This window comes from Colius striatus, chromosome 7 (genome assembly GCF_028858725.1).
Source record: "Colius striatus isolate bColStr4 chromosome 7, bColStr4.1.hap1, whole genome shotgun sequence".
In the NCBI taxonomy this organism is placed as follows: Eukaryota; Metazoa; Chordata; class Aves; order Coliiformes; family Coliidae; genus Colius; species Colius striatus.
The window spans coordinates 5,049,371-5,121,459 of record NC_084765.1 but is presented as its reverse complement, the minus strand read 5'-3'; the positions used below and the strand labels follow the sequence as shown (position 1 = coordinate 5,121,459).

Here is a 72,089-nt window from a genome sequence, read left to right as displayed (position 1 = left end):
CTTTCCTCTTTCTCCTCTTCTGCCCTTACTAATCGATGGTATGGACTTGACTTCCTTATCCACTGCTTCTTTTTCACTACTGGGGCAACCACTGTGGTTGTTGTTTGGTTCCCTGACTCAACCATGGTAGTCTCAGGTATAGTTTGAATTTCCACCTCGGCCATAGTTCTCTGAGAGGGCTGGACTGCGACTGACTCAACTATGTTGGTCTCAGGTACCGTTTGAGTTTCCATCTCAATCATAGTTCTCTGAGAGGACTGGAATGCAGCTCGGTAGGCAGAGGCTAGGCCCCAGTATAGTGCCTGAACCTGATGGGCCTCATTAGGGTAGGTAAGACACCCTTCTATCAGGTAGCGTGTCAGTAAAGCAGGGTTTTTTATCTGTTCAGATGTAAAATCCCAGGTTACAGGAGGTGATAACCGTCCTAGGAATTTGCCTAAATTCATCCACATACCCTGCCACCCAGGGACTGGCCGCTTCAGGGGGCATTTTAACATGTTTCCATCGCAAATTTGTACTCTCTGATACCCAGATGACTCCAGATTCCACAAGATATATAATATACCAACCATGTTAATTAGTAATATTAAAACTCTCGTATAAGGACCTGGGAAGTCTGTGTAACAAAATTGTCTAGATCAGTCCGAGCTGAGGAGAAAGAGGTGCTTTGCCCCATGGCCTCCACAAGATAGCTCCCACAGCACACTAAATTCATCAGTAACAGAATGAGACTTGCTATTATTATTTGGGCCATCATGTTCCCAGGCCCTTTCATCCTTTTCACAAAATTATATAGCCAGTTTAGCAAAGCTATTAAGGTTAAAGCACAGTAGATAGTCAATGTTAGTAGCATCGTGTTCCCAAACATTAGAAAGTGTAAGATAAGCTGCATAACAGCAAGGCTCCATGACCAGCACGGGAACTTTGCACTCATTGGCTTACTGTAATTGCAATGGAGTTAATGTAAAACTGCTATTATCTCCCCCCACGTTGGGCGCCAAAAGGGCTGTGGTAGTTTGAGCCTGGCTGGATGCCAGGTGCCCACCACACCGCTTTATCCCCCACCTCCTCAGCAAGCCAGGGAAGGGGAGAAAATAAGATGGGAGTCTCGTGGGTTGAGATAAAAGCAGTTTAATAAATAAGCAGCAAAGCCGCGCGCGCGGGAAGCAAAGTAGAAGCAGATAAGCTGCAGCGATGTCCGGCCACCTCCCGAGAAGCAGGGCTTCAGTACGCGTAGCGGTTGCTTTGGGAAGGCCAGAAATGAATCTCGCCTCCCCTTCCTGCTCCTCTCCCCCAGTTTATATTACTGAGCTGATGTCATATGGTATGGAATATCTCCTTGGTCAGCCTGAGTCAGCTGTCCTGGCCATAGTCCCTCCCAAGATCATGCCCACTCACAGCTATTGGTGAAGGTGGGGGAAGGAATGCTGGAGGGACAGTCCTGATGTTGTGCAAGCGGTAGTCATAATATTGATATCAACAGTAAGCACAGCACTGCAGGAGCTGCTGTGGAAAATCACTACCGTCCCAGACCCACTACACCATGAAGAGTGCGACACATTTTTGATGAGGTCTTTGGAAAATGGGTATTTCACATTCCCTGGTAATATCTATATGAAATGTGAAAAATATTTAAAGGATTAAAAAAAAAAAATCTGAGAATCATATTTTACACTCATCATAGCAATAAGACTATTGTTTTCTGCCCAAAATACCTCTCTGATGTATATTTTAAAAATAAAAAGACTGGCTTTTGCACCTGGGACACTATCATTAAGGAAGATAAAATGTAGAGACAAGTACATACCAGCATGAACTTAATGGGAAAAGCTTGCAGATTTGCCTCCCGTTGTTTACAGAATCATCTTAAGACCCCAGAGAATTAAAAATAAGCCTACTTCTATTCAAAATACCACAGAGTGAAAGTGTTTGCCTTAAACCATTTCTCCACATAAAATTACTAATCGCTCAAAGATGTTATGATTCTGGAAGCAGCAATAACATATGGTTTATTCTTCTTACCTGATGATGTGCTGTCTATACTGCATTTCCCCAAGGTGCTTATATTTTAGTCCTACATCTGCTCTGTCACATCTTTAACAAAGCAACTGTAGACCTGCCAGCAATTCAACAATTAAACTAACCACCACTTCTGGTCAAAAGGATAAAACACCTTCTGGAAAGAAAGATATAGGGAATTCCTATTGCAAAAGCTAAAAATAAATCAATATCTTCATTACTATGTTGTTACTCCTGTGCCTGGGTATCACATGACTTCAAATAATGTCAGGTACCAAAATGGCAAACTCAGAAACACTTTGCATAGATTAGGTCCTGAGCAAGGAGAAGAAAGGAAGAAATGTGTAGAAACATAAGCTGACTATACATTACATTGCTCATGTCCATCTTTTTTGTAAACACATCTAGGCTGTTCTAGCCTTGTGTTGCTAGATCTCTGACTTCCACGTGTTCCTAAGCAAGTCCCCATACTGACAGTTATTGAAATATATTCAAGATTGAATCCAAATTTCCTGAATCAATGAGGCTTTGATTCTGCTGTGCAAATGATTAGGTAACTGAGTGAGAGGGGAAAGAGAGCAAGACAGACAAAAAAATACTGGTTGCTGAGCTATTGCAACTAGCAAAGAAGCCACATTCTGCTTTTTGCAGAACGGAATGTAGCAGGAATACATAGATCCTCAGGCAAGAAATGTGGAATAGTTTGTTCACCACGAGACAGATTTTTGCACTTCTCAAAAGTGTCAAAACATCTAAGCAAGTTGGGAAGCTCTAGCCTGCTAAAGTAATAGCAAGACCTAAATGCATCTTGTGCCAAAGAGATAAAAAGGAAGGTTTATGAAGTTTTTATAGTGAATTAAGTACTCCTTAAATATTTTGTGTCATCCAATTTTACACCTGTTCCTCAGAAAACTTTTGCTCATTGCTAGTTGGTGGAGCCAAAACAAAAGCAAGAACTCTTCCTTTGAAAGAAATCAACATTGTTTTAGGTGGTCTCAAGGCAGGAGAGAACCAGAATTAGAGCTGCTTCTAAAAACCAGGAGGGAAGTTACTAAAAAAATTCTGTACAAGCAATATTTAGAAATAGGTATGTTTTATAATGATAAAGAGACTTGTTGACATTTCCTCTCCATCAATTTAGACTTCTTTTGTAAAAGATAATTACTGTACTGGCAAGTCTATAACAAAACCTCAGAATATCCTTTTTTTCCTCCCCTATAATCATTTAATTTTACTGTTTAATGCCTCTTCATAAACAAATAACAGTGAATATGGAACTACTGCAAGAGTAAAGAGAGAAAGAAATAGAATTTCTCGCTCATGTACTGAGGACTTGGTACAGCAGTCACACGCCAGTGATAAGAGTGGCTGGATACAGACAGCTCAATTTTCATCGTGCTTTAGCACTTCCATTTTCATCTGAAACTAGAAATTCAAATTCACACAAATGTTGAGCAGATTGGTTAAAAAAAAAAAAAGTACTTCCCCAGAAACTAAATTAAAAGCCCAAATTTATTTCAAAATCTAGGAATGAGTGTTAAGGTTTAGGAATGTACCAAAAGTCAAGAGCTTCAATAGTTAATTTTGGAAGGACCTTCATATTAGATTCATGAGAAATCAGTGCACTAACAGAAAGGTGGACTGAAGTTAAGAATATAACAGCTAACACATCAGTTGTCAGATCATAAACCAAGCTAAATACATATAAAACACAGCATCAATTGGATGCACATAATGGAAACAATTGAAGCATCAAGTATAATTACCTCTAAATCCTACCAAAAAAAACCCCTAATCTGCTGATGATAGTGTAATAATTTATAATCTGAGTCCCAAACACTCATAAAAACCCCAATCCATTTGACAAAAAATGCTTTAAAGTTTCCAGGATTTAAGGAAGAAGCATAACTCAGTGGAAATTACTTATGAACTTCATTCCTGGTGGCACCATCTAGACTGAGCTCATTAGAATATTTTCTAATATACTCAAGCAAAATTTGTATTAAAAGGTTCTATCCTCTTAAATTCTGCTCTCTCCATGGCTTATGATTCCTATAGCTAGTGGAGCAAAGTGATACAGTTCCTTGACCCAGTTTAAAAGGACATGAGCAACAAAGACAGTACAGAAAAAGAAGCCAAGCGCTGACATGAGCTGAAATGCATGAAGGGTTCAGGAAACACAGGGTATTGGCTCCAATTACTGTCACACCTAAGGCTGAAGCTGGCACTGGAAAGCCATTGTCCTAGGTGCTGTACAACTAACAAATTAAACACCCCGTCAAAAATGTATAAAGAATTTCAGTTTTCCATTTTCCCACATGGAAGTTGACTCTGCCCCAGGTAAGTGGCAGAGCAGTTGAAACTGACTTCTGCACTTTCTTGGAGTAAAACCATGTCTATTCATGTCTGATCATTGTTGCCCTTACAGGAGAATTTTTCAGATGCCGCCTGAGCATCACTGGCTTTGAATGCTCAGCAGCTGACTTCCAATAGTCAGTCATGCACTACTTTTCTCCTGCCAGGTTATCCTCAGTGACAATAGTTTTCCATTCTCTTATTAATTATTTGTTTTTTTCAATCTCCCTCTCTCAGGCTCTGTCAGACTTTAATAATTTTAGAGGACACTTCTCTAATTGACTGCAAAGCATAAACAAACACAATGAAATCTGTTTACTGCTAATACACTGCCCTAAGACTCTTATCAATTAATTACAAATAACAGAACATAATAACCATTGCAAGACTTTTTTTTTTTTTTATATCTAAGTACAGAAGCTGGTTTACAGGATCTTGGAGATCTTAGAACATGTATAACTTGTATTAATTATGAAAGTATCTCATTAGTGTGGTCTGCAGAGGGATTGTAAAAGTAACTTCAGGGCATATAAGCACATATGTAAACTAATAGTAGATCAACTGTTTGTTTTTCCCCTTGCTAAGTATTTCCAATTCAGATAAAAATATATAGTCAAAACAAGAAAAAAACCCAAAGCTTAAGCCAGTTGGGTCCAGCTTTCTATTGTCCTAGGAAAACTGAACAGAGCATGCAGCAACTGGACATTTTAGTGCACCACCCAACATCACTGGGCTACAGAACTTTAGCTGACCAAAGGAACTAGGGACCGTATGCTTCTGGGACCTAAACTTGGAAAGCCCAAACACAGTCCAAATCCCCAAATTAGTAGTTAGTATGGCATTCTATTCTTTTCAGTTCACAGTAAGTGGCATCATATGTGGAAGAGGAACAAAACAACTCTATTACATTCCAAGAACATTTAGAGCTTCATCATGGTCTCATGAGACTAGCATTGTCTTCAAACAATCAAAGACATAACCCCACACATCAACTTGCACTCCTTATTTGAAAGCAAAATGTATCACTACTTCAAACCATTCTATAATACAAAGTATCTGTCCATCAACACACAAACACATGCGCATTCCAACACATGGAAAACTATTTCTAATTGCCAGGACTGAGTTTCTTTGAATCTCTATTCTTGTCTGGCTTTTGGTATTGTCACAGGGAGACTCTCCATCTCTGACCAGCATTGAATGCTCTACACCAGTTTCTCAACAGAACATCCATATCCTCGCTGATCATTCTCTTCAACTCATGCAACAAGTTGTTTTGCCTAAGAAAGCTTTTTATTGCTTCTCTCACATCACCTTGGTTAACAAAATTTTCCCTTTACAGGGTTTGTGAGCCTTCTGATGGTCTACTTAGTTTAATTTCCTCCTAACTGTGGGGCTTCATTCAAAGAAAAAACAAATCAAAACCTGATTAAACCCAAAGGAAAGATATAATTTCCATTTGCTCTTCTGTGCTCCCCAAGAATAACGTTAGCCTCTTCCATTCTTTTGGTGGGATTTTATTTGATTACTGTTGTAAAACGGGTCTAATTCTAGACTATGTCAATTTTTACCTCACACTACTGCATGTTTTTCTTCAAAATTCGTGTATTTGAAAGCTAAGTTGAAATTGCTCATTATTTCTGGTACAATGACACGATATGCACATAACATGTGACAGCTGTGACACACTCATCTCTGTTTACCTCTTGCATCTTAAAGAAATCACCTTATTCACTTCAAAAGAACAGATTTCAAGCCCGGATCCTCTGAACCAAGCAGCTGATGAAATAAATGTATTTGATACTAATGGATTTAACTACCTAAGCAACCAGCATGGTATTTAGCCTTCTTAATGTGTTTCTATATCAGATGTCACTAATGGAATTTAGTGGATTTAATTCTCTCCTGCTTAAAAGCTTTTATTTATAATAGGTTTTCTAGATATTAATGTTGTAAATTTAAATTATAGTAATTAGGGAAGTTTACTTTAATGTCCCATGAGTTCTATCATTGTTTTTAATAATGCAACTACTTTCCAAGTGTTTCCCTCCCTGTGCAAAGTAGCATAAGAACAAAATATACCCAATGACTATCCAGAAACTTCCTTTACATAATTAAGGCAAGAAATGAGATGGCCAAATAAGCTGTCCAAACCTATTACAGGTGGGTTAAATACCACAGGACGATACTTTGAAATTTAAAGGTTACCTAAGGCAGTGAAGAACTCCATCCCATCATTTATTTGTCAAATGCAAACAATTCAAGTGACTTGTTAGAACTGAAAAAATTCAAGAGTTGAGAAATTGGCCAATGGAGAACAACAGTGTGGCAGAGAAGCTCAACTTCTACCCCTAGGGAAATTATTTGAGAATATCAGCATTTGTTGAAATCTAGCAGAGGTAAATACATGTGCTCTTTAGAAATGTCTATCCAAGTCACTGAAAATTTATCTGTATCTTGTTCTCAGAGGAACATGTTCTTTCAAAGTAGCATGTTGAGGAGCTGACAACAGAAAGCAGACCAAAGAAAGCATTATGCCCCTCCTCCTATTCCTACTGTGCTACAGAAACATCCAAGCTTTTCTTAGTTTAAGTGAAACACTCAAAGGACTGTTCTGATGTACACAGGCTTAAGAAATGAATTGAAATACATTTCCATCTGTTGGCCTCTTGCAGTTTTTTAACACAACACCAATATTAGCACCTGTTTTTGTGTGCCTGTCAATGTCACTTCCTTTGTAACAACAGCCCAAGTGATAAAGAATATAGGAAAATTAACTTCTTTTACTTAAGTTTTTCTTGGAGAATAGAACAGTTCTCATTGCAAGTATTATATTTAACACATATTCTGAAAAGCTGAAAAACTCCACTGAAATAGAGTAGCAAAAAACACAGCTGAACTGTACCCTTAAACCATTTCACCTAAGGAAAAAACTACACAATTCACCTTAGTAATCCATAGAGGCATAAAAAGAATATCATTTTTACCTGAGTAACACTCTTGTTCAGGCATTTTAACTTTCTACTGCACTATAACAGCTCAACCAAACGTCTAAGAACATTACACAAGAACAAATGGATGAAAAAGAGAGCTACCTTAATTTTGTGACCTGTAATCGCTCACTCCTGCTTCATAGCATCCTTCCACCATCCACTCATGACATCACAGTTAAGCCTCTCAGCTGCTGCTATTTATTAACCAGCAAACTGAGATAACTCAGTTCCAATTAGCCAATAATCTTCACACATCAACCTAAGAGATAATTCCACAGCCATCCAATCAAGTGCCACAGCTCTCATTTTAACAACAAACTGCAGATTCAACCCAGCACATACTCACAGCTTTCTCTCATGTTCAATAAAATTGCACAAAGAAAAAAACAGTTGATTTATTTTAGTGAGCATCTTGTCATTAGTGGTACTGTCTCTGAGCACTGCTATGTGTTCATTTTGTGTGCAAAAATATCTCTTGAATCCTGTCATTCTCTGAATTAAAGACCTAGAAATGACTTTCTTAAGATTAATCTTTTAGATACAGTCTTAGTCTCAGAGTATTAGCACCACAGGGATCTCCATAAGCTCTGGATATAACGAATACACCTGAGTGTAGCAGCAGTTGTTCTTGTTGGAAGTTTCCTCCCAGTTGTCAGCTTTGAGATCTGAACTCTCTTTTAATAATGAAAAAACCCAGACAGATTTCAACAGTGTTTCCTAAACAGGCTTTGGGCCATACAGTGATTAACAAGAAATGATATGATTTGGTGGGTTGGACTAGATGATTCCAACCCCTATCATTCTGTAATTCTGTGATAGCATTTCCTCAGTGAGACCTGATGTGAATTTTTTGATCAGCTTGGAGGAAGTAACAATTTGCATTCTGGTTTTATGGACATTTAGATAATTCATCTCAAATCAGTCCAACAAAACAATACACATAGGTAAATCCAGAGAAGAAAGATTAGAATTTGTGTTTTCAGGGGACATTGAGATAACCTACATAGCCATGGGGTTAAAATGAAACCAGATATCTGTATCTTCAGCTGCTCCAGGATGCAAATTTGTTCTTCTATCATGGCATCTATAAAAGAGAACATTTCATGACCTGGTTTTGACTACAATATGATTAATTTTAGTTTGTTATCAGTAAGCAAGACAGATTCATTACATTTATGGTGACCAGCCAGGGGGCCTGTTTCCCATAAACCTGGCAGGACTCATTGTTAAATGTTGGAGAACTCAATGGTGGAGCTCAGACACTGCTACGGCCAGAAAATGCTGGAAGACAATCTAATTCAAGAGATATTCTTTGCTGTTTAAAGGATGCAGATATTGCTCAGATTTGAAAGGCAGTTGAAACACAGTGTTAGACAAAGAGTGAGAATAACAGACAGGCCAGGTATAACTTAGTAACTGCACACACAACTGTGGAAAACTCCTGTAGTACAACTGATGGGTAATAAGGGAGCACGCCAGTGCACACACGGTATGTAATAGTGTGGCACAAGGTCTTGCTTTATTCACACACAAATGACTTAAACCCTTTTTTTTGTGCTGCTTGAAACAATATACTTGATGAAGTTGCATCTGTAAATTCATTTGTCTTGGAATAGAGTTTTGGTATTGATGATCTTTTTAATGTAAATTTGTAGTGTTTAATCCAATATAATTCAATGGTACTGTAACTAGTTAACTTCATTGACTAAAATGAGGCATAAAATAAAGTTTAGATTTGCAAAAGCTTTCTTCACAAAAATGTTTTCACCCACAGAGACAATGATACTATTCTGTTTCTGGAAAGAGATAAGCAGTTTATAGCCTAATAAATCTCACTTCCCATAATTCCCCCTCCTTAATACTTTGGGAGCTACAGCTCTCCTGCTGTTGCCTGCAGAGCACTGCATTACACACAGAAGTAACATCAGTTCCTCCCTGAGGAAGTTCATAACAGCACACACCTCCAAAACTCACTGCCCTGTAGCCATCTAAGGAAGTGAAAAGGGAGATGTTAACACTGCCAGGGAGCAGATACATTTGGTAACTTCCAACAGGAAAGAGCAAATGCTTATTTCTGTCTATGCAAAGAGTGTTGTCAAAATTGCCTTTTGGGGAATGTGCTGATGAATGTCATCGAAAGGATATCACACAGAGAAGTAAAGCCTACCATATGGCAAAAATCAGAAGATGTATGGGTTGTTCTTACATAAGAAAATAGCCTTTAGGCCCAGGTGACAAAATAAACATGCAGCAAAACCAATCACAAGCAGAGAACAAGCTGTGAGTAAGTCAGAAGATGCTCTTCAAGTACACACAGCAAGAAATCGAAAGACTGAAAGGAGTTATCAGTCACCACAGAATGACAGCTTTTAGCCTAGGCAAAAGAAGCCCACAAAGAACAATTCAGTACGAAATAGAGGTTTTATTGACTTACTAAATTAAAATAATTTTCTCTGACAGCTCAAGAGATTTAAATTAAACAAAAGGAAACAAACAAAAACCACCTCAGGAAAAACTTGTTGATTTAGTGTGTTTGTGGTATCTTCTAATTTAAATGATTCTTTCTGTCAGTTTTGTGGTAATAATCTCTTCCTGGTATTCATCAAGCTAACAGAGTGAAAATACGTGGTGAGGAAGAGCTCTGTTACTAAAGCATTGCAACAGTAAGTGTCACGGTAAACTGTGTATGCTATCCAATAAGAAACGTCCTCATATTGATTATATGTCCAAGTCTCTTACAGCAATGCTTTCTGAAACGCTTTCACCTTTGGAAAACAATCAATTCTATTGGATACAATCATATACAATAGATATTTTACCAAGGACAAAGAAACTGCATCCCAAATTCAATGTATTAATGATGTGTCAATTCATTTCCCAAATGCCACTGATGTAAAACATCTAAGAATATTAGGCAATCGAATAGGCAAGTTATTGATCCTATAAGTATTTCTGATGAACACAGATATTTTCCACAGAAACACAGAAGATAAATGTTACTAATGAGGCTACCTTTCCACTTAGCCACCATTTCCACTCATTTCTTGCATCTAATGAAGAAACCATGCTTGGACAAGCAGACTCTGGACTGAGAACTGCTGATGCTGTTCACCTGTATTGTCACTCCCAAGTTTTCGAGCAGTTCCCAGTTAACCGCTGCGGTTACTGCCACAGACAGCATTATCATCATCTGACTCCTTCTTTTCTTTTATCTGTTCTTCTGAGCTATTGGCTAAGAAGCTGTTAAATCTGTCACCATGAGAAGATCACAAACCAATCAGCCAACCTTCCCACATCTGGAGTACTTTCAGCAACTGAAAGGTTTTTTTTTCCTGAGTTTTTCAAAGTGATTCTCCTCCAGAGGGTTTTCATTTCAGAAAGCATTAAACAGCTAGAATAGTGATATACTGAACATTTAAGTCTACCTTTTTCAGAAAATGGTTTTAGAAACCAAGCTGGTTATTACACCTTCAGTGGTACCTTTCTTTTTGGGATCAGCACCTGAGAAGATCATTTCTGTCTGTTAAACAGCAGCATGCTGTTTGGGTCTGATCATAGTATTTTTTAAATTGCCTATATTTCCATTTTACCCATGTTCATTTTCTTGCTATTGAACAGTCTAAAAATGCACCAAGATCCTTTGAAAAGAAGAAAATGGTATTAGTTTGTGCAGAAAACTAAAGCTGGTTGTTGGAAAGATTATTTCTGATGATTTTAAAATAATACAGCTTTTAAAGTAATACATCAGCTCAACACTCTTCTTTTCTTTGGAAAAGCATTTTATATCTGTTTTTAGAGAGGTTGGTACAGTTTATCTGAAAGACTTGACTCCTCCTCAAGATAAGTTCAGTTTTAAGGGTCTACAGCTATAATGTTTTTGCATTAAATTTTCCCTGCTCCCTAAATGAAAATACTGGTCTAAACGTCCCAAATACTAATTGATGTCTGCCGATCCACTTTTCTCTACCAGTATTCCTGGAAAAATCAAGCCTATTTTTACTAGAACATGCATAATCCCATCTTCAGAAACAAACTGGAAAGCTAATAGCAATATGTAAATGTGAAACTGCATGTAGAGAGGAGATAAATAAGCTGAAAAAGTGGTCAGTTTGTACCTGTCTTTTTACTGTCTCAAGTAAACCATGACATCTTTATAATCTTGATAATGTTGCTTTACTATGTTGTCAGAAAAAATGGAATTCTTTTTGGCAACATGCAATTCAGTCATAATCATGCCATTTCAAAAGCCCAGCGTGGCAATACTTGAAGCCTCCCAAGTAAGAAAAGGATTACACATTCACATAGATCATACTGCTCCATTGTCATCAGTCAAAATGACAAGGAAAAAAAGGTGAGACCCCTAAATACGGCTCATTGCATTTTTTCTTTCATCACCCTTTGAAGTTATCTATCACTGTGCTTGCCACCTTCCTTATGAGAAATTAAGAATATGCTCATTTGTCATGCTTAGAGCTAGAAATCAAAATAGAATAAACAGGATGTTGTGAGGGAAGCATCAAGCTACTAGAACATAAAAGGTGTTTACGTTCTTTCATAGAAGAGCTGATACTGTGTTATTTTGATCCATTATCTCGTATAGTGTAATCAAAGTCATTAGTACTGGAATATCTAGCACTGGCTACATGAAGTGTCAATAGAAAAACAAACCTCTAATTAAGGAAGAGGAAAGTGAATATCAGCAGCAAATCAGGTACTTGTCAGCATGGTAGTAAACTGAGGGCTCCAGAACTGACTTCTGCTTCTCTCACAAAATCAGAACTGGTGATGCTACTGCATCTGTACAAAACAACCTGCTTTGAACTGTTTTTACCCCAGGTGTCACACCGACAGGATGCAGTGATCATGCTGCTATTTACCTTATTGAATTAATCTACTTTAGAAAAGGCTGCTTCCAGGGCTGCTGGAGACTCAGAATCAAACAGGGATCAAATTCAGATGATGGAAGTCTATTTCCTAGACACCATCTGGAAGATTATTGGAGAGGATTCAAATTTTCAAGTTGGATATTTTTCTGAAGGTGTTTTGCACAGGCTTGTTCTGCCATATAACTGTATAGAGAAAATTATTCTTGTTATTATTTCTAGGCTATACTAGCTGGAATAGTTTTAACATCTAATGTATTCGTGTTTTTCTAATAATATCATTGTTTTCCTCAAAGGAACATAAAATGGATGCTATGGTCTGCAATTATTTTATGTGATTACTCTTTCAGAAAAGAAAAAAAGTCAAGACCTGGATAAATTCCTGTGTAACTCTAGGTGGTTCTGCTCTGGCAGGGGGGTTGGACTGGATAATCTTTCAAGGTCCCTTCCAGTCCTTGAGATTCTGTGATTCTGTGAAATGTTTTCACATAATGACATTCCAGTTTAAATGCTGTTAGCATCTCCTTCCATCAGCTTGTGTATTGAAAACACAGCTAGTTAGCATTTATTGATTAGAATTTGCAGGAGATAGAGATACTAATGTGTCTGTATCTTTATGATACTCTCTGTGGGTAGGAGCTTTAACAGCATATGTTACCAGACAACCGCCAAACATTGGAGTTTCTGTAGAACAGCAACTAGCAATAAGCTGAGATATCATCAGATCTGACCTCAGTCCCTTAAATATACAGATTACAGTATGAACACTATCATAATTTTGATCCAAATTTAAGAATAATTGTGTTAAATCAAGACTACTTTTGACAATAGATCAAAGAAATCTCTAGAGCAGAGAATGAATTAATTGTGTCCCTGTGGAGAGAACACGACTCCAGTGAACTGTCATTATTTCCCTCAATGTTCCCTCTAAAAACTTAAAATATTGATTCTATTCATTATTTTAGTAATTCCAATTGCCCACATCAGTACTCTAGTAAGTAGAATATTAACTACACAAAAGTAAGAAGAAAGCTTGTACTAACTGGTTCGTGCTTTTATGGACAGTTCTGGCTGAATACTGATTCATTGAACAACCTCTAATTCCTCCTCATTGTTTTGCTACATTGCTATATGATTTACAATCCTTTCTGTTATGCTGGACTCAGATAAGTTAGGCCAGTGATGGAAGCACATTGCAAAACCAAAATCCTGTAACTTTTCTCTGTAGCTATCAGTATCTTTCCCTTAACAACCAAAGTCAAATCTCCTCCATAGGACAATGGAGAGCAGGTAAATTTAAAACTTCACTTTCTTCTTATGCTAATGTGGCACAAACTTTGCCTTCTCTGGTGGAAATTATTCAGGGGTTTGCAATTCTTTCTGGGCAGAAATGTCAAACAAAAACTAACAATGCTGAGTAAAATTGTCCTTGTTCTCACTGAGGCACATTGAGATCCTATTACATATGTTAAAGTTAGGTCATCGAGATCAATATTTGTTTCCTAACTCTGTGCTGCTTGACATTAGTGTTAGATTAATGATACCTAATAGACAAGGTCAGCTGTGGTCAACATTTGCTTGTTTTTTTCCTCTTTAAATGCAGGGATAAAACAGATATCCTACCTTAAATAACCTGACACTACCATGAGAAAACAAAGGTGAAACATTTCATTGTTAATTTCTCCTATTGTATCCTTGGCAAAACTATCTCTCTGCTTTTAATGATGACTAATATTATCATTTTTTGGAAATTACATTAACAACAGATTCTCACTTTTCTCATTTTTTAAAATCCTCCCAGACTGAAACTACCTGTCTTTCTATAATTTGCTTCCTTTTTATTCTTACTTTGCCCCATCCCCATTTTTCTTTGGGAATACTAGAACGGAATATGTGTAAAGAGGAACATCCACACCTTGGAAACATCTTTATATGAGAGACAGAAAAAGTACCTCAGGCATTACAGAAAAATAGGAGACTGGGTTTTGTACTTTTTTTAAATGAAAAGGATCTGTTAAATGCATTGATTCTCTCTTTTTCAGATACTACTTCTGTGCAGCATTTTAATAAACCCAGTTGATAATGATACCCACACTATAAGTGCTTCACTGTCCTGATCAATCTTATTTCTCTTCACTATTTCTCACTTTTTTGGTTTTCATGACTTTTCACATAAGGAACTAGCAATATTACAAAGGTATTAAAGGTACTAAAGACTTGTTTCACAGCTTTTCTTTGAGCAATAAACTATGCTACTTTATAACTTGTTTATAAAAGAGATTTGTGACCTTATTTCCCTGAGTCCAAACTGCAGATAATTTCCATAAGTTACCCCTTACTAAATTAAACATTGATTTTTTGGGTGACATTTTTAACTTTATTCCTTTTTTAATTTGTATTTCAAATAAGAAGGAACCCATTTGCTATTATCTAAAAAGCATGTGACATATCATAGGTTTTAACACCCTTTTTTCTTGAAGTTTGGCATTTTTCAGGATCCATATGTGCATTCATGGAGAGTTAATGTTTTTTAAGAACTTTCAATTTAACATATTTTTAAGGAATGTCAATCAGTGCCATTCTAATGAATTATTTTTTTTCATTAGAAACCTAACGTAGCTGCTGAACCTCTCTTCTGCATTTTTGCCAAAACACAGATCGTCAGTTCTTCTGTAGATCTGGTTAATTTTACCTGAAGAGATTTTGATGATTTATATCAAGCTGAAAGAACTAGCTATCATATTCTAATTGTTTTCAACAGAAAAAAAAACCCCAAATTATAACATTTATATTATATTAATGCATTCTGGGATGCATCAAGGAGAGTGTGGCCAGTCGGTTGAGGGAGGTTCTCCTCCCCCTCTACTCTGCCCTCGTGAGGCCTCATCTGGAGTACTGTGTCCAGTTGTGGACTACTCAGCTCAAGAGGGACAGGGAACTTATAGAGTCCAGTGCAGGGCCACCAAGATGATCATGGGACTGGAGCATCTTCCTTATGAGGAAAGGCAGCGGGAACTGGCGCTGTTGAGTCTAGAGAAGAGGAGACTGAGTGGGGAACTCATTAATATTTACAAATATCTAAATAATGGGTGTCAGGAGATTGGGGCAGTACTTTTTTCTGTTGTATCTAGTGACAGGACAAGGGGCAATGGAAAGAATCTGGAAAACAAAAAGTTCCATTTCAGCATAAGGAAAAATTATTTCACTGTTGAGGTGACGGAGCACTGGCACAGGCTGCCCAGAGAGGGTCTGGAGTCTCCTTCTCTGGAAGTTTTCAAAACCTGGACACATTCCTGTGTGACCTGATCTAGGTGGACCTGCTTGAGCACGGGGGGTTGGACTAGATGATCTCTAAAGGTCCCTTCTAATCCCTACCATTCTGTGATTCTATGATACTGATGGAATTGGGTTATTTTCAATGAAGATTCAAAGTGAAATGACTGTACAATGTTGAACAGTCAACAAACCAGAACAGTTGTCCCCTTATTTCTCAAGTGGGGCTCCCTTTGAAGGGATCTACTGTACTGGTTTGAAAAATCCTTTGTGATATGTGAATATTATAGGCTTATCACACGGTCCAAAGAGCTCTGTTTCAAGCAAGAAGAGCATGTGTGGCTCCTTCATTTCCATATGCCACATAAACTCCTCTCCTACTGGGTAAATTACAAGTTCCTAAAATTGCTGTATTATTGATAGCAGAATAATAATTTAGAGTCATTTACATAACTCATATAACACGGTTCTGTCTTGTAAATGATGTGTCACTGAAATGCCTAGCTCCAGAGCTGCAGTCAGGGAAGCTTGTCAGTTAAGCAGTGGATCTTGGCTCCCTTGACACCAAGGATGCTGTTACTTCTCTCAAATTGCTTTCTAATTGGCAGGTAATGTTTGAGTATGCATAATGCTTGAATTCCAGTGCAAAAGAAAGTGCAGTCATGTATTTACTACTATGGGAAGCTCCATAATACACCTACCACTCTTTTAAAACTCGTTATATTCATACATGTGCTTAGTCTTTTCCAGGAAAGCAGAGCTTTGTCTCCCATAACAGTTACATGGGAAGATAAACTCCAGAACTCAAAATGTTCCCTGCTTCCTCCTTCTTCCCCAAGCTTTTACTGCTAAGCACAATGTCACCTGTTACAAGATATCTCTTTGGTCAGCTGGAGTCTGTGGTCCTGCCTGTGCATCCTCCCACCTTTCTGTGTACTCTCAGCCTCCTCACTGGTGGAGCAGAATGAGAAATAGAAAAGCCCTTGATGAAGTGTAAGTGCTGCTCAGTGATAATCAAATCATGTATTACCAGCACTGGTTTGGTCAGAAATCCAAAACAGCATCATATGACACTGGTCATTCACACAGAATGGAATTTCATAGTCAAGCCATGATGAAGGGAATTATCATGACAGCTCAGATGCTCTAGGCCAATCAGGGGCAAATTCAAAACTCCTTTGAAACATATTCCAAGTACAGTTGTCTCTTTCTACAAACCTATTGCTTGTATTTGAAGTTTAGGGTTTGTTAGGTTTTTTGGATTTGTTCTTGGTTTAGGGGTTTTGTAATAGTTCAGTTTGGGTTTTTTAAAGTTCAAGAAATGAAGAGGTCAAAGAACAATAAAGACCAACAAGAGCCCTCAGCCACACTGGCATCATGACCTAGAGAAGTAATTCACACAGCAAGGATGGGAAATGCTGGATCAGCTTTTCTCACATTATGGCACGTAAAAGAGATCTAACTGAAGGACATTGACACCACTAGCAAGAAATCTGTCTGGTGTGCCATGTCAAATAGAATTCTTAATTATATTGCTATCTTTGTCAAGTACTTGGGACAAGTAGATGACACCAAGACCAGCAAGGTAAGGTTATAAACTCCCTCAATCAGATTAAAACAAGCCATTAATGAAGTCATATGTTTACAAGCAGCCAGTACCTGTCTGACTAAAAGACAGTCCAGGTTTTCACACCACAGTAAAACGGGTTTGAGAAGGCTGCACACACCAAACAAAGCTAAATACCCTGTCAGAAGGTCTTGGTAAGAACTGTTTCCCAGTCATTTGCAAGACATCTCTTGCTCCATAACCCAAAAGACATGGCTTCCTACTGGAGACATAGGAAAAATCACTTCACCTGTTACTTGCACCTTGCTCACTGCTACAGATTATTTTCTAAACTGCTAATGTATCCCATTAATACATTGCTTCTGTTCCACTATGTGCCTTACACTCAAAGAGATCTGCAGTCTGCGGAATATTTACTTGTTAACACAAGGAAGGATTTACTGAAATAAATATCACTTAATTCTTTTGTGTCCTTACAGCTTGTCTGCTTAACACAGCTTATACAGAACATTGGAATACATTGACTTAATTTGCACTCGACAAAATACAAATATATATGATTATGCTTGACTGCATTATGTTGCTAATCAGTGTATTCAAGATGGCTGCATGTGTATTATAACAAATTCCCATTTATTATGTATGTGCATGAAATGTATTAAGTCAATACATTGCCTAATTGTGTAGGCAGGAACTAATCATTCCTGTTATTACATATGTTGCTACAGTTTACCATGATAGAAACAGCTTTTAGGTTGAATCTTTCTGTAATATGATAGATTAACAAAGTACTACAATCCCATGAAAGACATCAATGCACTGGGATTAATTTGCTAAACTAACATTTTTCCTCTTATTACAAAAACACTACATTAACATTTAAATACCTTGTTTCATCAGAGTATCAGAATGCTGTTGTAGCCACTCATGTTTTCTGCATCTGTCAAATCTGTACTCTTTGCAAATATCAATTCATTTTTAACAAAACCCTAGCTGCAGCAATTAGTGTTCTAAAGATAAGAATATTCCATTCCTCAGGAGAAGCTGAGGTATATTATGTTGATTTGTTTGTCTGTCTCTATGTAGGGACACTTGCCTTTAATTAAGTAGATAAGACAAGTTTTAATGAACTCTTTCTAAAATACCTAAGTTGTGATTTAGCTTTAATAAGAGAAAAACCTGATCTTCAGCAGAACCTCAGCAGTGTTATTTAGTTCAGACACTGTAATGACTTTTCCTTTTAGGTGACAATCATTATACGATCTGCTTATTTGCCCTGAAACATTAGTCCTTGACAGGATTTAAATTCCTTTTCAGAAACTGAATGTAAACTCCACGTGTCACCTAAGTCTAAAGCCTGTGGGCATGAATGTACATAAATTTTGAGTTGGCTTTTGGCAGCAGGGAGAATATAATCCATACTCTGTGCAGGGCAAAGAAAGTATAGTTAGGGTACTGTTTTTTCTGCCTTAAAAATATCAACTCTCAATTCTCAGCACAACTAGTTACTTTGAATTCAGAACTAAACTAATTCCAGTTCCAGAGTGATTTAATTAGTGCCTTTAACAGAATATCATGTCATAATCTGTGACATGTTGCTCTGTATAGTATGGACATTCCCTCTGCTGCCAAACTAATATAAAAAAACCCACTGTTGAGAAAGAAAAGAAAGAAAACTGATTAAAATTGTGGCAGGTTATGTCTGCAGATATAATTTTAAACATCCATGGTACAGAGTGAGGGATGTTACACTAACCAAAGGAACTGAAAATGAAACAAATGTTATTGTTGCAATGTCACAGGTGTGAGGTATCTGCCACCTGATTGCAGTCCTGGAGGATGCTCCAAGCAGAGGAAGGACCATCTGTCAAAGATAGGATCCCACCTCACAAGTTGAGAAAGAGGCCTCTCATTGGCTTGAGCACAACACAGGCATGCAAACAGAAAAAGGCCAGTAAGCCAGACGTAAAGAGATGAAACAACATGTAGGCGCTTGGGTGCCAGTGATGCAGAGAACACAAGATGGAAGGAAATGGCAATAATGGACAGGACTTGAGCAGGTGATAAAGCTTAAGTCCCATTCTGCAACTGACTGAGTTGGAAATAACGGCAACACACAACATCATTTAAATGATGGAGGCATCCAATCAAGCGAAAAACATTTATGGTATGACTCAAGTAAATCTAATGAGTTAAAGTATATGAACCTCAGGAAAAAAACAGCCTTTCCCTCGCTATGCCATGGGGGGAACAACAGCAATCATTTCAGCTGGGTTCCAGCAGTGCAGATGAAGTGCAACAGAAGACAGTTACTATGAAAAGTCCTCATTACCTCCTGCAAAATCAGTCAGAAGATTGTCAAAACCCCCACATTATTAATGCAAAAATATTCTAAAAAACACCAAGAGATGTCAATGCTTGTTGTTTCCCCTGACACACTGGAACAACATCTATTGTTCCGCCATCAGAAAGGCCAACCTAGAAATTGATTGTCACACACCACCTTGGTTTTGATGTGACAAAGGAGTAAATGCAAACACTATTACCTTTGTTTAGTGCTCTCACTGACTTCAAAGGCAACTTTAAATCCACAGAGATCCACATGTACAAGCCATGGGACTATTAAAATGCAGAGTTTCATGAATTTGACTAGATTTACCAGGGGTAAAACCAGCAACCCTCAAAGCAGTGAGAACTCCAGTTATTCCATTTAAAATACATAGGCAGACTGATTAGAATAAATCTTCTAACATTACAGGGATCTGTGTAAATTCCAAACTACGGAGAAGGAAAAGAAATCACAAATTTTTCTTGATAACTTCAGATGTATTAGCAGCTTGAACCTGCCCAACGTTCTGTGGTCAAGAAGGTTTTGCAGGTTCCTCCCAAAAGTTATTAACGTTTTCAAATGTTACAGGAAGAACACATCATCCAGAATATATTGTAATGGACAGCAGGACAGAAAAAAAAAAGCCCCTGAACCATTGTTTCTTGACATGCAATCTCATTTCTCTATTCTAATATGAATCTGTCAACCCTCGAATTAGCCCAACTGTCTAAGGGATAGACTGAAATTCTGGGCTCTGACACAGTTTCTAGATAAATGAGTGAATAACATAGGGAATCACAGGAGAAGATGACTTGCTATTAAGATAGTGAAGTGGAAAGTGAATTTCCCTGAAATGGACAAAGGAAAATTCAGTAGGTTTGCTCCATGGCATCATGAGAGAAAAAAAGTTTCATGTTTGCAGACAGAGAAAGGCCAGGGACAAATGAAGGTTTGTATCTTTTGGCAGGTCTGATCACTTCAAAAGTGGAAGGCATGCAATGCCTCACAGACGTAATTTCTTTCCCATACTTCATAAGTAGCCCAAGTATATTACTTTGCCTAGTTGGGACTCACCTTTTCAGGATGACTTTACCAGCAAGGTGGCTGGTAAAAGTGTTTGACAAGGTGTCTGCATCTCGTGGGGCTGAGAAGTGTCTTCTCCCTTGCTGCATTCAGTGCTCATACACAGCCCACCTCACAAGTTTCCATTCATGTTTTTAAACAAAAAGCCCAGCAGATACAGGTCATTTTTAATACTAAATACCTAAATGGAATAGTAGGCAAAAGCAACCAGCTTTGGCTTATAGGTATTCTATCCATTCCAATAAGCCAGAGGGAACAAATCATACAATCATAGAATGGTAGGGGTTGGAAGGGACCTTTAGAGATCATCTAGTCCAATCCCCTGCAGAAGCAGGTTCACATAGATCAGGTCACATAGGAACACGTGAAGGCGGGTCTTGAAGACCTCCAAAGAAGGAGACTCCACAACCCCTCTGGGCAACCTGTGCCAGGGCTCCCTCACCTGAACATGGAAATAGTTTTTTCTTATATTTAAGTGGAGGTTTTTGTGTTCCAGCTTCATCCCATTACTCCTTGTTCTGTTGCTAGCTACTGTAGAAAAAAGGGATGTCCCAACCTCCTGACACCCACCCTTTACATATTTATAAATGTTAATAAGATCTCCCCTCAATCTCCTCTTCTCCAGACTAAACAGCCCCAGTTCCTGCAGCCTTTCCTCATATGAAAGATGCTCCATTCCCCTGATCATCTTGATGGCCCTGCACTGGCCTCTCTCCAGCAGTTCCCTGTCCCTCTTGAGCTGAGAAGCCCAGAACTGGACACAGGACTCCAGATGAGGCCTCACCAGGGCAGAGTAGAGAGGGAGAAGAACCTCCCTTGACCTGCTGGCCACAATCTTGATGCATCCCAGGCTGCCATTGGCAATCTTGCTGGCTCATATTTAGCTTATTATCAATCAGGACTCCCAGGTCTCTGCAGAGCTGCTTTTCCACCTTCCCTGCCTCATGAGACATTCTCACCATATTCAATAAAGGCAAAGTGTTCTAAGGAGAAACAAGAAGACAACAGGCAATATTTTGGTTTGAATATTTGGGCCTAAATACGTTTGTTTTCAGAGACAGCTTACATATTAAATTACCATATGTTTTACCTTTTTAGACAATGTAAAGATTTACCTTTTTTTTCTATTAAATAGGTAATTCTTTAAAAAGAGAAGTATTTAAAGTACCTTCTTTTGCTGTTTACTTACTTATAATGATCTTAATTTATGTTTACTGAACAGGTTTATTAAAAAACAGACTTGCACAGTGTCAATTTTTGCAAAACTTTGTAAATTACACATATGTTTGTTTTCTCTGTTCAAAACAATGAAGTTGCAATCTTCTTTGTTGTGGAACACAGAACACAAATATTAGGGACCTGCAAGCCCAGCTTTTCTGCTCCATCAGTCAAAATACACTACCTCTAAAGAAATAGCTAGAAATAAAGAAGATAGTTGCTGTGGAACATGTTTATTTCTACTTAGCTTTTCTCCAGCAAGTTTGAGTAGAGTTTACAAAACAGACATTAGCAATTGCATCAGAGAATTCCAATTCGTAGATAGCTACTATCAACAGGATGTAAACGAAAAGATTTTTACTCAATTCAAAATACAGACAACTACAAATGTATCTTCTGTTTCCTGGTTAATAATAATCATAAAGTAATGATGTGTTCTTAGATTTCAATTTGCTAACTTAGTGGATAAATATAATTTTGCTTCATCAACTACACCTCCCCAGCCTACTCTTTGAACACCATAACAGTTGGAAGACTTTCAACTTCTCCAAGTTTATTTAACTCAGATGTTTGATTTTAAGCAAAAATTTAAGTACAATAAATAGCTTAGTGAAGCCAGTAGATATTTTTTTAGTCTTACACGTTATGATGGTGTTCATGTTCCCTAGAAGAAAATGAGCAGTCATCAGAACTTTTGAAGTTTATCTTCACAGTCTTTCTGCATCTACAAAAATTAACAGAGAGAGACTTTAATTTACATTTTAATTTGTTGTTTTGAATCCAGTGGGGCATTTGAGCAACAAAGATGACCTTTCTCTTTTTTTCTATATATTTGAATCAAATGACAGCACTTACACTTTATGTTACTGCAGTTACATAGTTATGAGTCAATTTTTAACACAATTTAATGGATTCCTTTTTTTCTTCTTCTATTTTTGAAGGCTTTAAAATACAATACAATTAATGTTGCTTTGAAAATTCAGTTGGAAGTTTTTAGTAGCCTTAAAGAACTCGACCTGTCATAAGAGCTAAATGGAGTCTCCGGGGTACACCTAGAAACTCCATTAGCACAGTGGCCCAGTCCAGCAGTTCCCATGCCTGTCTGCTTAGGAAGAAGCCACAACTGTTGGTCGGGGGGTCACATCACCACCATAAACTTGGTTTCATGTCCTGACCAAAACACCATCTTGTTGCTGCTCAAAGGAGGGGTTACACAGACCCACCATCTGGATAGTCGGTGCTCACCTTGTTAGGAGATGTCAGTTCACCTTGCTAACACAGCAACTTTCTTGTCTCTTTTTTACCATTTTACTCTTGAACATTGAAGACGAACTGAAGCACTTGGATAAATGTTATCAGCACTTGGGGGAAAAGCCAAGTTTCACAGACCTGGTGCTTTTGTAAAGAGTCATAAGGTCATGGGCAGATCCAGTTGATACAATCCATTTACTTCCAAACAGCTCCCAACCAAGCCTCTTACTGTAAGCTCTGAAGATATTTAAGCAACCTTTGCATAAAAAGGAAAACAGATAAAATAATTAGTGAAGAGATAGAAAATTGAGAATTAGGATAATTTTCTCAAACAAGTGATCTCCAGCAGCATATCCAAGTATTTTGCATCAAGATCTCTGACGTTTAACATATCTGTAATATCACATGAATGCACTGAATAGTGAAGTGGCAGAATTTGTTGATGACAGAATGGTTTTCAGAGTAGAAAAGGTAAGAGCCGAGTACAAAGAATTCTAGAAAGATCTTACAACACTGAGCAGCTTTGTGTCAAAAGGCAGATAAAATTCAGTATAGAATAATATATGTCACATGCAGTAAAAAGTAATACTAACTTCAGAAGGAAAATAATGGGCTTTGAGTTGACCTTTACCTGGAAAGCAATCTTGGGATTATGATAAATAACTGCAGGAAACATCAGCACAGAGCTCAACAGCAGTCAAAGAGAAATTAGTTTTAGGATCTTCAAGGAAAGAAAAGAGAACAAAAGAGATAACTTTGGATGACTAAATAATGTGATTTGGTTTTCCCATCTCAAAAATGACTGAGAAGATGCACAAAAGGCTGGGAGAAGAGCAACAAGGATGATCCTAGATTAGGAGTTTTCATCCTGGGTGATTGTAGATTTAGAGTTTTCATCCCAGAACAGAAGGCAGATGTGGATGAAGACATGAGTGTCAGAGACAGGATGGCAGATCATCTCTTCACTCCCCCAGCAAAAGAAGGAGTATGATCTGGTTTCCACCAGGCAGTGAGTTGAAAGCAAGGGAGGTGATCCCTTGAACAGTGCACAGCTAGACAGTGGCTGGTGTCCACAGTTTGCTCTGAGTGATAAAAGCTTGTAAGCATCCAAGGAAGGACTGGATGAGTCTTCCCTGACAACTTCTCTGCTGACAATCTATTGAGGGTTATTGCACACCTAGATGCGTCTTCTGGCTTTGAACATCTTGGAGTCACAAATTGCTGGAGGATGTTTGGGAGGCATATAACTATCTGATTTTCTTCTCCTTCACTGAGCACTCAGTTCTACCTGCCAGGAGAGGCAGAGTCCTGGGCTAGAGGGATCAGCACTGTACAGCCTTTCTGCAGATAAAAAGTACGGTTGGTTAGACAAGTGCCACAGCCACTACAAGGAGCAGAAACACATATATGGGACATGGACTTATAGAAGGGGGAGGAACACAGGCTTTATCCATTTTGGTGAGCTTTTAGAAGAGATCAAATTATAACATGCAACCACACTTTACATGTGTCAGCTGGGAGACTACTAGTCTTAAAATAGCTTTGTTCCTAATGGTGCTAAACTTCACACAGCATGATTCAAAATATCTAAACAGTGTATATAGCCTCCAGTTTTTTCAAGTTACCTCCTTATTCAGGCAAAGGCAAGGTACCAAATTATATCTCTGCCAATTATTTTCTCATCTCACAGACCATCTCTTCACACACTTTATCCCTGTTTAGAAACATTTTGATATTCTTATTGCACCAGGGATCCCCACAGTCCTCAGGCTTCAACTAAATTATGTTTTCATTGAGATCATGCTCACAAAGCTCTCAGGAATCTTCAGCAGAATTGTGCTTTACCTGTATGAGATACAATGTCAACATATTTACGAGTGGTGTCAGGTGTGGTTTAAAAGACTAAAATATTATAATGTTATCAGCTTTAGCCTGTAATCTTAGTTTATACTATAAGCACGTATAGCTGTTGTTCACATGCCTGAGCAACAAATACCACCCACAAGCTAGATAAAATGCCAGGAATATTTTGTAACAAATGCTTCTATGGTTACACATCCCAGTCACTCTTCTAAAACACGGGACAGCGAGGTGCACTGTACAGTCTGTAAGGGGCAAAGGAGAGTATCTGCTATATTCCCATAATTTCTGAGGCTTTTGAGAAGCTGTAGGAAATTTTATTGCAAATTACATAATGTTTGCTTCACTCATTACTGAAATGTCTAGGAACAAGCATTTCTACTGGGGTAAAAAGCAAAAGCCTTTTATCAATGCACAACACAACAGTTTCAGAGTAAAATGAGGAATATCTTTTCTAACAGAAACCACTGAAGAATTTTTAAGTAGGTAGAATGTAATTATCTGATTGAAAATAAGCCATGACATTGCAGCTTTCACCTCTACTCCTGAAAAAAAGTGCCATGGGATCTGTTAAACAACTATATGTGGTCAGGACCTCAGTTTTGTATCTCCTACAGAAGTGTAGTGGGACGGGATGTCAACTCAGCGGTTAAAACCCCCATTTGTTTTACATGCAGCTCGGGAATATTTTTAAGCTTTCACTTTTTATTGATTTGTTCTTAATATTCAGGAAGAAAGAGAGAGAGTTTCAACAAGAAAAAGATTGCAGGTACAAAACAGATAAATGGCCTCTCTGCACAAGAAAAATAATACTGTCAAGAGGAATGCAAAGATTCCTAAATATTTGTGAGCTAAAAAACGGTTAAAAATACCCCGAAAATAAAACCCCTTAAAACTGGAAATTGTGGTGGATACTCATTAGGAGATACTTGTTCATATTTTATGTAAATATAACTGGAATATAAATGGAAAGGATTTTCACTGGGGTGAAACAAAATTGGAGTTTTTTCAGCCATAATAATACATTGCAACTAGAACAGTTTTGAACACAGGAACTCAGATAAGCCAGATGTATGTGTGTATGCTCTACTAAAAGCTAAAAAAATATGAAGTCTCTCTCCCACAGAATAAGCTTTATCACAGTGACCCTAACAGTTATTGCCTTTAACTTCAGGTTTTATTTGTATTTGAAAGGATCTTGCATTCCTGTAATATGAAGCATGGGAAACTGAGTATTCAAAGCATGGAACAGTGTGGAGCAAAGCTGAAATCACATTAACTCTGCTTGTTTCTGTTTACATCTCAAAATATGATTTCCATCAATGGCACAAATAGCTATAAATGAACTTAACATAGAGCACAAATAAACTGGAAAATGTTCACAAGTTGTACACCATACTTGAAATAAGTCAACCTTCATCCTTGCCTTGATCTAAGCGAGGCTAAGCTCAGTGTCCTGAAACACCAGTTGGTCCTGAGACCTGAAACTTGATGTTTCCCTCAGGTACTCTGAACTGTCCAGCCCTACTAGTAAGACAAATGGGTCAAATCATGCTCCGATGGAGGTGTGATAGAAGGCACACCTTGCCCTTTCTCTGAGAAGATAAATCCATCCTTGAGAATAACCTTAAATTTAGGGAACTTCCTCAAATTCTCCACTGCTGTCAGCTCCACTATTCCATGGTGCTCCAGTAGATCACTAGTGCAGGTTGACAGGGAGTATAGGCTCAGACTGGATTCTGCACCATATACATGCAGCCAATGACATCTATTAGTAAATACAAATGAAATCAATTCTAAAGAGACATGGGTCCCAGTGCTTTGATATAGAGGCCCAGAGGAATCAATGGATTGACAGAAGGGATCAAAACTTTACAGGAATGGGTCAAAACTGTGCCTAGGTTTTTCATAAAAGTACATATCTATCTACTTAGATCACGAGGAATTCTAGGTTTTTATCTCCCTTTTACTCAACATCTAACCCTCTCATAGAAACTCAAGCAGATGAGAGTGTCTAAGCTAAAACCAGCTGGAATTGGAAGGACCAGCCCTGGGAAGGGCTTAATAAGAGAAGCTAGCATATTGAGCATCTTTGTTCAGACCCAACACTCAGCAAGGAACACAGTAGCAGCTGTGGATAAAAGGAGCTTTGTCATAGGCTTCATCAGAAACAAAAGCAGTCTCTGCATGCATCATTAAAGTAAAGGCAGCCCTGATTATCAATATAGCCATTACCTCCCCAAAGATATCTTCAAACTCTGTGCAGAACATCCTTATGCACGTGTGCTGCACCCTTCCATGCATGAACCATCTCACTTGTGTACACCATGCATTGGCATGCACAGGATCCTTACTCTAAAGAGTAAAAATACCTTGTCCTCACCAGATTAATGCAAAGCTGCCAGCATGTGGTGCTCAGTTAAGGCTGTCCTCCCATCCTTACACAGTTTGTAAGCACATCAGAACCTGTTCATAATCCAACGGCTGCCTGCTGCTTGTGATACACATTGCTTAATGTTCAGAGAAATTATTTGGCCAACACACTTTTCAATTAACCCTTATCTTTAAAAACATGCTATATAGTACAAATTGCAGTGAATTAGAACTGAATTTTAATTCATATTATTTGTATTCTCTAAGTGCACGAGAGGTTCTTGAAAGTATTGAAAGTTTTCAAGTTTGAAACAGTTAATTTCCGAAGAGAAAATAAAACCAAAAAGTTTCATCTCCAGTCCAATGGAAACCAAAGTGTTAGAACAGAGCTCCAGAAAATTCTACATATCCAACAACAATATCTAGGAACAATCTAAGATGTTTTCTCAGAGCTTCATTTTGTTGAACATTTTAAAAGCAAAATTAAAGTGTGTATCTGAGGTGCATATACACAATATACAGTGTTTACACAGTAAAGAAATCAGGATCTGGAATACAAACTAATATTTAAAACATCACATTTAGAAAAATATTTGAGTAAGGATATTCTCATTTGCAGCATCTAAGATAAGTGGTCAAAAAGCAGACCAAAGCTCACTCTCATTTCTATCCCTTTGAGCCTATTGGGTACAATAATTTTTTTAGATAAATTATGGGGTTATTTTTAATTTTTCCTCATTGTTCTTAAAAGTAACAACTAACTAAAAATGACCATAGCAGCTTTCTAAACTTTTGCTGCAAAGGCAAGATAATGAAAGTGAAACACAACATTTTCCATTTATCTTCCACATTACTCTGTGCTTCATACTTTGCTTCTGCTTTACTAATCCTTCTGTTCCCAGAGGTGATGACTCAGCCAGGTTGGCTTTCTTTTTGAAAGACCGTTCCCCTTCTGACCATTCAAGCATCAGACTCTTATTCCAATCTTTATATAGTCTGCACAGGAAATTGCATGCCATTCTCATAAAAAATAGCTACATGGACATAATAAATACCTGCAGTTCAGCATTCCAGCTCTGATCAGAAGCTCAAATGAAAGCAAACTTCTCATTTACTTCCTTTGCCATGGTTTTCACACTCAGAATCAGAGAGCACAGGTTTGATTCCTTTTGGATGTAACTAAACTGGAAGATGTGCTGTAGTGTGCAGAGATAGTATTTAGCTCCTAAATACTTCAGGTCATTTTTTTCCTAAGGTAACTTCTAGGCAGATAACACGGAAGTGGTCTTTCAAATTTCACTTGTATGTTTACTTCTGACAGCTGTCAATCTTCACTGATACTGTAATGAAAATCACCTGTAGTTAGTTTACTCTAAGTTCTCAAATGGAATATGATTTTAGTTTCTTTTCAGCCTACACCCTCCTTCTTCCCTCACAGCATGTTCACATGATGCACACAAAATCACATCCTTCTAAATTGAATCTCTCTGGCGAGAGAGTGGCAAACTCACACAGTGATTATTGATAAGAAGCAACGTTCTTTTACAAGAAACAAAGTGTGATAGTTTGTGTGCATACATGAATGTTTTTAAGACAGTAATTTTTTGAACACAATAATGGTCCCCCCAGAAAAACTTCTAACATTGTCTTCTGAGAGCTAGCTACCCTGTTAAAAACAGGGTAAAACAAGTAAAAATAACTACAAATAAAGAATTAAAAATTCTTTCTCAGTTTTTCTGGAACATATGCTTTTGTGTTTTCTTTTCCAGCAAGTGATATATTGAGATTGTGAAACTAGAGTACGACATTTAGTACAGCTGAGGAATTAAAAAGGAGGTTTCTAAAAACACTCTGAATGAATAAAATCTACCATTTCTATGTAAATATAATGAATAGACAAATAATTGCCCTTTCCTCACCTCTTTCCAAAATGACTTTGCCTATTTTTATACCAAAGTTGGACTAGATGATCTCTAATGGTCTCTTCCAACTCCTACTATTCTGTGATTCCGTGATCTTTCTTCATTTTTGCATTACAGCTGTAAGTCAGATCTGCTCCATGTGATCTAAGTAACTGTGGTCTTGTATGCAGAGCAGGAGATCTGAAGTCAAGGCAATATTGTTCAAGCTCTGATTTTTGTCAACAGGAGGACAAGAAGCAAATTCAACTCTATTTTCTGTTCTCTGAATGGCCATAGTTCACGCAAGATATGAGAGGCTAATTGTAGGTACACATTTGAAAATGGAAGCATATGGTCTGTCTTGCTGAGCAGGAGGTGACATACTGGTTTAAAAAGATAAAGATCCTGAGGTTTGGCTTATTAGAAGAGTCTTTTAGACTGCTATGTGAAAGGTGTTATATGGATTTTTATTCTTTCATTCTTGAGCCAAGAAAGGCTAAGTTCATCAAAACCTTCATTAATTATATCATTTTGTGCATACAACCAAAACAATGTTTACAAAAAACCTGTCTATGTCCACAGGACAGAAATCATTCTTCCCAAAGATCAGTCTCAAATGTTTTCTTTTCTTTCTAAACTCAGAATTTCTAAAATAAGATGGGACAATGTTGCAGCTTTCAAGGAATGGTGTCCATGGCCCAAAGCCAGGATTAACTTTAGCAAGCTGTTGTGCATGGCACTTGAGGCAAGGAGGTGCTCAGAGACCAGCGGAGGTAGTGCCTGGGAAGGGTGTGAGCCAAGTGTGGCACAGGGTCATCCCCCTTCCTGCAGCACTCTTTCCTTGCTTAATTGCACTCCACTGTCTTACAAAAACAGCTTCTTGGGTTTGGCAGAGGGGCTGTTGTTTCAGTCTGCCCACTCATGAGAGAACACAGGAATGAGTAACCACAGTGTGGACGACCAAAAAGTTGCATCCAGAGGATAAATGAGGACACTGTGAGCTATTCAAAAGCATCCCATCAGCTGTCTCCATACACATCTACCCTTCCATGAAATTCCTCTGTTCCTTGATTTCAGAAGCTGCCTAGTCACTTTGACTTTGCCTTAGCAACTATGTAGGGAACTCAGAAGCCTTTTACAAAGGGCGATACAAATGGCTCGCATCTGATGGATGCTGCATATATACCTGTTTCAGACAGTTTTAGCTTTTGAGAGCTCAACAATCTTAATAAAAGTATCTCAACATTTTTCATCTATCTAAAGATAATTATATTTCAGGACAAAGCACGTTTCCTCACATTTGCCTCACAAAATGCCACTATATATAGTTGCCTGGCTATCCCTCATGGATCAGGCACAGCACTGTTTCTGCCTTTTAAATGTACTAATTACTTATTGCTGCAATTACAGCACAATAGTTTAAAGGTTTTATCATTACTTTGGACAGGTTAACACACTGTTGTAAGAGCACTACAGAGCCTTTTGTTTCAAATTTCCATCATTACTCAGGCCAATGTTTCTGTGAAAATTCAATGCTGACATTCCTGATAACAGTGTGTGTACTTATGGCATCTGTGCTCATAAATGACATAGAATACAGGTAAACCAGTGGTCACTGAGTACATAATATATCTCTCATGAACAGAAAGTAGCATATGCTTGATGATTCTCTCTTTTTTTTCCTGTCATAGCATAAAGAAAGAGTGGAGCAGGATTTGCAGAAGGTCCACTGCTCATCTTACTTAGACATCTGCCTTCATTTTCACCGAAGTAGATAGGACATTACCCAAAAAGGCTGTGCATATTTGTGTGCCATGGCCCAGCACATGGGGAGATATTTAAAGCTCTGGACATTTGTGAAGGGGTGCGGGGGGGCATTCCTCTGGCCCTCTGCCCAGCTCAGCCTTCCACAGCAGAATTCCAGCTCCTAATCATAAGCAGCAGCTGTACAAGTATCTTTCCATGCCAAGCACCCTTGTCATACACAAACCCATCATCCAACCTTGTCATGGCTCTATTCACTGTGAGTTTTGTATGCACGCACACTTGATTCAGAAGCAGCAAAGGAAATCAAGAACATAATGATTGAAGTTAAGCACTCTACACTAACAGGTTAAATATTTTAATGTTCCACATAGCTTCTAGCATGAATTTATTGCAGTCTATCAGATTTGGCTTTTAGAGGGTCAACTTTGATGTCCTAGCTTTTAGGCAGGAGAATACCTCTGGGACACAAAGTCTTCAATCAGGTCCCTTGTGCTTGACAGCAAGCAAAACAGCTGAGATAATATGTTTACACCAGCAGAGACCTGAGCAGCTACATCATTTCCAGCAGTGTGAATTACTGGCAATTAGCATTGTCTATCTAGATATCTATTACCATTAGCTGATCAATCACAGTCAGGTTTTTCAATTAAGAACTAAACTGTAGTTTGCCCTCTATATGGAGTTAAAAACAAATCTGTGAGCTGGACAGCACAAGTCCTGCATTCAAGTATCCCAAAACTGTTGACCACAACTGTAATGGCCCCTTTATTTGATATAGCAAGAGGTGAGATAATGGTCTTTTACTAACCAGCCCCATAGTAAGGACTGCATTGCAGCCTGAAGGGCATTACAGAAAGCATATTTCATCAGCAAGAATAGCCAAAGCAAAACCAGTTATTCCAAAGATTAAGAATTTGGAAAGTAGCTATGATTTGTACTAATTTGTGAAATAGTCTTTGAGTACTCTTTAATAGTTATGAGCTGTTAACTAAATCACAATGCACATTTATTCCAATTTAATAGAGTATGGTTTAATAAAATGATCACTTTTGTATTGATAAAGTGCAAGATGATGACAACTTGATTTTTTTTGTAAAAACATGGTATTTTTTTAAAGTTTCTTGAAAAGCTTTAAGTGAGGGTCCTTCTCGCCTTAAGAGCAGAAATGTTAGACTGCTTATTCGTAGCTGTACAAGAGATCTAGTTCATCCTAGAGAAGTCCATCATCCTAGTCTTTTCAGAGGTCAGGTGTCCAAATGCAGCTTTTTTGGTCTTTCCATTTGAGCAAGAGTCCATTCCAGCAGTATTACTTCCTTTATACAGTAAGAAAATCATGAGTGTGATTACTCATTGAAACACAGATATCTTCGCAGTGCTCTTTGTCTCTACAAATGCTCCTCAAAATGACATTCGGTTTTTCACTAGTACTCACTGATAAGTACTGAGGAGAACCCAAGACCTACAGCATACAGCAAAATATTAAAATCTTTTTTTCCATTCTGGCTTCAATATATGGGCCAAATTCCTAGCTATAACAGCCTCTAACTCTGTGGATTCTGCTATGACGATCTTCTATGAGTTATGGGTTTGAATTGCCTTCCCTTTGGCCACTCTGCAAAACTGAATAGTCAAGTGCTGTTGGAAACTGGAAAGCAGAACTGTCTGATAAAAAGGGTACAAGGTCCATGCACTCTCTTATACCTTCTTCAACACTTCAAAGGCCAAAACTCCTCCACAAAATCAGGGGTTTTAGATATGAGTAGATTTCTTCTACTTAGGTTGGGCACATCAATGGAGTGCTAAATTTGATCTACTGACTTCCTTGAGGCAATGGCCTAAATCAGGATCACAAGACTGATAATGGCCTGATACTGCAAAGGCCAAACTTTGGAAGGGTTTGCCTGGTGAAAAGGAGTGATTTTCTGTCTAAAGCAACAATTAACATTTCATTTACTTAATGACTTGTCCCTTGTTCCTGACATGTCATGAAGTTTTAGTCACTATAAAATACTTCTGATCCAATAGATATATCTAGGCTTTGGGTTCCAGCAACAGACCCTAGTGGTGTACAGTCATTGGTAGTTGCAGAAGGTATTTACACAAAGCAAGTATAACAAACTGTCTGCATCAAGGAGAAAAAGTCCTAACATGGGTAGAAAACTTGAAAAACAGAGTCAATAGCTTCTACCTTAGCTATGCAGTCCACAAGAATAATGCAGTAAATGCAGTTACAAGAAATTGAGAATAATATGTAATATTTGAGGGAGAAAAAGCTAATAATCCAGGGTAAAAAAAAAATTACAAATTACCAATCAAATTCAATGCATATAGAAGCAGAGTTTTGTCTAGAAAAATCTTTCAACTGACTCTTTCTGCACTTCTACAGCATCTTTGCGGGTGTATCAAAGCTGTTTCCAAATACTGTCAGTATCCCTCTACAAGAAACACTGACGAGGAACCGAAGTACAGTTCCACCATCCACCACAACAGTTTTGGATTCAAGTTAATGATCTGACAGTGTTAAAACACACTCTGGGGACTTTAAATGGAACTGGTAGTCACACAAGTCAAGCACCAAGCAATGCCTGATTTCCATCTGACTGACTTGGTTGGAATTTGAAATTGAAACCAGAAAAGGATCAAAACTAAAATGAGGAAAACTGAAATTTAACACTGGACTTTGTAGTTCTCTCCCATTACCTTTAGCTATTTTTATTTGCAAATATCCTAATTTAGGCAGAGCTCCATAGCACAGAAACTCAATTTTGAAATATGTTTCATATTCAGATGGACTTGGCTAGATTTGTATATTAAAACTATAACAGCTTTAGCAACAGAAGTCATATTATAACCCCACAGCTTAGCCTAACAGATGCCCTATATCTCAGAGCACCATAATAGCAAATGGGTGTTGGACCATATGTACTTTGTGGAATATCTCAGTGTGCTCATTTTGTGAAATAATATATTCCACTCATATCTATTCATCAAACTTGCTTGCCTCTTGTTGCTCTCCTATCTGAGAGTTCCTCATTTTTGGCTTTGGTTATGATCCTTTTGATTTTCAAGCTGTAAATGAACATTTTGGGGATTATAAGATCTCTCAGCAGTCAGAAGAGTCAGGTTCAAACAAATTGAATTCCTTCACAAAACTGGCAAGTGTCACTTGTGTTCAGTCACAACTCAGTTACATTAAGTGTCTTTAAGAGGCAATGCTGCTTTTCTGGAGGAGAGAGGGAAGTGAGGCAGACAACAGTTATTTGTGAACAACATATACAGCTATCTCAGTAGCTGTACAAATCATGAGTGACACACACAGAAGGGGCTCTCCATCAGCATCTCCAGCAAAAATCTAGGGGGAAAGAGTGAAGAAAGTAGAGGTCAGCTTTGAATTACACCAAAGAAATTTGTTTTTCACAGACTAGGTGGGAGGCCTGTGACTCGTCTTCCCAACAGGCCAACATTGTAATGACATAGATACCCGTTCAACAATTACAGAACATGTCAGAAACAATTGACCCTGCAAGTCACTGGAGATGATAATAACTGGCTGCTGAAAGATTGCTAGAGAAGCTTCCCATTCTCTGAGCTTCCTCAGGAGTCATAGAGCCCTTTGCCAAGTTAGGAGTAGGCACCACTGGTCTTACAAACAGGTATCGGGTCCAACTCAGCCCTGTGTTCTCAGTCTTTTGTACAAAACCACGCATAAACTGAGCAATAACTGTATTAAAAATGCATCTAAACAGTCACTCTAAAACATCAAATTATATACATTCCATTGTTCAAAGCTACTTGCAATTATACAGTGCTCCACACATTTCCAGACTTGAAATAAATCAGTAACCTTCGAATGGTTACTGCTAAAGACCACTTACGAAATGAGGTGTTTAAAGCACACTCTCCCTTGAAAGTCCAGTCCCTTAGAAGAAGCCACAGGAGGAACAGTCTCTAGTTTAGAAGTGGCTAATTTCAATGAGAAACTAAAATACTGCTTATCAGCAGTACGAGAGACAAGTAAGTACCACGAGGTTTAACGGTGGTATTACTGCTTTGATCCCTGGTGCTCAAAGCAATAATCCATGAGTTTTAAAATTCAAGTGCTTGACTAAAACTCTGAAAGCTCAAGTGGATTGTAAAGCACAATTGATAAAAGTAGATGTTTAATTAGACAATCACTTTATAGAAGATTTCTGTCTTGAATATTAAGGAGGTTTGAAAAACTATCACAAGTTTTTTTATAACATACATGCAGTTCTGGGCATTTTTACCTAGGAAATCTTACAAGTAGGAAAAAAGAGATATCTTTTAAAATGAGCTAAATGTCTATAATACATATACAGAGTCATCAAATTACAGGCATGATTCTACATGGACAAGTCTTAAAACTTACTGTGGGTGGTCAAAAATACCCGATAACCCAGAGCACCTGTAGTGTATGAAATAAAATGTCCAACTTGCAATTTTAAATTTAATCATGTGAGAGGGGTCTTTTTGTGATTTCATATTTCAGCTTTTTTCTTCTCTGACTCAGTATTTCACTTGAGCATGCTGTTTCTAAAGTGCCACTTGAGGCACCTTGTACCTCTCACTTGCCTTGCAATGCTCAGCACTCGCCCATCTACTTGCAATTCATTGCATAGGGTAAACCTGCCAAAACAACAAGAATTTGCAGCCAAACCCAAATTGCAGCAAATACTCCAAACACAGTCATGTTCCACACACACAAAAATAACCTGTTTTATAAAGAATATTAGCTTTCAGCCTTTCCATCCCTGTTGTATTCTCAGGATTATTTTAAATTACTTGCTGGTTCTTAAATTCTTGATGAATGACAATTTATTGTTGGCAAAGAGAACAGTCATCAGCTGGATTAATTTAAAGGGATTTGCATGTTTTCTCCTATGGCCAGTGTAAGATGACTTGTTTCCTGAAGAGATAAAAGATTGATTGTTAAAATCAGCTGGAGCTGTGTTGGAGAAGTCACAAGTTTCTGTGCAAAAATGTTTGCATTTTATCTAATGTACTAAATGAAATGCTCCAAAATATTTCATCTTTTGTTTTCTGCTGGCACTATGAAACAGTAATACTGCTTCTGAAGAAAAAAGGATATTTAATTCACCCAACATTCAGACTCCCCAGTTTATATGTGTAGCCCCCCACAAGTCCACCCATGAAATTCTTCCTGTTTGTGAGTATAATTTGAACATTAACTCAAAAGTTATAACCCTGATTTCAGTCATTCCCAAAGCTAATTTGCAGCTGTAAAATAGGTTGTACCTTAATGGTTTTCATATACTCCCTTTTTTTTTTTCTCAGTACACTATGCTGCTAGCTAGAAATTTCTTAAATAAGAACAGCAGCATTAGAAAATAAAGACAAAAACTGCAAGTTGAGCTTTCAGTTTGCTATATGACCATGTGTTTGGCAGAGAATGCATGCCCAAGTTATTAGTTGCTCTTCCTTAGAAAGGGAAGCTAGAAATAGAAAATGGATAAGTTCCTGTTGTCTGCTTCTCCTTTTTATTTTCCCTTTCTCTACCAGTGTTTACTAATAATTTTTATTTATCTCAGGTGACATAACTTGTAACCACTATAAGCTTTTCTCCTATAACAAACAAAATTTCTCTTTTTCCTTTGTTTATCAAGTCTCTGTTTTAATAATATATCATCATCATTGATCCTGTTTCAAGCTACATACTCCTGCAAGAAAGAGAGCTTATATTTTCTGTAGCTTTCACTCTCTTTTTCTTTCTCCTCAATTTTTTTGCAAATGTATTCCTGGGAGGTCCCTGGACTAAATATGTATGCAAAAAAAGGATCTCCTTATTGTACTGTGTTAGTAAGCTCCTATAATTTTAGCATTAGCTTCATTCATTATCTGAAGTGCACTTGCCAACAGACTTGCAAGATGAGAGTTAACCAATGATATATTCAAGTATATATCATTAAAGAAATATCCCAGCTATAGATAGCAGACCATTGCTGGAAATGAACTTCTGCTTACCTCCTGTGGCATTGTGTTATTAGCAAAGGCTTCCATTATTCTTCCAGCAGCACTGGCCATAACCATCAAAAATTCTTATCAGCCACAACTGTGTTTACGTGCTTTCTTTTTCCTGCCCTGAACAATTTAATCTTTTTAGCTTGTTTTTTTCTCAGGCACTTGCCTGTACTAGCTGCAGCTTTATGCTCTTCTTTCAAATTGCCATTCAATCTGGCAATCAATGTGCCGATTTCTAGCTCAGATTCAATTTACAGCAAACCTTTGGGTTGCAATTACCTCTAGTAAATGTCATATGACAATCATTGTGAGGATCCACTCATTCCTAGCCACATCATTTTCTAAGATTGCTTTGTTTTATCTTCATTTTACATGAGTTATCATCTTTTGCATTTTCCTTTCTCTGAGGCTATGAGCATTTCAACTTATTAGTGAAACAACAGGGTTTTTTTAAAATACCATGTATTTATTAATATCACATGAGTTTGTTCTATATTCACCACACCATTTTGTGCACCTCACCTTTTTCTGCACAACTCACTTTATTTCTGAGGTGTGTTACTGCATATAGCCCCAGTAGCTCCTGCTTGAACTGGTGGTTCTGTCTGACTGTTTCTATAAACAGTGTCCTGGCAAGCTCAGGATGTTCCTTCCAACCCTACCATTCTATGATTCTATGTTCTTCCTTTTTGTATCAGACAGAAGAGAAACATTTAAGCAATGTCCCTCACCTGCAGAAACATGGCTCCAGTTATTTTGTTCGGACCCTGTACAGTTAAAACTCTATAAGAAGTTGTAGAGAAAACATTTTAACTGGAATAAGCTTATTAGCACATGGTTTTTCTTCTCCATTAAAAACACTACCAGCTGCAGCTACTTCTTGATGCAAAAAGCTGCATCTGTTTCTTGATACAATCAAGCTATTTATTTCTTGATTTCTTGAGGTGCTGGAGCATGTCCAAAGAAAGGCAAGGAAGCTGGTGAAGAGTCTAGAGAATAAGTTTGATGAGGGTTTGGAGGAGGCTGAGAGGAGACATGATCACTCTCTACTATTCCTTGAAAGGAGGTTGTAGTGAGGTGAGAGTCAGTCTCTTCTCCCAGGTAATGAGTGATAGCACAAGAGCAAAGGGTGTCAAGTTGTGCTGGGGGAGGGCTTAGATTAGACATTGGGAAGAACTTTTTCCCTGAGAGGGTTGTTAGACTCTGGCACAGGCTGCTCAGGGAGGTGGGGGAGTCCCTGACCCTGGAGATACTTAAAAGATGCGTAGCTGAGGGACATGGTTTAGCAGTGGGCTTGACAGCGTTATGTTAATGATTGGACTCCAAGATCTTAAAGTTCTTTTCCAATCAAACAATTCTATGATCCTATAATACACTGCCTACCTACCTTGTAGCAATAGATAACAAAACTGACCACAGTAGAAACATTTTCAAAAAGCTTTCATATGTGAAGGAGAGTTTCTGTCCCAGGCCTTGAGGTTCCCTGTTACCCACACATCCATCTGCCCCCAGCATATTGAGACTTCTACCCTATGCCATTAGCATTTGCCTTGACTCATGGTTTGAGTATCTGGTACAAGACTGGCAGTGCTGCACATGTTCTGGCTCTCTAGAGGTTCAGTTCTGGATTTTCACTAGAGTTTTGTAAATTCTGTATATTGTAAAAAAAAAAAACCAATTGTGCAAGCATTTTTTTCTCTCTCATCAAGAAATAAGATGCATGTTTTCTTTAAATGCTTGTAAGTTAAAAATAATGAATACCTCTCGGTCTGTCTTATCTCTGCTCTGTCCCTGCATTTCTGGGCACTGCTTGCACTGTTATGACACTTCACTCAAGAGCATTGACTCCCTCCACGGTTACAGAAACAGACTGCTGTTTCAAAGACACTTCTGCATTTAAAGAAGAACATCTGCATTTTGTACATGTAAGAACTATTACCTGCCTTTTTATCTACAGTTTTGACTTTCCAGTGTCACCGAGGTGTAGGAAAAACCACATGAGCTATAGCTTGGGGTCCAGTGTATGCTTGTTCTAACTCAGGATTGGGATATTCAGCTTTTCCAGAATTAGCATGTTACACAATTTTTTATACAAAGTTATGTAAGTTCTGATAATAAAAAATATTCTTCAGCAATAAAAAAGTGGATTTGAGTTGCCACAAGTGTGAAAAATCCTGTCCTGAAACGAAGGTTTGGATTACTTAGAAACAGGTTTGGGCTAGAAAACTATATCTCCATCTCTAGGAATATAAAGGATTATTTGTTCTGTCCACCATTGGCCAGGCATTACCTTCAAACTGAACTATTAATTACATGCAATTACAATGGCTACACTTTTAATTGATACTTATGTCATAATAACTATGTATAACAGGGCTACAAAAGTTAATAAATACATTTTAATAGCCCATGGCAATTTCTCATTGTGTATCTGGCAGCAGCTAACAGATGTGTCAAGAAATTTTCTTCTTGTAAAGAGCTTTACTGTGAAGAGCTGCTGAGTGTGTCATGGCACTATTAATTGCTTTTCTTCCCCTCATTTTGAAAAACCCTACAGGTGTAAAAACTACTGGTTAATGAATTACAGGTACAAGAGGTTGGGGAATTTCAGATGCTCAACTGAGGGGCTAAGGAGAAAATAGCTTAGATATAAATCTGGATGTTATCTTGGGAAAAAAAATGGCAAAATTGCACATACAATGTCTTTAGCCTCTGCCTAGTACATCAAAAAAATCCTCCTCCCCATCAGACAGCAGCAGCAGGTATCATTCATGTGTTGATTGTAGACCCTTACCTCCATACAACCAGGAAAGTCATATAAGCATGTCTGGTATATTTTGCTGTTGTGTTTGATGCAGTCTTTTAATACTCCTTTCTCATCCATGAATGAAATATAGTCCATAAATATATACCGGCTTATTTATCTTCTTGAGCAAGTTGAAGAGGCTTTCTGAAAGTAGTAAAGAAATTCTCTATTTAGTGATCTTCCTGATCATATTTAATATGTTCTTAATATTTTAAAAATTGTCTATATTTCTAAAGAGCAGGTCCATGCAAAATGAACTTTTTTTACTCATTAGTGAGTTATCTTTATGTGTTTTCCCCACTCACAGACAACTGTATCTAAATATAAAAAACATTTATAGAATTTCTTTTTTTTAATGCACACTTAAAGGAAGAGAGGTTTTTTTATGGCTATTGGTTGAGATAACTTTGTTCTTCCCAATGTAAAATAAGGCTCCTGGCTCTTTTTACTCCCTGTGCAAGACATATGTTGACATGAGTGGTCTTACTAGAAATATATTTCTCTCCATTCAGTGGTCTCATCATGCAAGTTGAGGCTTGACATCAAAGTCTAATTTCACTCACCAACTAACAAAGCCTCATCCCTAATGCAACTCACCCTCACATACTTATTTGTACACACAAATGGTCTGTATAGTCATTGAGAAAATGGCCTTCAAAGTGACACCAGTAATTGGTAGTCAGCACCATTTCACTGCAATCAAAAAGTATTTTGCACGTACAGGATAACAATTTCAAGGTGAGAAAGAATAAGTAGTAGACCTTGACTTGCAATATTCCTTTAAAAAGAGTGAAAAAGATAAATGTAGAAAGGAGAAGAAACCTAGGAAGACTGTATCTGAGCTGCACCAGCCTGGTTTTAATGTATACCTTATCGTGCCAAGCCAGGCTGGGGAAGAAACAGACCACAAAGAGCTTTAGAGGGATTATTTTCCCTTGTCTTACTTCACTTCTTTTCTCTAGGCCTTTCTGGTTGCTTTTTTTCAGCAGATACTATGTATGAGATGAGCAATTTTTTCCATCCCACAGACTAGCAGTCCCAGAAATTTCAACTTCCTTGTGAAAACATAGCCAGGAATTATCATGCTGGGGAGAGGGAAGGACTAAGAAATACTGTGCAGGCTTCCAACTCTGCTGTGGCTCTGCCAGCACACCTTAGCACTTCCCTGAAAAAACCTTTTCAATCATGCTCTCATACAGAGCCACTGTGATGAACTGTAGCAACACATTGGCGATGCCAATGTGCACGCAAGCACGAGGGTTGACACAAAAACCCCAGGCTTATTCATCTATGGCCTAATTAGTGTTTGCACCTGCATCAGCCGCTGAAGAGATTTCTGCCACAGGTGGTTCTTCCCCTGCTGTGAACACCCACACTTGCAGCCCTCTCAATTACAGGTGAGAGAAACAATAACCAAAGAAAAGAAAAGCACTCTCAAACTTGGCCATTTTTCAGTACTGAGCTGGTAGCAAAGATAGCAGGTGCTTGTATCTCACAAATTTCAGTTAATCTGAACACACAGCTTCACTTTCAAATAGATATCATTCAGCTAGGAGAGGTGTGTTCTGTGCATCCACATCACCAAGTTCTTGGCCAGGCAAAACTAATTCCAGAAAAAATTAAGGGGTTTTGTAGCTTCTGAGGCCACAGCCTGCCAATCTTCTCATAAAACACTGCATAAAAATCAGCCTCAACATATAATATAATCTACTTGAAAATGTAAGTGCAAACAGTTTAAAAAGTGGCTTTCCACTACAGTACTTGCAAGTAAGCAATTGTTAATATCTAGCATCAGTAATGGGAGTCTGATCCCAGTGATGGATTTTGATCAAAGTTTGTATGAGTTTAAGCTGCATTTAATTATCACCGGTGTGGGTGGGGGGAGTGATTTGGGGTTTTTTTTAAGACAATTCTTTATAATGCTCACTGGATAAACCACTCTTTCTGCTTGTGCAGTTATTGTTTTTCTTCAAAACTTTTTTTTTTCTCTCCATTGTCTTCAGGGAATAATTTTCATCCCTAGATCACTGAATTTTCTCTGGCTTTGAAATATAGCTTAGCATAAAAAGCAAAATGAGAATCATATTTCACTGCCGTAAAAGTTAGTTCATCAGAAGGCAACGGAAAAACTGTGAGAATCCAACTTGTGTAAACCAGTCCTTCAATTTGTTAGGGATGTGGTATTCTTCTATCACTGAAATATAAAGAATTTTTTGGTTTTTCCCCCTCAGTTCTGTCCCCCAGGCTTTTTAAGTTCCAGAGATTCCTCTAAGATCACTAGAACTGGGCTTTCCAGAGCTTACACATGAGACTAAAACCTTCTAGAGAAATTTGCTTGCAAACCATCCAATCTCTTTAGAGAGAATATTAGTCTACAGAAGCACTTCCAAATAGGCATTATCTTCTTCTAGGCTTTCTTATAAATAAATAAAAAGCCCAATCTGATTCCTTTCAAAAGAAGATGTTGAAAATTATTCCTTTTTTGGACTCATCCAGAGAAGGCAAATTCAACAGTCTCCTTGGACTTCCCATTCCTGGGAGAATCCTGCACTTGGTGATTTCCAATATGTTTCCTTGGAAATACTGACATAAGAATCTAGGACTGAAATTTCACTCCTTCCAAAAGAAAATGGAAGAAAATTCCTACCCCACTTCAGTCCTACAAAATGCAGAGTTACACATCCAAGATTTTTCTTCCTATATTATCACCAAGACTTCTCCCTGGTGCCCAAGAAGTTTTATCCTCTTGTCAATGAGTTTGCAGTATGGTCAATATTCACAATGCAAAAGCATTTAGGTCTTGTCCCAAATTATACTTATTACTTAAAATAATGTGGTTTTCATATGTGCACACAAACAAGTAGAATATTTCTCTTAAAAAAAAAAAAAAAAAGTGGATTTACCAGTCCTTCTTAGGAAAAGCAAATTAGCCATGAACCTTACTTGCACTTCAGTAAAATGGATTGCTGACCAAAAAAGGCAACATCGGGAACTTCATGAGGAAATGTTTTTCAAATTTAGGGTTTTTGCAGACAAAGGAAGGTACGATTGAAAATTTCTGAGTCCTTATTAAAACTGACAATTATTACAATCACTATTTTTCCAAATTCATAAAGTAAAAAACAAGCTGAAAAACCTTTAAGTCAAATTATTTTCAAGGCATGTACTGATATCAATTACTTCCTCACTGCTCCCTTTTGAGAAACTGTTTAAAAGTGGTTTGGTACTCCTGGCTGAGTAAACGTTTCTCTCATGATGACAGTTACCTACAATTATCCTTAGTCATGCTTTTTTGCTTGGTCAAGGTACAAATAAGGTTCACTACTTATGTTTTTCAGGCCCTGAAGTTTAATGCACCATCCTCATTTGTATGTTTGCAAACATATTTGTGAATGGCAGCTTTCATTCTCACAGTTAATAGGTTGTATAATACAAAAACATAAAGGTCACAATGACCTACAAGAAGTCTTCAGTTTAATTTAAAACCTTTCTCAATGGTCACAGGGAAAATGCTATAGCACTTCAAGATCCTAAAACTTCAGATTCACATAAAATACAATGAAAACAAGACCCTCATGGGATAAGAACTTACGTACAAACTCAGAAAGTAATGAGAAAGAATATGACTCTATATTTGACATTGTGATTGTAAAACAGTCTTGATCCTGGGGAGACCTGAGCTAATGCATTTTTCCTGTCTTTGTTTTCTTTTAGTGTGGATTGAACAACTGGAACAAACATGTAACAGCAGAAAGAATAACAGCTTTATGTAAATTCTTTGTAGCTGAATGGCTGAGGAAATGACAATGACATTTTATGTCCTGTTTATTTTAAGGAGGAAAAAAAACCTTTTTTTCCCTCACTGCTCAGTTTGCAAACAAAAATAATGAAGAAAATAATGAAGGTAATAAAGCACAAACTCAGAGGGAAACCACATTTTCTTTCAGTCAGCATTTTCAAGGACAAGATGACAATGTTTATATATTTGCAGTAGTAGGTAGCTGCACCAAAATTACAACAGAGCTGGAGATTTGTCACTCTATTCTTCTGTTTGTCCTGACACTAAGTGAAATTCTTTCCTGCTCTCTTGGTTTTGTGTTGTGGGATGTAATTAACACAGCTTTAAGGGGGAAAAAAAAAAGACACTTACTTTTGTAAGTGAAAACTGCACTTTAAGGAGTTTGCTGAAAGCATTTATTTTTATTGAACTGGCAGAGAAAGGGGAGGACATGCTTGCTTTTTATCTGTCCTACTGTCCTTTCAGGGAGATGACACTGATGAAATGATACCAGGATACCACAGTATCTAGACTTTCTTCTCTACTTTTGTGTAAGCATTTCAGAATTCAAATCCTGAAGGCAAGAAATGATATAGCAATAATCCCCTTTCCTTTCTCCTTCTCCTAAGACTGGTGCAGATCAGATCGGCCATGCTTTCACGGCACTAGTAAGTCTCTCATGCTGCCTCTGCAGCTCTTCAAAATATATCTGTGAACCATCTGTTTTCCCTTCTTATATTTTGTGTATTTTTAGGATTCATTCCTTCATCTATTTCTGCCAACAGGACTGTTTCATTAATGTAAGTGAGAAGAGAGAAGCAAGTTGATTACTTACCACAAGCAGCGAACATTGCAATGTGCTCCATGTTGCTGTGAGGCCATTAAAAAAAAGACATGGGGTTTTGTCTGCTTTCTTCTGGCTGTACACTGCTCATCAGCCCAAAAGTTGTGCCACCAGAGACCCCAAGAAATACAGTTCTATGTATCTTTGGAGTTACTCTGAAATAGATAGAAAACCACAAGCATTTCAACATCCTACAGAGTCCGTTTTTCAAGGATTCATACACTTACACACCAGCAATGAGAAAACCTTGAAATAATTCAGAATAATCGTGTCTTGTGTAAAATTTAAGAAACACCAGGATGTGACACTATCCCAACTACATCAGAACAAAAACACAGTTTCTGTTCCAAAGGATTTTAAATGAAAAAATAAGACAATGGACATGAAGTGATTATAAACAGATAGGGAACAAGAACAAGAGAATAACATATTTTAATCAGAACTGAGCAGTGTTAATGCAAGAAATCTTTTCAAGGTCATAGTCTCTGTTAAAGAAATGTATTTACACCTTGAAAGTTTCGACATAATTCTACATAAAAAATTGAACATTTTCTTTTTCTCCTTCCTGCTGTCTAAAAGCCATCTGCAATCACTTACTAAATATAACCCTCAGAAAAGCAATTAGACCCCATGTGGACTCCTGTAGGTGGATAGAAAAGGTAATAAGGTTGTGAAACTGCAAGTATTTACCTCCAATCAAAACTTTCTGGATGGAGTCCAGGCAATGGATTTAGCGTCACCGAAGGCTGTTAGCACGTCTTGAAAATATATTGTAATTTGTCTTTGTTCCCTTGCATAAGGATATAATTCTAGGGAAAAAGCTCTCTAACTGGGGAAATGGCCTAAGCATAATTCTAATAACAGATGTTAAGATTTGTACAATCCAGAGTGGCATAACATAAAAATGCAAATTGAAAAAGGGAAAAAGCCACAGTGTTTTCTCTAACACAACTCAGCGCTCACATTTGTAGAGAGAGATCCTCTAATGATTCTACCATCTCAATTTTATAGAACCTGATGTATCAGCACCTGACTACTAATAGAATTAAAACACTCTATTCATTTCAAAAAAGAAAGAGTGAATGAGAGGCATATGTATTGACCAAAACACAAACTCCTGATTCATTGCAATGAGGTCTCCAGAGCCACTGAGCCCTCAAAGTATCCTTGTGAAGTATTGCATCCCTAAGACATGGTCAAGAAGCTCCACACACATAATGCATGTGCAATGAGGGTGTGGTATTTTTGGATATCAAATCACTTGGGGATTTTTTCCTCCTGAATCGAATGGTAACTTCATACATGAGTTCACACCTGCCAAAACCATTTTGCTGGGAAAATTAAAATGAATACATAAGTTTAAAAAGGAGACATACTGTTTATCACCAATGACATCTGTGAGGACTGAAATAGTGTACTTTTCTCCATTAATGACAATTTCTCCTAGTATACTGCCAATACATGATGAAACCCTCAAACTTTAAAGGTCTTAGTTCCTGTGCAGAAGATTCTCAGCACCCTTGATACCAAACCACCTGTTTCAGTTACTAATGCACAGATTTAAACATCTAGTGTTGCATAATTTATCTGGTAGAGACTGGACTTCCTTTTATATGAAACTCTAAATGTATTACAGAAGTTGTTACAATTTCAGGAATCATCTAGAAAGTGGAGCTGAAGTCTATCAAGAATAGATCCAATTCATCTAATTTTGAAAACATATTCATAGGAGAAAGCCTGTCCTGTATTCATCAATTTGTTTTCCCCTTCCTCTCTCATCAGAATTTAAATCTCATTGAGGACACTACTTTAAACTTGGAATTTATACATAACGTTATATGCTAATGTCATTCACTGCTACACTTGATGAAAATTTAAACTGAATGCAATTTTTCACTGAAGTATTCAGATTCAGAGTCCCAGCATTTTTTAATTTGTATGGGATTTAACTTAATTGAGTGACTATGAAGAACAAACTACACTCCCGTCAAGACACAGAATTTACAGCACTTCAGCATTTTAATGATGAAACCAACTCAACTTTTAATTAAAAACAAAAAACCAAACCAGTTTTGTTTGAAATTTCCAAATAGAACAAAAATTTAATTTGGAGTTAAAAGATCTCCTTGAATGAGTTGCATTTTTTTCCAAAAATTGAACAGAAACTACTTTTCAGAATGGTTTTATGTGGTAAATCCAATCCAAAACTCATTTCCTCCCATTTAATTCCTATACTCTTAACTGAATCCTGACTTTCTGAGGAAGCTAAAACTACAATAAAGTTTTTGACCTCTCCTTACCCTAGATGATGATGTTCTTTTCATCCTTTTAGGAAAAGGGAAGAGAATGGTTGTCCTCATTAACCATTGAAAAAGGACTGAAAGGCCAGATCCGGTGGCAGATCCCTGCTAGCTGTATTTACCACACAAAGTCATTTGAGCATTCTGTGATTCTTCTGAAAAAAATTCTAAATAAAATCAACCTTTAATTTCAATATCACCAACATTCTGTTGAAATCCCAGCACATTTACTGCAGAGAAACACTAAATGGCTAAGTAATCATTCATATCTTCCTTTAAGCCTTCAAAAATCAGTAAATTAACTTTACTTTTCCCTGCTTCCACCAAAAATTTAAAATAAATATATTCTGGTATTTGTATTACATTACCAGGTTGTTTTATCTTGGAAGTTCAACTTTGAGCAATAATATTCTACATGACAGTGTAGCAGATGGGGCATCACTAGTGGATCTGTTGTCATTTCATTCAAATCTCTATTGCCTTCATTATGACAGAGCATTAAAATCAAATCTGAAACCTACCATAATAATTTGTAAAAGTCTTTTCACATGGGACTTTCTTCCAAAAGATTAAAAAGCAAAAGAACTGCCCAACGAACTCATACCATATGTTTGTTAAAAAATGCTTTCATGGGACAATACCCTTAAATACTTGCTTAACCCACAAAATGAAAGAAAGCAACAATAATCCATTTTGCAGGTGACAGACTGTGCCACGGGCTATTACATTCTGTAACTCTGCCAAAGGATTTACTGCAGTTTCATTAAGCTATGGACATGTGTAACTATCAACTTGCCAGGTAAAATCTAAATTCAGGTTCTCAATTTCAAAGTTAAATTTGTGTATGTCAAGAAATCTTTACATTATCCACAATTGGAAGAAGTCAACCAACCCCACTCAGTATTTCTTACCTGGTGAGTTCTAAGAGTTAGTTAGTCTTTGTACTAAATGGGATGTATTTTCATGTTTACAACACCACTAAAAAGCCTGAAGAGCATCCCTCCAAGGGACCATTAAGAAGTAAAGTGAATTGGCCAAAAAATAATTGTTCCAACTTGCCTTTATATCCCAATTATTCTCTTGTATGTCATTGCCACCTCTTACACCAACACAGATGCTGTGAATGAAAGTCAACAAGACTGGCTGGATGGACTGGTCCCTGAGCATCTTTAACAAGGCTGGCTTCAGCTCTCATGAAACCTAATCTCACTTTAAGCTTTACCTTTGGGTGTTTCTCTGTTGTATGAGAGTATAGGAAGATTTGCCTGTATGAATGGAGAGCAAAGCATCAGGTCCCACATTCTCAGCACACTATCAGAAATCATTTTACATTCTACAGCTCCTCCCCTGCTCACATCAGTAGCATTTAAAACCCAACTATTGGAGAAGTATGTTTTAGTAGGGTCTGTTGTGATGGGACAACGGTTTTAAACTAATGGAAGAGAGATTCAGACTACATATAAAGAAGAAAACTTTTACAATGAGGGTGTTGAAACAATGTCCCAGTCTGCCTAGAAAGGTGGTAGAAGCCCCATCCTTGGAAACAATCAAGGTCAGGTTGGATGAGACTCTGAACAATCTGATCTACTTGAAGATGTTCCTGCTCACTGAAGAAGGGTTGGACAATATGACCTTTAAAGGTCCCTTCCAACTCAAACCATTCTATGATTTTATGTTTAGACATTTAATTGGGTTCAGGTGAAGACGTACTTTTTACACTTAATGTGTAAGTTTAATAAAAGCTTTCATAGTTGACTATATCCCTATAAACTTCTAATGACGTGGCTCTTCCTACCAGTGAATATCTCTCAGAGTCCTTAGACAGGAACCCAGGGAAAGGAGCAGGTAACTCGTGGTTTTTGCTGAAAATTGTGTGTGTCTGGAATTCCTTGAATATTGTTTTAAATCCCCTTTTCCCTTCCTGAATATTGAAATGAGGGAGATTCAGATCACAGCCAGTTCCTATTACACCATCTTGCATTCACTCTTACTATCGATCAACTTGAGCTATTCACACCATGCACGGACAGCGGCATATAAAGGTTCAGTGGACATCCAGTTTCTGCATCCAGCAGGACGTGGAGATACCACTGAGACAGGAGACACCAGAGCTCCTCAGACCTTGGGAACATTGGCATATGACTTGTTTTTCATCTCTTTAGCCTGTTGTTTTCAAAGGAACCATTTCTGCATCCAGACCTGTAGGTACACAGAGAAACTGCTCAGATACTCATATAGAAGTGGCTGTTCTAACAGTATTCATTTTCTATTCTTAGGCACCAAAAAGTTTCATCATTTAGAAACTAAAATACTAAAAATTAAAACTTTCTTATGTATTAAAAATGGAGATTTGAACTAACAAGTAAATACAGTGTATATTTCAGCCTCCACACCAAAGTTTCCAAACTAAAATTTCTATAGGGAAACAACTTACCATCAATTTCAAACAGATTTTGTTAAATGGACTTCTTTTCTCTTTCCCCAATCTCTTCTTCCTAACCATTTAGTCACAAAACTCTAAAATTATTCATTTTCTCTTTCCTTCAACCACATTACCCAGTAATGTCATTAAAATCATTACTTTAAGCCTGAAGTTGAGGAAGAATTCTTGAGTTTTCCCTATCATACAGATAAGCTGGATATTTTTAAACCCTTTTAAATCCCAAATTGAAACATAGTAGCAAATATGGATGTATTTTACATACATGTCAATCAGAATAATCCATTGCAATAAGCTTTCAACTCTAGGTCTGTTTTTTATTTACATCTCTTACCTATCTTTATTCTGTATGAAAAAAACCCAGCATTTTTACGTCTCAAAAAAATCTAGACTAAATAATAAAAGCATTAAATATATATTAAATTATTTTATTTAAAAAAAAAAAACATAAAACCCACTGAAATCAACTCTTCCCTAATGAAATTTTCCTATTCAGCAAGTTGCAACTTCAGAAAAAAAAGTTTCAGCCAAAAGCTGCTGCCCAGTCAGTTTGTCAGTAGAGTCCTTGTTTCCCAGGATAAAAGTAAGAGCCTAATTATCACAGCTCTCTCTACCTCAAGGCAGTTTGCAAGCACCCCAAGTTCCATGAAGCTTTAAAATAGCAAGAACATGCAGGAACTGAGCATTGAAGCACAAAGCACATTGAAAATCTCTGTTCAAAAGCAGCCCAGAAATTAATTCCCCTCAAACCAGTGGCTTCTGCCACAGACAAGTTCTCCTCTAGTCACAGAAAAGATAGCTCCGTGTTTGATTTGCTTCTACAGAAGTCCATAGCTTTTATGATGCTTGATAGCTCATCATAAATGTATTCATCTCACACCCTTCTGAGGAGTTATTACATGAACACTCCCTTCTTCCCAAACACTTTGTAGAATAAATGATTCCTCTGCTAATGAGTTCACAAACAGAAGCAGTTTTACCAAGGAAAGGAGAAACATGTGACCTGCAAAAGTATCTACCATTTTCATCCCTGCTGATTCTGGAAATCTACAAAAATAACTACACACCATGTAGCAAGACTGCGTTGCTGCTTTGATGGCTCACAACTGCAATTGGCGTTGCTGAGGGCTCATCCCTCTCCCACCTCAAATCAATTGAAGCTTTTCCACTGACGTCATCTGGAACAGATTCAGATATAAGTTGAAGATACCTTGCTGAGTGTGGGTAGGCAGGGGGGTGAGCTCTGGCAGGTCTCCTCTGACAATTCCCACTTACAGTATTAGTCTGGAAAGTGCTTCACCACTTCTGAAACACTGTCAGAGCCTCTCTACCTTTAAATCATCTGATACCAAAGCAAGTAAATTGAACTGTTAGGCAGACATTTATGTTTTTGCAAAGGAATAGAGGGATTTTTTTCAAAAAATGCACTTAATGTGGAATTTAATTACATCAAGTACACATTGTGAGTTTCTGGTGATTCCTGATGAGGCCTTAGGAGTTAAAACAGAAAACTTCATAAGCTTTTTGTTTGTTTGTTTGTTGGCCGTGTTTGTGGTGTGGTTGGTTTGTTTGTTTTTAAACAATTATTAGGCATAAGAAAATTAAAGTACTCATCGCTCAAATGTCTATAAAACACTTGTCTGATGTCTGGAAAGCTCTAGCTCTGTGTACAATGGTACACACCATTCCTCCCAAGCATCACACTGACAAATGCTTATGCTCTTCTATTTGTAATCATCCATACTATTTATTTCAGAAGCCTGTGTACTGTGAGCACTGAAGTAGAGCCACACTACAAGGGGATTTGTACTAGGCCTGTAGAGGCAGAGGATACACTCCTAGGTCCTCCTAGAGTAGATACTGCTGTGTTATCCAGCCCATAAACCATTTCTATATACTCACTCTCACTCATGAGATCTACACACAGATTATTTACAGGTTATAAACCAAGGAAGAACAACAAAAATATTTCAAGATAGTCACTAATGTGTAACAGTTGAAGGGCAAGAAGAAATGCAGCAAGAAAACCCCCTCTCCTCTGAAAGATACCTCAACCCTGTGAAGAAGGAAAAGCCAGTAGACAGTCTGTGGGGAAAGGCAGAAGGCAGTCCTGCTGAGATCAAAAGGACCAAGAAGACCACTGTAGGACATCATGTCTGACACAGCAGCCTCCCAAAGTGCTGCACTGCCCCTGGAATTACTCACTGCTGCTCAGGAGCATTCCTGAGGAATGGGTGGGATTTTGAGAAAGGAATTTGAATAAACAAGAGGCAATTGCCAAACGGGCAAAGCAGAAAGTCTTTTTGAGCCAAAGCACAGTCTTCAATTCCTTATGAAAATCCTCCATAGATGTATGGAGGTCTCACTGTTATCTTGATACATATAAAATCATTAAAACATCTGAATTTTTTTACGCAAAGACCACTAGTCCTCTGCTGCACATTTTAGACTCACTTCTTTTTTCCCCTCTTTTCTCTTGTGCCAATGAGTACATCTTTAATTCCCATAATTTCAAAAAGTAGTTTTGCCTTGCAGAAGTTTTTCCCCCTCCAACTGGTACTACCATTAAAAAAGACATATATATACTTTTAAATATGCATGAAGGAAAAAGCAGCTTACATACTTTAGTTAGTCATGACAGCAATTAAGATATGCTACCCAGAACTAAAGAAATATAATCCAGATTAAGTCACTTAAATAAAAAGAATATTAACTTTGCTAAGAAGGACAGTATCATCTCTGGTCTAAACTCACTTGGAGTTTCCTACAGAAACTAAGCTGACTTTCTGCACTGCTTGAATCCCATCTGCTCTGCTCCTCACAGCAAAGTCAAGTTGCACCTTCTCTGAGAACTGTTTGTACAAGGGTAACAAAAGCCCTCTGCTGAGATGCATCACAGTTTCCTAAGCTGTGCATTTTCATTAGTTGCTGTACTTTTAGCTCAGCTGGAAAGATCTTTACAAGCGTTTTATATTTTGTCATCTTTGACAACAAAATAAAGAGACGGGTGACCCAGATGCCTCTTTTGAATGAGATTCAGCATGGGAGGCTATAACAGCTTCTGTGACAGTAATTCCTTCACTCTGAAAGTAATTGTTTGGACACAGAACACAGGAAGCTTGGACTCACCAGGAAAGCGTGAGACGTGGCAGGAATTGCCTAAGATCTGTGGCAGCAAGTTTGATCTTTACAAATAGCCTGGAAATGTGAGATCTCTAAATAAATCCAGAGGAAGCTATCAGCATCAACCAAACTCTACAATGTCTTCTACACCGCAAAGGTGAACTCTTGTTTCCCCATGTCATTGCTTTTGTTGCCCGAAATAGAAGAACCTCAAGTGCTCTGAGGCTGCTCGCTGCCATCTGTCAGTTTAAGAAAGAAAGCATTAGGATGTGGCAAGGCAGCAGCATTAGAGCTGTCCTGGAGCTCTATGCTTTGGGCAAACCTATTTCTCTAATTGCGGTTAGCGTATTATATAGGGCTTCTGTAATTGTTTCAGGCATCACCTTTGAGAACACAGAGAAGCTCAGTAGTGGCTTGGACACACTAACTAACAGACCAGCAGGAACAGGGACTATTACTGCAGACTTAGTGAAAGCAATACACAGAGCAGTATGGTAAATAGAATAACCTCCCTTTTTGTCCATATTTGATGAAATTTCTCAAGCTATGGAGTTCCATCAGTAGATTATTTCCTATTTGGGAGATATTTAGAGATGATATGAAGGAGAAGAGCGGTACATTATGATGGATGCACTGTGCTTTCATGCTTTCTCCATTTCTAGACTTCATATAGATAATTTTTCCTTAAATGCAACATCTGCAAAAGCTTTTCTTTACAAGCAACCCCACTGCATTTCACCTTTACAATTATATTTTGAGCCACTTAATTTTTTTCTCAGGAATGGACAATGAACATCTATATCAATATTTATTTAAATATTTACTGTGGAGCAAAGCAGGGATTTAAAGCCTAAAGTAGCTGCATGATGATTAATTTAGATGTCTTGCATTGCTGATTAAGGACTCATTTCACTTAAGAAGGATTCTCTGAAGTTAAGTAGATGCAGACCTCCTCAGAGAATAAGATTTTACAAATCTTTAACTATCTAATTAAAATAAGCAAATGGTTTCGTTTACTATTTTGAAGAATTTATCTACTCTTTATTTTAATTCAGAGCAAATAAAGTTGTCAGATTGGCCTTTCGTGGCTTCATGAACATCAATAAATGAAGCTTCTCCTACATATTATTAACATGACTTTTTATTTTGTGGCATGGAGCAAATTAATCCAGTTTTATCATGCACAATCATTAAAAAAATTAAGAGAAAAACCCATAAATTAAAGCTTTCTGCTGTGTCAAATTCTTATTATTGGGTTTTATTAGGTTGGGTTGGTCTTTGGGGATTCCTTTTGCTGTTGTTTTTCTAATGTGAAATTTTAAACATTTTACCAGGAACACTAGTTCAAGAAAATTTTGCATTTCAAAAGAGTTTATTTTGCACTTCTGCTGGTATAAAACATTGATACTTGTGTTAAATTTCTTCAGTCATGGCGAAATCCCACATTTTGTTTCAGACCAATATTGACAGCGTTTCTTCTTTCTTATTTACAAAAGGTACACTCTAAAGAAGTAAACTGTCCTGGATAGTTTTTCCTATGCGTGATATTTCCTGGTAGGACAATATGACTCCCTTTAGTCAATCAGGTCTATGATTGCATGTTAAGAGATAAAATTCTTCAGTGATCCAGGCTCAGGAGAGGACTGGGCACCTGAATGCAGACTTAGTACAGGAGGAACGCAGTGTGGTGCATCATAACCGTGAGCTCCCACAGGAAAGCAGCTGCAACTGTGACACAGTGCTGGCTGATAGACTACATGTGGCCCTACGTACCACTGTAGCTGGGGTCTGCCTTCCTGCTTTCTTGTAGCTCCCATACACAGTGGTATAACTTCTGCTGACAGTCTGTATTTTTTATGGGAGCTGAGAAATCCAAGTGTGTGGGATTTGAGATAGCTTCCATTGGAAAGCAGGTGTAAATGTGACAAAGTGCTGGCTGATAGACTACATGGGGACCTACTTACTACTGTAGCTGGGGTCTGCCTTCCTGCTTTCTTGTAGCTCCCATACGCAGTGGTATAACTTAACGGAGGGCATGTATTTTTTCAATGGGAGCTGAGCAGTCCAAGTGAGTGGGATTGGAGTTAGCTCCCAAAGGAAAGCAGCTGCAAATGTGATACAGTGCTGTCTGATAAACTGCATGGAGACTCATTTACCACTGTACTTTAGGTCTGCCTTCCTGCTTTCTTTTAGCTCCCATACACAGTGGTATAACTCCTATCGACAGTCTGTATATTTTAAATGGGAGTTTAGCAAAGTGAGTGGGATTGGAGATAGCTCCCACATAAGCAGCTGCAATTGTGAAACAGTGCTGGCTGATAGACTACATGTGGCCCTACTTACTACTTTAGCTGGGGTCTGCCTTCCTGCTTTCTTGTAGCTCCCATACGCAGTGGTATAACTTAACCGGCCACATGTATTTTTTCCAATGGGAGCTGAGCAGTCCAAATGATAGCTCCCACAGGAAAGCATCTGCAAATGTGACACAGTGCTGACTGATAGACTGCATGGGGACCTACTTACCACTGTATTTGGCGTCTGCCTTCCTGCTTTCCTGTACCTCCCATACACAGTGGTATAACTTCTACCAACAGTCTGTATTTTTTCAAAGGTAGCTGAGCAGTCCAATTGTATGGGATTGGAGATAGCTCCCACAGAAAAGCAGCTGCAAATGTGACACCGTGCTGGCTGATAGACTGCATCGGAACCTACGTACCACTGTAGCTGGGGTCTGCATTCTTGCTTTCTTGTAGCTCCCATACACAGAGGTATAACTTAACGGAGGGCATTTATTTTTTCAAAGGGAGATGAGCAGTCCAAAGGAGTGGCATTGGAGATAGTTCCCACAGGAAAGCAGGTGCAAAAGTGACACAGTGCTGACTGATAGACTACATGGGGACCTACTTACTACTGTAGGTGAAGTCTGCCTTCCTGCTTTCTTTTAGCTCCCATGCACAGTGGTCTAACTTCTACCGACAGCACATATTTTTTAATATGAGCTGAGCAGTCCAAGGGAGTTGGATTGGAGATAGCTCCCACAGGAAAGCAGCTGCAAATGTGACACAGTGCTGGCTGATAGAATACATAGGGACCTACTTACCACTGTAGTTGGGGTCTGTGTACTTGCTTTCTTGTAGTGCCCAGACGCGGTGGCGTAACTTCTTCCGAAATCATGTATTTTCAAAGGGAGCTGACGAGGCTTAGACTGTGGGATATTTGATAACTCCCACAGGAAAGCAGCTGCAAATGGGAGACAGTGCTGACTGATAGTCTACAATGGGACCTACGTACCACTGTAGGTGGCGTCTGCCTTCCTGCTTTCTTGTAGCTCCCATACGCAGTGATTTCACTTCTACCAACAGCCTGTATTTTTTCAATGGCAGTTGAGCAGGCCAATTGTGTGGGATTGGAGAGAACTCCCACAGTAAAGCCACTGCAAAGGTGGAACGGTGCAAGCTGATAGATCACAATGGGACGTACGTATCAATGTAGGTGGGTTCTGCCTTCCTGCTTTCTTTAAGCTCCCATGCGCACTGGTCTAATTTCTACCGACAGCATGTATTTTTTCAATGGGAGTTGAGCAATCTAAGTGCGTGGGATTGGAGATAGCTCCCACAGGAAAGCAGCTGCAAAGGTGACACAGTGCTGTCTGATAGACTACATAGGGACCTACTTACTACTTTAGTTTTTGGCTATGTACCTCCTTTCTTGTAGTGCCCAGACGTAGTGGCGTAACTTCTACCGGCAGCCTGTATTTTTTCAATGGGTGTCGATCAGGCCAATTGCATGGTGTTGGAGATAACTCCCATAGGAAAGCAATGTCAAAGGTGGTACAGTGCTGACTGATAGGCTACAGGGGTGTTGATGGATCCGCAGCTTATCTACACAGGAATACAGATTAGCAGGCACTTCTGTTTTATGTAGTGCTGGGAAAACAGGTGGGATAGCTCCTCCATAAGTGCTTCCTTGTTTGTTATCATTTTCAGGGTTTTAAGACAGCTCAAACAAAAAAATCACATTTGCTAACACAAGCATGCATAAAATTTTCATTTTTCTAATTTAGCCCTTCAGCATGATTGGTTCCCGAGAAACACAAAATTTCCCAAATCACAGTGATTGGTCAAAAAAGATATCAGTCCCTTTGTTTTAGTTACAACTAAGGTAACAGCCAAAGTAACCTAACAAATACATTTACAAGGGTCTTGTAGTTAAGGTAACAGCTAAGGTAACTGTTGGGACCTGGGCTATAATGAATGGTATGGTCTATCAGAAACAGAGAAAGTTAGCAGTTTGTCTTTGAATTGTCTTCTACAGAAAAAAAGCACAGAAAGGAATGTCTATGTGATAGCAAGCTTGAGCAAGGGGAAAACCGAAACAGCAGATTGTAACAGAAACAAGGTCAAAGCAAGAAGATAGGACAGATGGGAATTACTGCATCAGTATTGGAAAAAACGGTGTGGTAGTTTGAGCCTGGCTGGATGCCAGGTGCCCACCACACCACTTTATCCCCCACCTCCTCAGCAAGCCAGGGAAGGGGAGACAATAAGATGGGAGTCTCGTGGGTTGAGATAAAAGCAGTTTAATAAATAAGCAGCAAAGCTGTGCGTGCGGGAAGCAAAGCAAAAGCAGATAAGCTGTTAGTCTCTACTTCCCATCAGCAGCGATGTCCGGCCACCTCCCGAGAAGCAGGGCTTCAGTACGCGTAGCGGTTGCTTTGGGAAGGCCAGAAATGAATCTCGCCTCCCCTTCCTGCTCCTCTCCCCCAGTTTATATTACTGAGCTGACGTCATATGGTATGGAATATCTCCTTGGTCAGCCTGGGTCAGCTGTCCTGGCCATAGTCCCTCCCAAGATCATGCCCACCCACAGCTATTGTTGAAGGTGGGGAAAGGAATGCTGGAGGGACAGTCCTGATGTTGTGCAAGCGGTAGTCATAATATTGATATCAACAGTAAGCACAGCACTGCAGGAGCTGCTGTGGAAAATCACTACCATCCCAGACCCACTACAAACGGCTATACAGAGCCTGGCCCAGTTAGCAAAAAAGACTGAAACTAAGCTACTGGAGGATGACCTTGCAGCCCTACTAGTGTGGTGTCGCTGCAAGGAGTTATTAAGGAAACCTGACCAGCTCTATGATCTGGGAATTTGGGATCAAATTGGTCACACACTTTGGAACTCTGTTACAAATGGGAACAAAGACAGTGTTAAACTTTCATCTACATGGAAAATTGTGAGACGCATGATAGAAGAAATGCAGGGGGAAGCTCAGATAAATGCAGTTGTAGTAGGTGCTATCCGATCAGCAGGGGAAGAAAAGGAGGGAGTGACTGAAAAACTGATCCCCATCTTGCCAGAGCCCCCCTCTTCCTACCCAATCAGTAAAAGTGAAAGAGAATTCTGGGGAGGAGAGAAAATAGAGCCTGGTCCCTGGGTGCCCACTGATTTAAAGGATGCTCCTGTAACAACTCCTGAGCAGAATGCAACAAAGGTGCCAGGAGTTAGGGTGTCACCCACCGCTCCGTTGCCACCTTATTCTACCCCAGTGGGTCCTGCACCACTAGATCCTGCCCAAGTACCACTCCCCATGGATGTGGACGAGGAGGTGCAACCCGGCCCATCACAACTTTATCCGTCCATAAATAACCTTGACTTACAAAAACAACTTCAAGATCAAGAAAAAACTATGAGAGAGCTATTGATACAAATGCAGCGTCTCGGTAAAGGATCCAGTAAAAAATCGGTCAGAGATGAGTATGCAAAGGCACATCAAGCTATAATAGAAGGGCTTCATACGGTGGAAAAGCATTTTTCTGATGAAAGCTCCACCTGCAGCCCAAAACTAACAACAAATACTAAAGTATCAACATCTGTAGTGCCTGCAACTAAAAAAAGAAAAATGAGTGGGTGTTGCAATATCTGGAAGATCAAGAATGGACTATAGAGGAGGCAGATAATTATTTACAATCTAAATTTGGTAAGGAGGGATGACTTAATCGACAGGAGCTTGATAGAGTTAAAAAACTGTGGGATCAATTAACGGAAGGTCATGTTTCCTCGTCTGCTCTACAACAGACAAATGATGAGGAGGCAACAGGTTGGATTGATTGGTTAAAAAAGAAGTTAGATACTGTGACAACGACATCACCCCAGAAAGGTAAAAACTCTATTAGCAATTCATCAGCGCCAGATGATTCCCCATCTCCACCGAGGGATCCTAATGATCATCAAGGACAGAGATGAAAAGGAGTAATGGAAAATGCTGTAATTGAAGGTATAATGCTGTCATCTAGCATCACAGCACTGCCAGCGATGGTTAACAATGATGGAAATCGGCAATGGCATCGCTTTGATTGGAAAACAGTTAGTCAATTACAAAGAACGGTCCTGGACTATGGGTATAATAATAAACACGTCCATATGCTAGTTTAGGCATTCTTAAGAAATAAAATATTGGTGCCGGCAGATATCAAAAGTCTGATGGAGATTTTGTTAACACCTACCCCATACATGATGTTCAAAGACAAATGGAGAGAGAAATGTGACTATGTTGTTTATCAGAATTTACAGGACTGTGATCCTACAAATCCTCTGCGATATGCAACCTTGGCAATGATGATGGGTGAAGGACAATATACTGATGGTGCCACGCAAGCGGCTATGAATCACAGAATAATACAACAAACCCAGGCACTTGCTTTAGCTGCTTTTCAAGAATTACCACAAATCGGGAAACCATCTTTACCATATACAAAAATTGTGCAAGGTGCTGAATATGCAGTTTATTGATAGGCTCAAGACAGCTTTGGAGGCAGCAACAAATTTGGAACCAGATGCAAAATCAGCAATAGGAAAAGATTTAGCATTTATAAATGCTAATAAAAAATATCAACAAAACATTGCCACATTACCTGCTGGATCTTCACTCAGTCAGATGGTAGAGGCCTGCTCTCGAATCCCGAAAATTATGGAAGAAGAAGAAAAGGCAAAGATGTATGCACAAACACAAGCACAGGCAACGGCAATAGCATTAAAATCAATAGGTATTCAAGGAAAGGGAGATCGTAAACAGATGAGATCTGGGTAGTTCAACTGTGGGAATAAGGGGCACTGCAAAAAACAATGCTCGAAATGTAAAAGGGGAAGTTTTGAAGGTACATGTCACAACTGTGATAAATATGTTCATAAAGCATCAGAATGTCTTTCGTTTTAAGAATGATGGTACACCGATACAGGGAAACTCGAAAGCCAGTCACTGGATGGGGAGCGCCAAGACAGTGAAATACCCCCAGAGCGCGGCTGCCTCAACGAGCTTTCCGCAGCCACTCGAGGAAGCGCAGGCGTCGATCTGGCCGTGGGTGAGTCAGTAACTCTCCTTGATACTAAAGTACACACAGTTCCATCTACCTGCACTGGGCAGTCCTCTCGGCCATGGACTGTCAGTGCTCCTCCTGGGGTGCTCATCCATGTCTAAACAAGGACTATTTGTTGTTCCAGGAGTCATTGATGCAGACTATCAGGGTGCCATTGGTATCATAGTGTATACTTTAACTCCTCCAGCAACCATCACTCAAGGAAGCTGTATAGCTCAATTGGTTCCATTTAAGGCTCAAGTACCTCGAGCGATTAACAAAGAGTGAGGTACTCAGGGATTCGGATCCACAGGCTTTCCTATGGTAGCCTTTGCACAATCTATGACTAAAGAAAAACCTCTTTGAGAGGTTAGCATTCACAGACCTGGTGGTCATGTTTTGCGACACTAAAAGATGTTACTTGATTCTGGATCTGATGCCACTATTGTCCCTCGTAAAGAATGGCCATCACACTGGTTTGTGAAACCCACTTTAAAATTAACTTGGCTCACTACTTAACCAGTGTGGGTGGATCAATGGCCGTTACCTCAAGAGAAGCTTGCCCATCTGGAAACCCTTGTTGCAGAACAAGTTACAACAGGACATTTAGGACCATCTAACAGTCCGTGGAATAGCCCTGTATTTACCATTCAGAAAAAATCTAGAAAATGGCATTTGCTATGGGATTTGCGAGCAGTAAATGCAGTTATGCAGGACATGGGAAGTCTTCAACCAGGAATCCCAACTCCAACAATGCTACCCACAGAATGGGATGTTTTGATCATTGATTTGAAAGATTGTTTTTTTACTATTCCATTACATTCTGCAGATTACGAGAAATTTGCTTTCACTGTACCATCTATTAATCAACAAACTCCTGCAAAAAAGTATCAATGGGTTGTTTTGCCACAGGGCATGAAAAATTCACCTACTATCTGTCAATGATATGTAGACCTGGCCCTTGAACCATGGCAAAAGAGCCACCCTAATGTGATTTTGTATCACTATATGGATGATTTATTGATATCCCAGAAAGAATCTATTACAGAGAACTTAAGTAATTCTTTGATTAAACAACTGCAACTATGGGGCCTGGTGATTGCACCTGAAAAAGTTCAGCGACAAGCCCCCTGGAAATATTTGGGCATGACTATTACTAGTTCCTGCATCTATCCTCAAAAGCTTGCTCTCACAGAGACTGTAAATACCCTCAGAGATGTGCAAAAATTAGTGGGAGACATTCAATGGATAAGAAGCACCTGTGGAATTACCAACCCGGATATGAAATCACTTTTTGAACTGCTTCACGGAGGAACGGGACCAAATGATTCTCGATCTTTAACACCCCAGGCAAAAGTAGCACTTTCTCACATTGCTGATAAAATTGCTTGTAACGTATGTTACCGAATAGACCCGCAACTGCCAACTAATATTTATGTTTATAACACTAACAAAGAAGTCAGTGGTATTATTACTCAGTGGGATTCTCATGCAAGGAACTCATTACGCTTTTTAGAATGGGTCTTTCTTTCAAGTAACCCAAAAGTCACAGTTTTGCCCAGACATGAAGCTATAGCCTATTAGTAATGAAGGCACAAGAGTGATTGTATCTGGAAAAGGGGCTGACACAATTATTTTGCCAACTAATGTTGATATCATTCAACATTGGTGTCAAATCAGTATTTCTTTTGCATTAGCCACACACGGAATGATATTAGTTAATCATTATCCGAAACATCTGTTATTTAAAACTCGTTTGCAATTGGAACCACAACCTGTATTAACAAATACGCCAGTAGATGGCGGGACAGTCTTTACTGATGCAAGCAGCAAAACCAGGAAAGCAGGCTATGCCTGGCGAGACAATGGGGAATGGCATCATGAAACCTTTAAATTAGAATGTTCAGTGCAAGTTCTCGAATTAAAAGTAGTTGTTATGGGCTTGCAGTATTGGAATAATGAACCAATTACTTTGGTCTGTGATTCATTACATGTAGTTGGTGTCGTGCAGCGTATTCATAGATCTTTGCTGGGTCATGTTAATAACAGGACATGCTAACATTATGGAATACCTTACAAAACCATCTGATGCCATTGTTTGTTACTCATATACACAGTCATACTACCCTTCCAGGACCATTGGTAGAAGGAAATGCTTATATTGATCAGGTTATATCTGCTGTAATCACGGTTTCTCCACTCACACCCCCCCCCCCCCCCCCCTTACAGCAAGCGCACAGGTCTCATGCATTTTTTCATCAGTCATCATCAGGCTTGTTGTAGGCTTACTAACCATGATAATGAATAAGTGGATTTGGTGGATGTTCAGCAGTTTGTTAATGGCTGTGGCTATCATAGCTGGACAGAAGTCAAATGATCCTGCTTTTCTTTCTCTCCCTAAACAAAATGTCTGAGTCACGCTTGCAAATATAACTGGGCAAGATACGATATGCCTGGCTACTACTGACCTAAGAAACCCGTTTTCTACTTGTTTATAGGAGTGCCAGTGGATAATTGATCTGTTCCTAAGAGATACAGAGGGATGTTTGTTCAGACAGAAATCGTTAACAATTGGGATGGTTGGACCCCTTATTTACCTACAACAGGTTTGGAAGCACAGGAGCTTGAGCTTTTAGGATCTCTAAAGATGGATTGGTGTGTCAGATTTAATTATGCCTGGAGAAATCAGTCTAAGGCCTGGGATGTTACTTCAGGGCATCCTATATATAGAAATGCAAGTGTGTGGTGTAACTTTACTTCAGAAAAGATATCAAAATCTAGCAATGTTCCTTTAAAATTACCATCAGGCATATTTTTATCTGTGGAGACAGAGCTTGGCCTGCTATTCCATCACATATTACTGGGGGCCCTTGTAGTTTAGGACGACTTACACTGTTAGCTCCAAACATGTCTGTGATTTTCCAGCACAGGCTGTTACACAAAATTCGAGTTAAGCGTAACATACATGCATTTTCTCCTCAGTGTGAACATAAGGTTGCGTTTTCATCTGCAGAAAAAAGATTTACTGCTGCTTTATTGGCACAAGGCGTCGCAGCAAGAAAAGCACAGGGACTTTTAGACAAACTTGGCTGCTGGCTAGCAAAACAATCTAGCTACTATTTTATTAGCTACTAGTAAAGCTTTGTCAGAATTGCTAATGTGATAGTGATAGTATTAGACATGCAACTTTGCAAAACAGAGCACCTACAGTTTTTTTCCTTTTAGCTCATGATTGTGGTTGTGAAGGTTTAAAAGGCATGTGTTGTATGAATGTGTCAGATAATTTGGAGTCAATATATCCGAGTATCCAGAAGTTGAAAGACAGTGTTTTCAAACTTCAAAAAGACGATAGAGATTTTTTTAAGAAACGGTTGAGAGATTTATTTCAAACAATCCCTAGATGGCACCAAAGACTGTTAAAGAAGGCCTAGTCATCTTACTTGTGATTGTGGTAGTTTTACTTGTTACCTATGTTTCACTTCAGTATATTAAGGAAAGCATAAGAGCAATGATTGAAAAAAGAAGGCTTGTCCATGTCCATCTTTCGGTGATCTGGGTGGTCCTTACTGTAGTGTCAGTGATATGGCATAGAGCAACTATGGTAATGACGACATACAACAACAATGTTATTTAACAACTAACATAATACAATTTGATTCAACGAATTCACAGGCTATTCTCACCCAAAATCAATTTTCCTTCAGGTACACACTGGGTTGTCCCATCCTTACGCATCACCCACCAAGTGTACCCAGGTCCCTGAGCAAAAACAATCCCACGAATGGGTTTACCTTTACCCAAGGTAGGACTCACCCATACTGCTTTCCCTAACAGATCTTTTACGTGCACTACAGGGACTTTATCCCCTTCTACAGTATGTAAAAGTTCCGATTGGGCAGGGCCAGCTCTGTTCACAGATCCTCTGGAGTTGACTAGCCAGGTGGCCTTTTCTAAATTTGTGTCCCAATGTTTGAATGTTCCACCCCCCATTGCTCTCAGTGTGGTCTTCAATAGTCCATTGTGTCGTTCAACTTTTCCTGAGGCTGGTGCATGATAGGGGATGTGATAAACCCATTCAATGCCATGCTCTTTGGCCCAGGCATCTATGAGGTTGTTCCTGAAGTGCATCCCATTGTCTGACTCAGTTCTTTCTGGGGTGCCATGTCGCCAGAGGACTTTCCTTTCAAGGCCCTGGATGGTGCTCCGAGCGGTGGCATGAGACACAGGATACGTTTCCAACCAGCCAGTGGTCGCCTCCACCATTGTGAGCACATGTCGTTTGCCTTGGCGAGTCTGTGGCAGTGTGATATAATCAATCTGCCAAGCCTCTCCGTATTTATATTTCTGCCATCGTCCTCCATACCATATGGGCTTCCACCGCTTGGCTTGTCTGATTGTAGCACACGTCTCACACTCATGGACAACCTGTGCAATGGCATCCAAGGTTAAATCCACCCCTCGATCACGAGCCCATTTATAGGTGGCATCTCTGCCTTGATGACCTGAGGTGTCATGGGCCCACCGAGCTAAAAATAACTCCCCCTTGTGTTGCCAGTCTAAATCTATCTGAGCTGCTCCAATCTTTGCAGCCTTGTCCACTTGCTGGTTATGCAGATGTTCTTCAGTGGCCCTGTTCTTAGGTATGTGGGCATCTACATGGCGCACTTTCACAACCAGCTTCTCCAGCCGAGCAGCAACGTCTTGCCATATTGGGGCAGCCCAGATGGGTTTGCCCCGTCGTTGCCAGTTGTTCTGCTTCCATTGCTGCAACCACCCCCACACAGCATTTGCTGCCATCCATGAGTCAGTGTAGAGATAAAGCCTTGGCCAGTTTTCTCGTTCAGCAATGTCTAAAGCTAACTGGATGGCTTTTACCTCTGCAAACTGGCTCGATTCACCCTCTCCTTCTGCAGCTTCTGAAACTTTGCGTAGGGGGCTCCACACAGCTGCCTTCCACCTCCGATGCTTCCCCACAAGACGACAGGACCCATCGGTGAACAGGGCATACCGCTTCTCATCTTCTGGAAGTTCCTCATATGATGGGGCCTCTTCAGCACGGATTGCCTCCTTTTCTGGTGATATTTCACTGTCTTCACACTCTGGCCAGTTCGTAATAAGTTCCAGAATTCCAGGGCGGCTAGAACTTCCTACACGAGCTCGTTGTGTGATCAATGCGATCCACTTACTCCATGTAGCATCAGTTGCATGATCTGTGGAGGAGGCCCTCCCTTTGAACATCCAGCCCAGCGCTGGCAGTCGGGGTGCTAGGAGAAGTTGTGTTTCTGTGCCGATCACTTCTGATGCAGCTTGAACCCCTTCGTATGCCGCCAGTATCTCCTTCTCAGTTGGAGTGTATCGGGCCTCGGATCCTCTGTATCCCCGACTCCAGAATCCAAGGGGTCGGCCTCGACCCTCCCCAGGTGCTCTCTGCCAAAGACTCCAAGTAGGGCCATTCTCTCCAGCTGCGGTGTAGAGCACATTTTTAACATCTGGTCCTGTCCGGACTGGCCCAAGTGCCATCGCATGAACAATCTCCTGTTTAATTTGTTCAAAACTTTGTTGCTGTTCAGGACCCCATTCAAAATCATTTTTCTTCCGTGTTACGTGGTAGAGAGGGCGCACAATCATACTGTAATTTGGAATACGCATCCTCCAAAAACCCACAACACCTAGGAAAGCTTGTGTTTCCTTTTTGCTAGTTGGGGGAGACATGGCTGCAATTTTGTTGATCACATCTATTGGGATATGGCGACGTCCATCCTGCCATTTTACTCCTAAAAACTGGATCTCCTGCGCAGGCCCTCTGACCTTATTTCGTTTAATGGCAAAACCAGCCTTCAGAAGAATTTGAATTATCTTCTTTCCCTTCTCAAGAACTTCCTCTGCTGAGTCACCCCACACAACAATGTCATCAATGTATTGCAGGTGTTCTGGGGCCTCGCCCTTCTCCAGCGTGGCCTGGATCAGTCCATGGCAGATGGTGGGGCTGTGTTTCCACGCCTGGGGCAGTCGATTCCAGGTATACTGAACCCCTCTCCAAGTGAAAGCGAACTGGGACCTGCACTCTACTGCCAAAGGAATTGAGAAGAATGCATTGGCAATATCAACGGTGGCATACCATTTGGCTGCCTTGGACTCCAGTTCATATTGGAGCTCCAGCATGTCCGGCACAGCTGCGCTCAGCGGTGGCGTGACTTCATTCAGGCCACGATAGTCTACTGTCAGTCTCCACTCTCCAGTAGACTTTCGCACTGGCCATATGGGACTGTTAAAGGGTGAGCGAGTTTTGCTGATCACCCCTTGGCTCTCCAGTTGGCGAATCAACTTATGAATGGGAATCACTGAATCTCTGCTGGTGCGATATTGCCGCCGGTGCACTGTTGTGGTCGCAATTGGCACCTGTTGCTCCTCAACCTTCAGCAAACCCACAACGGAAGGGTCCTCTGAAAGGCCAGGCATGCTGGATAGTTGTTCAGTTTCCTCTGTCTCCACTGCAGCCACACCAAAGGCCCACCGGTACCCTTTTGGGTCCTTAAAATACCCTCTCTTAAGGTAGTCTATGCCCAGGATACACGGGGCTTCTGGGCCTGTTACAATGGGGTGTTTGTGCCACTCATCTCCAGTTAAACTCACTTCAGCTTCTAACAAGGTTAGCTGTTGAGATCCCCCTGTCACTCCAGAAATACAAACAGATTCTGTCCCTTTACAACTTGATGGCATCAGAGTGCATTGTGCTCCAGTATCCACTAAAGCCTTGTACTCTTGTGGGGTTGATGTGCCAGGCCATCGGATCCACACTGTCCAATAAACTCGGTTGTCCCTCTCCTCCACCTGGCTGGAGGCAGGGCCTCCCTAGTACTGGCCATGGCAGTCATTGGATACTTTTTGGAGAAAAGAGCTAGAAGTCCCCTCGAGGGGACTAGAATAGAGCTCAACACTTCTATTCTGTCTAGGGAGTTGCTCACTGGAAACTGGAGCAGCATCTTTCCAAGAGAAATTGCTCCTTGTAGCGGTTTTTCCCCGTAGCTGCCGTGCCCGTGCCCTTAAGGCCGAAGTAGGTTGCCCATGCCACTTGTTCATGTTCTCTCCCTGGTCCCGCAGGTAAGACCACAAAGCACCTCGTGGTGTCTGCCCTCTATATGCCCTCTCTTGAACAGAGGGACATCTACTAATGGCTGAAGTACGGACTCGGGCAGGTGGAGTGCGGGACATATCTTCTTTGAATTGGTGGAACTCTTTTGACATTTTATCTACAGCCGAGACAACAGCCTGTAGGGAGGAAGACAGACTTTCTTCATATTGCCGAAGTTGAACACCCATTTCCCCCACTGTTTTCCCCTCACCTTCTTTCCAGGAGATGACTGCCAATGAATTAGCATAAGATGATGGTGCACTCTGCAGAAATCTTCGCCACATAGACTGTGTGCACTGGACCTCATCTGGGTCTGTTGGTAACTGCTCATTATGAATCATTTCCCGCACAGCTAACTCCCTCAGGTACTGGATACCTTTGTCCATTGTGGTCCACTTGCCTGGGTGGCATATGATATCTTCTTTGAAGGGGTATCTTTCCCTCACACCAGACAAAAGTCTTCTCCAGAGGCTGAGGACTTCTGTCTTCCTTCCAATCGCCTTGTCAATGCCGCCATCCCGGGACAGAGAGCCCAGCTGCCTGGCTTCCCTGCCCTCCAAGTCCAAGCTGTGGGCCCCATTCTCCCAGCATCGGAGCAGCCAGGCAACAAGGTGCTCGCTTGGGTGGCGACTGTAATCTTTTCGCACTTCTCGCAGTTCGCTCAGGGACAAGGATCGGGTGATTATCTCTGCCTCTGGCTCTGACTCTTCCTCCCGTTCCCGTGATGATACTGGTTCATCTTCATCCCTCACAAGGCGAACTGATTTTTTTTATGTGTTTCCTTTTCTGGACAGGAGCAACTGACACTGCCACAGGTTGATCCTCTGATTCAGAATCAGTGTCTGCTGTTGGAGTTAGGGCAGCAACAGCATCAGTTGCCTCAGTTTGAATAGCCACAGTGGTTGCTGGGGTGGCATTCCTAATCTGTACAAGTAAAAAACTCTTCCAATACCGGTTCATATTCTTCTGTATATCAATCCCTCCATAGCTGCCCAACCTCATAACAGTCTGGAAAACACATTTCACAACTCTACCCAAGAAAAACACCCTGCCTGGGGAACAGAGCAATAAAACCACAATGGCTGGGACATCCCAAGTGCGTTCGGAATTGTCAAAAGCTATTGCAGTTAACTTGAATGAGTAAGGGAGGATGGAAAAAATGGAAAAATTACGTCCCTCCATTTTTCCCATGAACTGAGTGTCACTAGTGTCACTACCTTCTGAAAATAAATGTCCAAGTTGCAGAAATGCCAACCCAGTCATGTACAAGTATTGGCCTAGCTCCATACCCAGTGACACAACCATGCCATAAGCCAGTAACAGCCAGTACATCAGAACGAGGGCTTTTGTCCCTTTTCCAAAGGACATAAACACTATCAGAGAGAATACATAGTGCATATGACAAATTACGGGCCAACAGCAGTTAAGCAAATCCATCAACATTGTGACAATTGTTTCAGCCTACTGTGTCTTATTTCAACCCCGCGGGCCCCACGTTGGGCGCCAAATGTGTCGTGGTTTTGCCCAGCCGGGAACAAAGAGCCACGAGGGTGCTCGCTCACTCCTCCCCTCCCGGTGGAGCGGGAAGGGGAACCAGAGAAAAAGGGGAAAAACCCGCGTAGGTTGAAATAAGAGCGGTTTAATAGAACAACAATAAGAATGAACAGGTTCAGGGGGAAAAAGGAACAGTTTTAACAGTACACGAGGGGAATATACAAAAGGAATGGCGCGTGCCGCGGCTGCTCACCACCCGGGACCCGACGCGACTCCCCCTCCGACCGGTAGCCCCGCCTGTGCTCCCGAAGCCCCGCCCCCGACTAGCTCCCTGCTTCTAGGTACTGGGCATGATGTCAGTATGGTATCGAATACCTGTTGGCCAGCCCAGGTCAGCTGCCCATGCTGTGCCCCTTCCTACTTCCTCCTCAAAGTTAACTCTATCCTAGCCAAAACCAGGACATTCCACCCCTTATTCTATACCATCTACATCATGCCTAGTTTCACAATATACAACATCTGAGCACCACATTTCCTCTCCCTGAAAAAATAGGGGCACACACAGAGAAGTATATCATTCCCTCAGTTTATAGGCCACCCCCCTAACATTCCCGTTAAGTCCATTTGGCTGTTTAGGTGTGTCTTATCTGTAAGTTGAAAGCACTGATCTTGAGGACGTCACTGGGCACCAATTCACATTCTGCTATTCTGTATCTTGCTTGTCCATGTCCATCTTTCGGTGATCTGGGTGGTCCTTACTGTAGTGTCAGTGGTATGGCATAGAGCAACTATGGTAATGACGACATATAACAACAATGTTATTTAACAACTAACATAATACAATTTGATTCAACGAATTCACAGGCTATTCTCACCCAAAATCAATTTTCCTTCAGGTACACACTGGGTTGTCCCATCCTTACGCATCACCCACCAAGTGTACCCAGGTCCCTGAGCAAAAACAATCCCACGAATGGGTTTACCTTTACCCAAGGTAGGACTCACCCATACTGCTTTCCCTAACAGATCTTTTACGTGCACTACAGGGACTTTATCCCCTTCTACAGTATGTAAAAGTTCCGATTGGGCAGGGCCAGCTCTGTTCACAGATCCTCTGCAGTTGACTAGCCAGGTGGCCTTTTCTAAATTTGTGTCCCAATGTTTGAATGTTCCACCTCCCATTGCTCTCAGTGTGGTCTTCAATAGTCCATTGTGTCGTTCAACTTTTCCTGAGGCTGGTGCATGATAGGGGATGTGATAAACCCATTCAATGCCATGCTCTTTGGCCCAGGCATCTATGAGGTTGTTCCTGAAGTGCGTCCCATTGTCTGACTCAATTCTTTCTGGGGTGCCATGTCGCCAGAGGACTTTCCTTTCAAGGCCCTGGATGGTGCTCCGAGCGGTGGCATGAGACACAGGATACCTTTCCAACCAGCCGGTGGTCGCCTCCACCATTGTGAGCACATGTCGTTTGCCTTGGCGAGTCTGTGGCAGTGTGATATAATCAATCTGCCAAGCCTCTCCGTATTTATATTTCTGCCATCGTCCTCCATACCATATGGGCTTCCACCGCTTGGCTTGTCTGATTGTAGCACACGTCTCACACTCATGGACAACCTGTGCAATGGCATCCAAGGTTAAATCCACCCCTCGATCACGAGCCCATTTATAGGTGGCATCTCTGCCTTGATGACCTGAGGTGTCATGGGCCCACCGAGCTAAAAATAACTCCCCCTTGTGTTGCCAGTCTAAATCTATCTGAGCTGCTCCAATCTTTGCAGCCTTGTCCACTTGCTGGTTATGCAGATGTTCTTCAGTGGCCCTGTTCTTAGGTATGTGGGCATCTACATGGCGCACTTTCACAACCAGCTTCTCCAGCCGAGCAGCAATGTCTTGCCATATTGGGGCAGCCCAGATGGGTTTGCCCCGTCGTTGCCAGTTGTTCTCCTTCCATTGCTGCAACCACCCCCACACAGCATTTGCTGCCATCCATGAGTCAGTGTAGAGATAAAGCCTTGGCCAGTTTTCTCGTTCAGCAATGTCTAAAGCTAACTGGATGGCTTTTACCTCTGCAAACTGGCTCGATTCACCCTCTCCTTCTGCAGCTTCTGAAACTTTGCGTAGGGGGCTCCACACAGCTGCCTTCCACCTCCGATGCTTCCCCACAAGACGACAGGACCCATCGGTGAACAGGGCATACCGCTTCTCATCTTCTGGAAGTTCCTCATATGATGGGGCCTCTTCAGCACGGATTGCCTCCTTTTCTGGTGATATTTCACTGTCTTCACACTCTGGCCAGTTCGTGATCAGTTCCAGAATTCCAGGGCGGCTAGAACTTCCTACACGAGCTCGTTGTGTGATCAATGCGATCCACTTACTCCATGTAGCATCAGTTGCATGATCTGTGGAGGAGGCCCTCCCTTTGAACATCCAGCCCAGCGCTGGCAGTCGGGGTGCTAGGAGAAGTTGTGTTTCTGTGCCGATCACTTCTGATGCAGCTTGAACCCCTTCGTATGCCGCCAGTATCTCCTTCTCAGTTGGAGTGTATCGGGCCTCGGATCCTCTGTATCCCCGACTCCAGAATCCAAGGGGTCGGCCTCGACCCTCCCCAGGTGCTCTCTGCCAAAGACTCCAAGTAGGGCCATTCTCTCCAGCTGCGGTGTAGAGCACATTTTTAACATCTGGTCCTGTCCGGACTGGCCCAAGTGCCATCGCATGAACAATCTCCTGTTTAATTTGTTCAAAACTTTGTTGCTGTTCAGGACCCCATTCAAAATCATTTTTCTTCCGTGTTACGTGGTAGAGAGGGCGCACAATCATACTGTAATTTGGAATATGCATCCTCCAAAAACCCACAACACCTAGGAAAGCTTGTGTTTCCTTTTTGCTAGTTGGGGGAGACATGGCTGCAATTTTGTTGATCACATCTATTGGGATATGGCGACGTCCATCCTGCCATTTTACTCCTAAAAACTGGATCTCCTGCGCAGGCCCTCTGACCTTATTTCGTTTAATGGCAAAACCAGCCTTCAGAAGAATTTGAATTATCTTCTTTCCCTTCTCAAGAACTTCCTCTGCTGAGTCACCCCACACAACAATGTCATCAATGTATTGCAGGTGTTCTGGGGCCTCGCCCTTCTCCAGCGTGGCCTGGATCAGTCCATGGCAGATGGTGGGGCTGTGTTTCCACCCCTGGGGCAGTCGATTCCAGGTATACTGAACCCCTCTCCAAGTGAAAGCGAACTGGGACCTGCACTCTACTGCCAAAGGAATTGAGAAGAATGCATTGGCAATATCAACGGTGGCATACCATTTGGCTGCCTTGGACTCCAGTTCATATTGGAGCTCCAGCATGTCCGGCACAGCTGCGCTCAGCGGTGGCGTGACTTCATTCAGGCCACGATAGTCTACTGTCAGTCTCCACTCTCCAGCAGACTTTCGCACTGGCCATATGGGACTGTTAAAGGGTGAGCGAGTTTTGCTGATCACCCCTTGGCTCTCCAGTTGGCGAATCAACTTATGAATGGGAATCACTGAATCTCTGCTGGTGCGATATTGCCGCCGGTGCACTGTTGTGGTCGCAATTGGCACCTGTTGCTCCTCAACCTTCAGCAAACCCACAACGGAAGGGTCCTCTGAAAGGCCAGGCATGCTGGATAGTTGTTCAGTTTCCTCTGTCTCCACTGCAGCCACACCAAAGGCCCACCGGTACCCTTTTGGGTCCTTAAAATACCCTCTCTTAAGGTAGTCTATGCCCAGGATACACGGGGCTTCTGGGCCTGTTACAATGGGGTGTTTGTGCCACTCATCTCCAGTTAAACTCACTTCAGCTTCTAACAAGGTTAGCTGTTGAGATCCCCCTGTCACTCCAGAAATACAAACAGATTCTGTCCCTTTACAACTTGATGGCATCAGAGTGCATTGTGCTCCAGTATCCACTAAAGCCTT

The 72,089-nt window shown here is 39.8% G+C and overlaps 1 long non-coding RNA gene across 8 annotated transcripts; it reads right to left on the bottom strand.

The window, feature by feature from the left end:
* Positions 1–21,357: 21,357 nt before the first annotated feature.
* Positions 21,358–56,873, bottom strand: LOC133625788 (uncharacterized). 8 transcript variants are annotated; one of them, XR_009819085.1, is made up of 9 exons: positions 55,264–56,873; positions 50,108–50,218; positions 46,601–48,799; positions 44,292–44,455; positions 39,667–39,822; positions 23,603–24,312; positions 22,966–23,227; positions 22,361–22,444; positions 21,358–21,485 (listed from the first exon to the last, which is right to left on the bottom strand). It is a non-coding gene; the product is annotated as an uncharacterized LOC133625788 (long non-coding RNA). The 8 variants fall into 8 exon arrangements; XR_009819082.1 differs by lacking the exon at positions 21,358–21,485 and having other exon boundaries at positions 21,952–22,444; positions 55,264–55,403; positions 55,864–56,873; XR_009819083.1 differs by lacking the exons at positions 21,358–21,485; positions 50,108–50,218 and adding an exon at positions 52,170–52,402 and having other exon boundaries at positions 21,952–22,444.
* Between the last annotated feature and the right edge of the window lie 15,216 nt (positions 56,874–72,089).